We start from the raw sequence: 60948 nt of genomic DNA on the forward strand, positions 1-60948 counted from the left end.
TTTGCTTTGTTGAAGGAGTTTGGGCAAATTTGGGGTTATGAGTTAAATCATCATAAAACTGAACTCATGCCCATTAATGCCACAGCTACAGCGTACCCCCTTTCGAAATTGCCATTTAAGACCTCTCTGGAAAGTTTTAGATATCTGGGTATCTATGTAACTAGGAACTATTCAGATTTGTTTAAATATAATTTCTCCCCTCTACTTTGTCGACTGACTCAAGACTTCCACCGCTGTTCTCTATTACCTCTGTCTCTTGCTGCCTGGATAAATTGTATAAAAATGAATGTGCTTTCCAAATTCCTATATCTCTGTCAATGCATACCTGTTGTTATCCCAAAGCATTTTTTCCACTCACTTGACAGTTTGATTTCTCAATTCATATGGAACAAAAAAAAAATAAGCCTAGGGTTCATAAAGATGTCCTACAAAAGCCAAAAGAATTGGGTGGTCTTGCATTACCCAACTTTTTATTTTACTATTGGGCTGCAAATATTCTCAGTATTTTGCACTGGTGTCATACTAAGTCAACCCCCACTGTGGTTGCAGATTGAGGATGCCTCATGCAGTTCCTCCTCCCTGTTGTTCCTCTTGTGACTCCCCCTGGCATTACCGTCTCAATCATGCTCTAGTAATATAATAGTTAAAAACTGTCTCAAGATTTGGACCCAATTCAGATGTCATTTTGGATTCCAGACAATACCTCTTTCATCCCCTGTATACTCCAACCCTCTGTTTCCTTCCTCTGTCACTGATAGGGCTTTTACAACCTGGAAAGACCATGGGATTGCTTCTGTGAGGAATCTTTACATTGATGGCATATTTGCATCCTTTGATCAGTTAGCCAGGGCATTTAACCTGCAGAGGACCCACTTCTTCAGATACTTGCAAATCCGAGACTTTTATTCGCAATCACTTCCCTGCTATCCCTCCTTCCACCTTGGTCGACACTATTCTTAATATTAATCCTTACCTCAAAGGTACTATTTCAAAGTTATACAACACTCTTCTCACATGCCAACCCTTGTCCTCTGATCATTTACGCAGGACTTGGTCAGAGGATCTCAATATTGAAATAGAGCCTGAGGTCTGGCAGTCAGTTTTGAGGTGGGTCCACACATCGTCTATTTGTACCTGTCATGGTGTTTTACAGTTTAAGGTGGTTCATAGAGTGCACTGGTCTAAAAACAAACTAGCCTGCATCTACCCTGGAACTGATCCAAACTGTGATAAATGTCACTCAGGACCAGCTAATCTCATCCACATGTTCTGGGCTTGTCCCACACTGTCCTTGTTTTGAAAGTCAGTTTTTGATTCCCTTTCAGCTATCATGTCTACTTACAGTGCATCCGGAAAGTATTCACACCCCTTCACTTTCCCCACATTTTGTTATGTTACAGCCTTATTCCAAAATAGATTAAATTCCTTTTTTTTCTCATCAATCTACACACAATATCCCACAATGACAAAGTGAAAAAGGTTTTGTAGAAATTTTTGCAAATGTATTAAAAATAAAAAACTCAAATATTGCATGTACATAAGTATTCACACCCTTTGCTATGACACTAAAAATTGAGCTCAGGTTCATCCTGTTTCCACTGATCATCTTGAGATGTTTCTACATCTTGATTGGAGTCCACCCGTAGTAAATTCAATTGATTGGACATGATTTGGAAAGGCACACACCTGTCTATATAAGGTCCCACTGTCGACAGTGCATGTCAGAGCAGAAACCAAGCCATGAAGTCAAAGGAATTGTCTGTGGACCTCCAAGACAGGTTTGTATAGAGGCACAGATCTGGGGAAGGGTACAAAAAAATGTCTACAGCTTTGAAGGTCCTGAAGAGCACAGTGGTCTCCATCATTCGTAAATGGAAGAAGTTTGGATCCACCAGGACTCTTCCTAGAGCTGGCCGCCCAGTCAAACTGAGCAATCGGGGGAGAAGGGCCTTGGTCAGGGAGGTGAACAAGAACCCAATGGTCACTCTGACAGAGCTCCAGCGTTCCTTTGTCGAGATGGGAGAACCTTCCAGAAGGACAACCATCTCTGCAGCACTCCACCAATAAGGCCTTTATGGTAGAGTGGCCAGATGGAAGCCTCTGCTCAGTAAAAGGCACATGAAAGCCCGCTTGGAGTTTGCCAGAAAGCACCTAAAGGACTCAACAACAAAATTCTCTGTTCTGATGAAACCAAGACTGAACTCTTTGGCCTGAATGCCAAACGTCACATCTGGAGGAAACCAGGCACCTCTCATCACCTTGCTAATACCATCCCTACAGTGAAGCATGGTGGTGGTAGCATCATGCTGTGGGGATTTTTTGCAGTGGCTGGAACTGGGAGACTAGTCAGGATCGAGGGAAAGATGAATGGAGCAAAGTACAGAGAGATCCTTGATGAAAACCTGCTCCAGAGCGCTCAGGACCTCAGACTGGGGCGAAGGTTTACATTTCAACACGACCATGACCCTAAGCACACAGCCAAGACAACGCAGGAGTGGCTTCAGGACAAGTCTGTGAATGTCCTTGAGTGGACCAGCCAGAGCCCAGACTTGAACCCCATTGAACATCTCTGGAAAGACCTGAAAATAGCTGTGCAGCGACGCTCCCCATCTAACCTTACAGAGCTCGAGAGGATCTGCAGAGAAGATGGGAGAAATACCCCAAATATAGGTGTGCCAAGCTTGTAGCTTCATACTCACGAAGACTTGAGGCTGTAATCGCTGCTAAGGGTGCCTCAACCAAGTACTGAGTAAAGGGTGTGAATACTTATATACATGCAATATTTCAGTTTTTTATTTTTAATAAATTTGCAAAAATTTCTACAAAACCTTTTTCACTTTGTCATTATGGGGTATTGTGTGTAGATTGATGAGAAAAAAACGGAATTTAATCCATTTTGGAATAAGGCTGTGACATAACAAAATGTGGGGAAAGTGAAGGGGTTTGAATACTTTCCAGATGCACTGTATATCCACCTCTCTCCCTTAGTTGCCCTGGTTTGGTGTCCTATCCACTGGCCACTCATTGCCATCCTATTTTGTGGAACTTGTAGCTTTTCTCACATTATTACCGAGGCATGTTATTCCAATGCACTGGAAGAGCCCTCATCCCCCCTCTCATACCCATTGGATAAAGGTTGTCCTATCCTTTGAGAAGTTGGAGAAAATTAAACACTCCCTTCATGGCTCTAATGGACAATTTTATTAAATCTGGCAATCCTTCCTGGGACATGTCAAGTCCCCCCAACTGGATTCTGTCCCCACTGACTAGGTACCCCCACCCACACACACAAACTGTACCAACATCTTGCACTTCCTGGCTGAGTCATGTTTTCCCCATATAAAAAGCACACAGCATGTACAGTCTGTTACTGTCACCAAATCGTCTGGTTTTGTTTTGAAAGTTTTTTGTTGCTGTCTTTTAAAAGTTATGTATATGTGTTTTATGTTGTGCTATGTTATGTTGTATGTGTTGAAAATCTTATAAATAAATCATATATATAAAAAAGCAGCCATCTATTAGCTCTAAACCATTCACGGCTCATGAGTTTGTAGACTTTTTCTGCAATAAGGTTGATGAGACCAGAAACAAAATTAGTTCATCAACTCCAGCTACTGCAGATCCTGTCTTTCAAATTCATATCTATACAATGAGTCACAGATAGTTCCTGCTATCTCTCTTGACTACACTCACTGGCCACTTTATTAGGTACACCTTGCTAGTACCGGGTTGGACCCCCTTTTGCCTCCAGAACTGCCTTAATCCTTCTTGGCATAGATTCAACAAGGTACTGGAAACATTCCTCAGAGAGTTTGGCTCATATTGACATGATAGCATCACGCAGTTGCTGCAGATTTGTCGGCTGCACATCCATGATGCGAATCTCCCGGTCCACCACATCCCAAAGGTGCTCTATTGGATTGAGATCTGGTGACTGTGGAGGCCATTTGAGTACAGTGAACTCCTTGTCATGTTCAAGAAACCAGTCTGAGATGATTCGAGCTTTATGACATGGCGCGTTATCCTGCTGGAAGTAGCCATCAGAAGATGGGAACACTGTGGTCATAAAGGGATGGACATGGTCAGCAACAATACTCAGGTAGGCTGTGGCGTTGACACGATGCTCAATTGGTACTAAGGGGCCCAAAGTGTGCCAAGAAAATATCCCCCACACCATTACACCACCACCACCAGCCTGAACCGTTGATACAAGGCAGGATGGATCCATGCTTTCATGTTGTTGACGCCAAATTCTGACCCTACCATCCGAATGTCGCAGCAGAAATCGAGACTCATCAGACCAGGCAACGTTTTTCCAATCTTCTATTGTCCAATTTTGGTGAGCCTGTGCGAATTGTAGCCTCAGTTTCCTGTTCTTAGCTGACAGGAGTGGCACCCGGTGTGGTCTTCTGCTGCTGTAGCCCATCTGCCTCAAGGTTCGACATGTTGTGCATTCAGAGATGCTCTTCTGCATACCTCGGTTGTAATGAGTGGTTATTTGAGTTACTGTTGCCTTTCTATCAGCTCGAACCAGTCTGGCCATTCTCCTCTGACCTCTGGCATCAACAAGGCATTTTCGCCCACAGAACTGCCGCTCACTGGATATTTTCTCTTTTTCGGACCATTCTCTGTAAACCCTAGAGATGGTTGTGCGTGAAAATCCCAGTAGATCAGCAGTTTCTGAAATACTCAGACCAGCCCGTCTGGCACCAACAACCATGCCACGTTCAAAGTCACTGAAATCACCTTTCTTCCCCATTCTGATGCTCGGTTTGAACTGCAGCAGATCGTCTTGACCATGTCTATATGTCTAAATGCATTGAGTTGCTGCCATGTGATTGGCTGATTAGAAATTTGCGTTAACGAGCAGTTGGACAGGTGTGCCTAATAAAGTGGCCGGTGAGTGTATATTGACTAAGCTCATGTCAGCTTCTAAACCAACTTCTTGCCCACTTTATCTTTTCCCTGCAAAACTTTTTTAAGACCTCTGGCCTTTTCTGGGACCTGCAATGCTAGACATTGTTCATTTATCACTTACTACTGGCACTGTTCCCAGCAGTTTTAAGAGATCTGTGGTCAAACCTCTACTTAAGAAACCACACCTCAATCCAGTCTCTAATATTCCATTCATTTTTAAAGTACTAGAGAGAGTTGTGTGTTGACAACTTTCAACCCATATAGAAGAAAACTATCTAAAGGACCCATATAGAAGAAAACTATCTATATGAACCTTTTCAGTCAGCTTTCAGGGCCTATCACTAGACTGAAACCGCTCTTACCAGAGTGGTCAATTCTCTTCTACTTGCTATGGACTCTAATTCCACCTTGGCGCTTCTATTACTTGACGTCAGTGCAGCCTGTGACACCATTCATCACTGTATGCTACTAGACAGAATAAATTGTAGTATTGGTGTCTCTGGTGTAGCGCTCTCTTTGCTTAATTCCTACTTATCTGGAAGAATACAGTGTGTCTGCTATAATAATATTATGTTGAAATTTGGCAGACCTCATGGCTCGGTTATTGGCCCTCTACTTTTCTCTCTATATTTCACCTTTTGGCCAAATTATATGCAGTCATGGAATAAATTTCCATTGCTATGCGGCTGATACTTAGAGGCCTGCTTGGCTGCTGTGAAAATTTGGATGTCACTAAATTTCTTGCTTTTAAATTTGGATAAAACTGAGATGCTGGTCATTGGCCCTGCTAGACACAGACACCAATTTGATCAAGTAACAATAATAATGGAGAACTCTGTGATTTCACAATGTGTGGCAGCAAAAAATCTTTGTGTTATGTTTGATCTCAGCCTTTCCTTGGATAAGCACATTAAAGAAATCACCAAGATTGTCTTTTTTCACTTATATAACAGCTAAAATCCGGCCTTTCTTATCCACGGCTGATGCAGAGACTTTAATACATGTGTAGCGCTATCTATCCTTTTTAACTGTCAAGGACAACGCTCCTGAGTTCTCTATACAACTCGGTATCCAATAAACTATTGAAGTATGTTAACTTCGCTTTTTATGTGTTTAAAGTATGTTCTAAAGGCTCTAAATGTCTTACAGTGTCATCTGGTAACTCCAACTAAAAAGTTGACTACCCCTTTAAGGCGCTCAAATATGGCATATGACCCCTTTAAGGCAATCTAACATGGTCTAGACACCACAGGAATAAACACACATGAATAATCCACACTCACACAGGTACATAGAATTATATATACAAATGTATTATGAGTAATAATTATTGGAATGAATGAAAGTGATAAGCCTCAATGGCTACTGGGCATCTGCATTCAGATATACACAAATTAATCAGACTAACACATTAGCATACAGCTCAATAACCCTATAACTAAGCCGGCAATAAAATAAAAGAAAGTCAACCCCCAGTTGCAGGCCTGTTTCTTTATCGGGACGTTGGGACCCTAAACAGCCCTCTTCGCTCCCCTTGGGAGCCCGCACATCCGGCTTGTACTCACAAAGAATGCTCCTCTTCGTCTCGCGCTTCCCGCCGCAGCGCAGCAGCGAACGTCAGGCCGGCAGCCATCCTAGCTAGCACCATCTCACGGTCGAACCGTGCGCTCGCCTCGGCAGCCCAACACGGCAACAGACGACTCCTTCTGCGTTCCTCGATGGTCGCATGAACCCACCACTACACTGTAACCGATAATGTTACTTCGCTAAACTAGAAGACGGCCCGACTCACTGTGGGGAGAGCCCCTTACCGCATCCAGTCCATTCGCCCGTCTTGCTGTGCTAACAACGGACACCGACTGGCTAGCTCGCTCTGTAACGTCGCTGGGTCCACATATGGGACTGACGAGTAGTCAGTTTGTCTCCACAGTTCACACAAACAGTTCCCGGGATGGGTCTCGGTCAGACACCCGCCCACATCACTGTTCACTAAACTTCAATTACATTTCTCTCACCGCAAAATAGCATATAACAACTCGACATCAAACTGCTCCGCTTTGCTCACACAAGGGACAAGAGACCTCTCTCTCCCCGTCCAGTCTGGTCGTCCTGACGTTTTCCGCTGCCCTCTCAACCAATCACATTCAAGGTAAGGTATTCTCTCCACAGCCAACCAATCACAACAATGGTAAGTTTCCACTAAAGCAAATGCATTTCACATTGGTAAACAACTGTTTTGCAGAACAATATCAACAATATAATATATTCATATTCAAAAGGTATACAAAATAACAAACAGGCCAAACTCTTATCTAATAGTGCAATGTAATATATCTAAGGCCTATAATTTAACCACAGGGTTACACATGCATTTGTTTCATCCAGATTTGATCACTGTACTGTTCAGTACTAAGTCTTCAGATGTTTCAAAATGCTGCAGCTAGAATTCTAACTAAAACTAGAAAATTTGACCATATTACACCAATTCTTGCCTCCCTTCATTGACTTCCTATTCATGTTAGATCAGGCTTAAAGCTGCTTCTGCTGACTTATAAAATCCTAAATGGGCTTACCCTATCATATATGTCTGATCTCCTTAAACCATATGTTTCATCTTGAGCTCTCCACTCTCAAAATACAGGGCTCCTGTGTGTACCCAAAGTTAAAAAGAAGTCAGCTGGTGGCAGGGCCTTTTCTTATCAGATCCCGTTCTTGTGGAATAACTTGCCTACTGCTGTCAGACAGAGTCTGTTGAGTCTTTATAAATCCAAACTTAACACTAATCTTTTTTACCTTAACCTAGAATTAGATGCCTTTAAACTAAGTACTTCACGACCTGTACTGCATGAATTTACCAAGCACTGTTCTGGTGATGATATTATATAGATTATTGACTATTGCAACTGTTCTCTTCTCTCTCACATCTTTTCTCTCTCTCTGAATGATATCTTCTCCTGTATCTTCTTCCATGTCTCCCCTGTGTGCACGTGTAGTCTGTCCTCCTCCCAGGTCTATATGATGATGGTGGTCACCACCTGGATGCTGCTTGGCACCCTCATCACATTCTTTATCCATCCAGCTATTATTTGAACCGCTTATCCTGCTCTAAGGGTTGCGGGGATGCTGGAGCCTAACCCAGCAGTCATTGGGCAGAAGGTGGGGAGACACCCTGGACAGGCCACCAGGCCATCACACAGGGAGTTCACTGTTTATTTATGTTGTTGTGGTTCTTATGCAGTAATGACAGTAATGTTACTGACCACATACCTTAAGTTTACATTTATAAATGTATTATTTGGTTTACAAAAAGCACTTTAACATTTACATTTTATTTAACTTATTGTTTTGTTTTTTTTGCTCTTAAGCACTACCTCACTTTGTGACATTTAAAATAAAACAGCATATTATTGCTGTAAGTGGTCTATTTATTACCAAAGCATTTGGTAATAAATAGCAGAGATTTGGGGAGAGCAGCTGTACTGTACTGTACCTGAACGTCCTGGGTCGAGAGCAGCGCTTCATGGTTACTCATGCCTCTTATCAGCTGTGTGTCAACCTCAGCATGGAGACAACGGAGGAAATCAACTCGTCTTCTGCGGTACATGATTCAGAAGTACTTTAATTTCGGATTTCCCTCAGAAGTATTAGCACATTATTTAGCACATTATTCAATCAGCTCACTAGCTCCCAGTGTATAAATGTGATGTGAACAGTTGTGGTGGGAGAAAGTAAGAAGTACTCCCTTAAATCTCTCTCTCACTCACACACACACACACACACACGTACACACATATATGTATATATATATACACAGATGCAGGAAAAAAAACTTTTAATACATAGCAGTACAAGCTTGTTTCATGCCTTGCGTCGCGCACTCATCAGTTGCTAATGTCTTTTTTTCCCCTGCATCTGTATCGATAGTCTGCTCCTCATTAGTTGAGCACTTCTATCAACACCAGACAGTTTCTGAAAAAAAACACTCTATATGTACTATATATATATACATACATTATATATACATTATATATATATTTATATATATATATATACTATATATATATACTATATATATATACACTACCGTTCAAAAGTTTGGGATCACATTGAAATGTCCATATTTTTGAAGGAAAAGCACTGTACTGTTCAATGAAGATAACTTTAAACTAGTCTTAACTTTAAAGAAATACCCTCTATACATTGCTAATGTGGTAAATGACTATTCTAGCTGCAAATGTCTTGTTTTTGGTGCAATATCTACATAGGTGTATAGAGGCCCATTTCAAGCAACTATCACTCCAGTGTTCTAATGGTACAATGTGTTTGCTCATTGGCTCAGAAGGCTAATTGATGATTAGAAAACCCTTGTGCAATCATGTTCACACATCTGAAAACAGTTTAGCTCGTTACAGAAGCTACAAAACTGACCTTCCTTTGAGCAGATTGAGTTTCTGGAGCATCACATTTGTGGGGTCAATTAAACGCTCAAAATGGCCAGGAAAAGAGAACTTTCATCTGAAACTCGACAGTCTATTCTTGTTCTTAGAAATGAAGGCTATTCCATGCGAGAAATTGCTAAGAAATTGAAGATTTCCTACACCGGTGTGTACTACTCCCTTCAGAGGACAGCACAAACAGGCTCTAACCAGAGTAGAAAAAGAAGTGGGAGGCCGCGTTGCACAACTGAGCAAGAAGATAAGTACATTAGAGTCTCTAGTTTGAGAAACAGACGCCTCACAGGTCCCCAACTGGCATCTTCATTAAATAGTACCCGCAAAACACCAGTGTCAACATCTACAGTGAAGAGGCGGCTGCGGGATTCTGGGCTTCAGGGCAGAGTGGCAAAGAAAAAGCCATATCTGAGACTGACCAATAAAAGAAAAAGATTAAGATGGGCAAAAGAACACAGACATTAGACAGAGGAAGACTGGAAAAAAGTGTTGTGGACGGATGAATCCAAGTTTGAGGTGTTTGGATCACAAAGAAGAACGTTTGTGAGACGCAGAACAAATGAAAAGATGCTGGAAGAATGCCTGATGCCATCTGTTAAGCATGGTGGAGGTAATGTGGTGGTCTGGGGTTGCTTTGGTGCTGGTAAGGTGGGAGATTTGTACAGGGTAAAAGGGATTCTGAATAAGGAAGGCTATCACTCCATTTTGCAACGCCATGCCATACCCAGTGGACAGCGCTTGATTGGAGCCAATTTCATCCTACAACAGGACAATGACCCTAAACACACCTCCAAATTGTGCAATAACTATTTAGAGCAGAAGCAGGCAGCTGGTATTCTATCGGTAATGGAGTGGCCAGCGCAGTCACCAGATCTGAACCCCATTGAGCTGTTGTGGGAGCAGCTTGACCGTATGGTACGCAAGAAGTGCCCATCCAACCAATCCAACTTGTGGGAGCTGCTTCTGGAAGCGTGGGGTGCAATTTCTCCAGATTACCTCAACAAATTAACAGCTAGAATGCCAAAGGTCTGCAATGCTGTAATTGCTGCAAATGGAGGATTCTTTGACGAAAGCAAAGTTTGATGTAAAAAAAATCTTATTTCAAATACAAATCATTATTTCTAACCTTGTCAATGTCTTGACTCTATTTTCTATTCATTTCACAACATATGGTGGTGAATAAGTGTGACTTTTCATGGAAAACACAAAATTCTTTGGGTGATCCCAAACTTTTGAACGGTAGTGTATATATACTATATATGTGTGTGTGTGTATGTGTGTGTGTTAATCTGTAAATTAGTCTATAAAGTGAAAATGTAATTTTGTATTCTGTAAATTGTGTTTTATTCTGTGCTCATCTATTGCATGCTGTCCATCTTGGGAGAGAGATCCGTCTTCTGTTGCTCTCCCTGAGGTGTCTTCCTATTTTTTTCCCCTGTTAAAGGGGTTTTTTAGGGGAGTTGTTCCTTTCCGATGCAAGGGTCTAAGGACAGGATGTTGTTATTGCTGTAAAGCCCCCTGAGGCAAATTTGTAATTTGTGATATTGGGCTATACAAATAAAATTAACATTGACTTGACTTGTCTGTAACCATGAAAATTAGTGTACTAAAACATTCATGAGAGTATCAAATAGGACATTTGTTTTCATGCAAATGTCCAGAATTGTTGCTTTAGAAGCACTGATTTTTATATCGACGTGTCTGAAAACTGGCAAATTTGAATATATCCTTCAGCCCGTCTCGCTCCTGCCTTTTGAGTGGTAGATTCGTAGTTTGTTGAAGGCTGTTAAAATGTTGCCTTAATCCAAAATAAACCCACCCCCACAGTCAGATCTCTCAAGGAAACAGTCTTGGCAGCCAGGCTGACATTGTTGTTTTTTTTTCCTCTCTCTCTCTCTCTCTCTTCCTTGTATAAATGTAGCCTGACATGAGAGAGCTGTTGCCATGGTAGTTCGGGTGAGGTAGAAATGATAATTGTTTCACAGGAGAGGTGTGTAAATTATTAAAAACTTAGAGGAGAGCATGGCAAATTGGGCTGAATGGAAAAGAAAAAAAAACAACAAAGCAGATGTGAGACAAAAATACAAAACCACGTTTTTCATTAAGTTAATTTTTATGGGAGCTTTCTGTGACTCCAGTGTCTCGTGGCTGCACATATGAGATAGACGCTGCAGCGGTTTGTTATAGAGGGAATGCTACTGAAGCATTCAGACCACAGGCCGTCCCCTTTGAGTTTTAGAAGGAATATTCAAGAGCGTTCATGAATAGTAGAACAGAGACCCGTTCATGAATAGTGCAACAGATTAAACAGAACAAAGGAAGGGGGAGTTAGGGAGTCCGAGTCATACGCCATCTCTTTTACCAACAAACTGGCTCTTTTAGCCAACTAAGAAGCAGTACTTTGCTTTGTTTTTGTCATCGTAGACATTAAGTCATGGTAACATTGGGAACATTTTTAACTAAGTCATGCCATGTGCAGACGAATCAGTTCGCAAAATCTTTATTTGGGCATTATGGTTGCAGCTTTTTTTCTTTTTTTTTTAAACAAAATAAATTCACTTTGAACCAAAGTCATCACAGCCCAAACCTAAAGTCAAACACTACAAATGTATGATCAGGTTGAACATCACATAGGGCATCAAAATAGGCGGGCAGTTTAACAATCATAAAGTATGTTGAAATCACAAGTCAACTCATATAACAGAGAAGGAATTAAAATATAGATTTTGCAAATGCCAATTTATTAAGCATTTTTTTCAATAATGATGGATTTATTACTATTCATAAATGATACTCCATGGTGAAGGATAATTATTCTATCCAATTAAAGTGTCTAAAAAAAGTTTTTCAACAAAGTCAGAATTTTCTACCGTATAAAGAAGGCAATAACTTAAAACAAAAAAAAACAAAAAAACATCCAACTCATCACTCTTTCACACACAAAAAAAATCCTTCAAACTCTTCTATCTTTGTATATGTACTGTCTATGTAGGCGTACAGGTACCAGCTGTACACATACATAGACAGGTAGAAAAGTGAGTATTGTAAATATTCTGATGTCACCGTCCAGAAGACAAGCTCAACTAAAGTGATCTAGGTTTTCTCCACCTTTCTCAAATCAAACCTGTTTGGTTAAAAACCAGAGTTGGTTCTTGTCAAGGTGAAAAGATGCAGATGATTGTCTGAAACATTCGTCTCTCATGTAAAACGCCACATTTGAGACATAAAACTTGGATAGCCTCAATACATCAAAAAAATTGACACTTTCAGACAGTCCATTACACTTAACTCCTTCTGTTGAAGTGAATGGGTGAGGTTTTGAGTGTGTTTGCAAAGACATCGTTGGACTCTATCACCTGGGTTTTCATTACTGGGATTCCTGTCTCTTCAATACAAAATGCACCAGGCTGCATTTTGTAGTTCTCCCTCCCTATCAGCAGGGGTCTCTAACAGTGGGACTCAGTGAAGCACTCTTCCCTCGAAGGCGGCTTTTTTTGGGTGTCATACTCATCATGATCCAAGTCCTGAACAGACGGGCAGACAGTCAGTTAAGACAGTTACATCAATGTATGTAAACAAACAAATAGATGTAGTAACACAGAGAAGAAAATCACTAGACACAAGCAAGACACATGCATCATCTATATATATATATATATATATATATATATATATATATATATATATATATATATATAAAAACAAAATCAACCAAGAAAAAAAAAACTTTAATATTTTATAAACTCTCACGTCATGCCGCCAGCCATAGACGACATGTAAAATTTAGCATGTGAAACAGATCTGTCAGACATGCCCCACTGACTTATTTATGGATTGAAAGTGCAGTTATAAAGAATTGTATATTTGTGTACCATCAGACACAGCTCACAGCATGTGACGTTCTTCTCTCTGTCCCTCATCGACTTGAGATCATACTCCTCTCTGATGGATGCAAAATGGACTTTAATGTAGGTTGGCAATGAAAAGACTCATAACCAAAGACCTGTATGTTAAAAAGCAACACAGCACTCTCCATTGACTCAAAATCCTAATTGAAAAGGGGTAAAAAAAAATCAATATCATTAATTTCAGTTCAGCATCAAAGGTCAACAAATAAACATATGGGTGAGGATCCTGAAATGTTAGATGCCAATGGACTGCCATAATTCTTGCTTCGTATTCACTGATGACGATGAAAGAGTGATGTGTGACATTTTCTTGGGCACTTACATAAAAATTGGTGTAGATATGAGCAGCTATGACCAGCAATACGGTTAACATTGGAAATTATTTGTTGACGTTTAATTATTTACATGTATCTGATGCTATCCATGTGTTAGCCTATTGTATGTATTGCTGTAAGGCTGAGCAGTAGGCGGTGTGCCAGTATCAGCTAAAATAGTATCCATAACTTGAAACTTCAGGATTAATCAAGACCAAGCAAGTGACTTATGGTACAATGTTCAAGCATGATGTTACTGATAGCATCATGCTAGCATCTACCATAGTATGTATTTTCCCTGTCCGAGCTTAGCCAAGATGAAAATTGTCATCTTCAAGCTGATTCATAGCAGCTCAAACACTTTGCACAGCCCTCAGCACAAACTTAAACTCCTAACTTAAACTTAAACCTTGTTAAAGACCTATAAATGCAGAAAACAAAACTGCTCTATAGCCACAGATATAGCTAACAAAGCCTGCAATAACCACTACCCCCAAGAGACCCAAATGACTGATTGGTTGAATAAATCAACTGACCCATTGGTGACCTCTATGGGCGACCTGTAGGACTTTGAATGACTGTGCTGCTTCAGGGGACAGAGCATTCGTGCAATCAAACCCAGTGTGATGATGGCAGAGGGGAGGAGGATGAAGGCTAAGAGGACCGCCACATCAGAGAACTGCACACTGGCCGCTGAAAAAGGTAAGACAGGACACACAGACACACAGGACATTATACTCACATATATATGGACATCTAAACCCAGCCACTGAGGATGCACAAGCCAGTGCATTCTTAGTGCCAGTCCCAAGCCCGGATAAATGGGGAGGATTGTGTCAGGAAGGGCACCCACTGTAAAATCTTTGCCAAATCAATTATGCAGATCATAAGTCAGATTTCTATACCGGATTGGTCAAGGCCCAGGTTACCAATGACCGCCACCGGTACTGTTGGCCAGCAGGGTGCCAGTGGAAACTATTCTACTGTTGGGCAAAGGAGAAGGAGAGGGGAAAGACATGTCCAGAGGTAGCGGGAGAGGAGGAAAGGTAGGAGTGTGGAGGTGAGAGTCGGAACTTTGAATGTTGGCACTATGACTGGTAAAGGGAGAAGCTGGCTGATATGATGAAAAGAAAAAAGGTAGGTATACTGTGTGTGCAGGAGACCAGATGGAAGGTGAGTAAGGCCAGGAGCATCGGAGGTGGATTCAAACTCTTCTACCATGGTACGAATGGGAGGAGAAATGGGGTAGGGGTAATTCTGAAGGAAGAGTACGTGCTGGAGGTGAAGAGTGTCAGACAGAGTGATGAGAATGAAGCAGGATATCGAAGGTGTATTGATGAATGTTATCAGTGCATATGCCCCGCAATTAGGGTGTGAGACAGAAGAGAAACAAGAATTCTGGAGTGAGTTGGATGAAGTGGTGGAAAGTGTACCCAAGGGGGGGAGTGGTGATTGGAGCAGACTTCAATGGACATGTTGGAGAAGGAAACAGAGGTGATGAGGAGGTGATGGGCAGGTATGGTGTCAAGGAGAGAAATGTGGAAGGAAAGAGGGTGGTGGATTTTGTGAAAAGGATGGAAATGGCTGTGGTGAATAAATAGTTCAAGAAGAGGGAGGAACACAGGGTGACGTATAAGAGTGAAGGAAAGTGCGCACAGTTGGACTATATCTTATGTAGAAGGCGCGATCTGAAAGGGATTAGAGATTGCAAGGTGGTGACAGGGGAGAACGTAACTAGGCAGCATCGGATGGTGGTATGTAGGATGACTTTGGAGACAAGGAAGGGGAAGAGAGTGAAGGCAGAGCCAATGATTAAATGGTGGAAGTTGAAGAAGGAAGACGGTTGTGTGGAGTTCAGGGAGGAGTTAAAACAGGCACTGGGTGGTAGTGAAGAGTTACCAGATGGCTGGGCAACCACTGCAGAAATAGCGAGGGAGACAGCTAGGAAGGTACTTGGTGTGTCATCAGGACAGAGGAAGGAAGACAAGGCGACTTGGTGGTGGAATGAGGAAGTACAGCAAAGTATACAGAGGAAGAGGTTGGCAAAGAAGTGGGATAGAGAGATGAAGAAAGTAGACAGGAGTACAAGGAGATGGAGTGTAAAGTGAAGAGAGGGGTGGCAAAGGCCAAGGAAAAGGCGTATGGGGAGTTGTATGAGAGGTTAGACACTAAGGAAGGAGAAAAGGACTTGTACCGATTGGCTAGACAGAGGGACCAAGGAAGGATGTGCAGCAGGGGAGGGCAATCAAGGATAGAGATGAAAATGTGCTGACAAGTGAGGACAGTGTGTTGAGGAGGCAGAAAGAGTACTTTGAGGAACTGATAAATGAAGAAAATGTGAGAGAGAGAGAGAGAGAGAGAGAGAGAGAGAGAGAGAGAGAGAGAGAGAGAGAGAGAGAGAGAGAGAGAGAGAGAGAGAGAGGGTTGGATGATGTGGGGATAGTGAATCAGGAAGTGCGGTGGATTAGCAAGGAGGAAGTGAGGGCAGCTATGAAGAGGATGAAGAGTGGAAAGGCAGTTGGTCCAGATGACATACCTGTGGCAAGCATCTAGATATTTAGGAGAGATGGCAGTGGAGTTTTTAACTAGATTGTTTAAAACCATCTTAGAAAGTGACAGGATGCCTGAGGAGTGGAGAATAAGTATACTGGTACCGATTTTAGAGAATAAGGGCGATGTGCAGAACTGTAGCAACTACAGTGGTATAAAGTTGATCAGGCACAGCATGAAGTTATGGGAAAGAGTAATAGAAGCTAGGTTAAGAGGAGAGGTGAAGATCAGCGAGCAGCAGTATGGTTTCATGCCATGAAAGAGCACTACATATGTGATGTTTGCTTTGAGAATGTTGATTGAGAAGTATAGAGAAGGCCAGAAGGAGTTAAATTGTGTCTTTGTGGATTTAGAGAAAGCATACGACAAGGTGCCGAGAGAGGTGTGGTATTGTATGAGGAAGTCGGGAGTTGCAGAGAAGTATGTAGGAGTGGTGCAGGATATGTATGAGGGAAGTGTGACAGTGGTGAGGTGTGCAGTTAGAATGACAGATGGGTTCAAGGTGCAGGTGAGGTTACATCAAGGATTGGCTCTGAGCCCTTTCTTGTTTGCAGTGGTGATAGACAGGTTGATGGACAAGATGAGGCAGGAGTCTCCGTGGACTATGATGTTTGCAGATGACATTGTGATCTGTAGCGAGAGTAGGCTGCAGGTGAAAAGAGCCTGGAGAGGTGGAGGTATGCACTGGAGAGAAGAGGAATGAAAGTCAGTAGGCGCAAGACAGAATATCTATGCCTGAATGAGAGGGAGGACAGCGGAATGGTGAGGATGCAAGTAGTAGAGGTGACAAAAGTATTTGAGTTTAAATACTTGGGGTCAACTGTCCAAAGTAACGGGGAGTGCAGAAGAGACGTGAAAAAGAGAGTGCAGGCAGGGTGGAGTGGGTGGAGAAGAGTGTCAGGAGTGATTTGCGACAGAAGGGTACCAGCAAGAGTTAAAGGGAAGGTTTACAAGATGGTTGTGAGACCAGCTATGTTATATGGTTTGGAGACAGTGGCACTGACGAAAAGACAGGAGGCGAGCTGGAGGTAGCAGAGTTGAGGATGCTAAGATTTTCCTTGGGAGTAATGCAGAAGGACAGGATTAGGAATGATTGTATTAGAGGGACTGCTCAAGTTGGACAGTTTGGAAACAAAGCAAGAGAGGCAAGATTGAGATGGCTTGGACATGTGTGGAGAAGAGATGCTGGGTATATTGGGAGAAGGATGCTGAATATTGAGCTGCCAGGGAAGAGGAAAAGAGGAAGGCTAAAGAAGAGGTTTATGGATGTGGTAAGAGAGGACATGCAGGTGGCTGGTGTGACAGAGGACGATGCAGAGGACAGGAAGAGATGGAAATGGTTGATCCACTGTGGTGACCCCTAACGGGAACAGCAGAAAGTAGTAGTAGTAGATATATGGACATCCAACCTTAAACTACGAATGCCTGTATACATTTAAGCATGTCACAGCAATACAAAGTTATTACTACAGTAAACTGACCATGTTACCCTGTTTATGTCAGTTTTTTTCCTCACTAAGCCCTTCCTCTGTAAGCCTTTCTACATTCATTCAACCATGCATATTACGATTACATCTCAGTAGCAGGAAGTAGTGGTAATGGACAAATGAATGAGATGAAGAACTCTGAAAGAGGCTGAGGAGATACACCCCATTTAAGGACCCACATGTGTATGTACATATTAATGAGTGTATGTACATTGTAAGAGCCCAGCCTAGTCTTACCCTTGGGTGTGACGGTGAGTACGGTGTGTGATGTTGGAGACCCGTGGACATCGGGGGGGTTTCTAACTGTGCAGATGTAGGTGCCATTGTCGCTCAGTGAGGCATTGAGCAAGACAATGGAGGCATCACCCCGGGCCGGGCTCCCCTGCCACTGAATACGACCGATGAATGGACCCTCAGTCGGAGGGAACGCTTGTGAGGAGAAATGGAAGAACTGAGAGAGCAAGAGGAGAAGGGGAAATGAAGACATGAGGTGAGATGGGGGAGATTAAAAGATAAGAAGAGGTGAATAAAGTGGTGAAAGAGAGAAGGAAATGAATGCAAAAATGGTGTTACCAATATGTATTGCAGCCATAACAAAAAAACAAAAAAACAACTCACAAGCAGCAGTTTTGGTAATTTTCATGTTTTTACCTACACTGAAGGTTAATGAGCATTGTTGATGCAAAAGATAATGAAACTATTCAATATCCATGCCAGCCTTCTCAAAATCCATTATCATCAATCTGAACAAAAGGCTGTTTCTTCACATGCCTATGAAGTTTTTTGAAGATCCTAGCTTGTCATCAAATAGCAGGGTAAATTCATTTGTGGCCCAAGCAGTAACATCATCAGACCATTAAGTATGACCTTTAAATCAAGTACACAAAAAATAAAAAAAAATGCATCAACTAATAAAATGAAACAATAAAAGCATTCATGATATTGTATGTGCACACTCCTTTCTGTTGCTTGATTCCACAGCATTTCTCTGCCCTGGTCTGTAGCTCTCACAGTAAGCTCCGATATCAGAGATTCAGGGAAAAGGAGCTGATGAAGGACTACTAACAAGAAAATGTTAAGTTGAGTGATGAAATATTAAGGACTGGTGAGTGGTGATGGCAACATTGAAGAGGGGTTGAGTTTGCATGCATTTGCTGTTCCTCTATAATGGGTTTGAATGAACATCCGGGTAGCGTAGCAGTCTATGTTACCTCCGACTTGGTCGGGCGTCCCTACAGACACAATTGGCCGTGTCTGCGGATGGGACGTCCGATGTGGGTATGTGTCCTGGTTGCTGCACTAACACCTTCTCTGGTCAGTCAGGGCACCTGTTTGGGGGGAGGGAACTGGCGAGAATAGCATGATCCTCCCACTTGCTACATCCCCCTGGTGAAACTCCTCTGTCAGGTGAAAAGAAGCGGCTGGCGACTCCACATGTATCAGACGAGGCATGTGGTAGTCTGCAGCCCTCCCCGGACTGGCAGACCGGGTGGAGCAGGAACCGGGATGGCTCAGAATAGTGGGGTAATTGGCCGGATAAAATTGTGGAGAAAAAAAGGGGGGGTAAAAAAGAGAGGTTTGAATGAATCCATTTCATCTGCTCTATCATGGTTTGGGGAATTTTACAATGTTCGGATAAAGCAAAAATAACTGAAGGAGAGACCAAATAGTTTGAGTTAAAACAAGAAGAAGGAGAGAGGATATACCAACAGAGAAAACCGTGCAGCACCGGGTTCAGGCAGAGTGGATCACAACAGGGCTTAACAATATATTGAACTCATGTTTGCACTACATATTAAAAGCAACTGCACGTCAATGCTGCAGAGGCTTCAATATAGGCTTTAATGAAGTACCTTTTCATGCACACTCTGAGCACTTTTACGCGAGGTAGTATGATGCAGTGTTGTAGTACTCGAGTCCAGGACTCGGACTCGAGTCCGACTCGAGTCCTGATTTTCATGACTCGTGACTCGACTTGGACTTGAGCACTGATGACTCGGACTTGGACTCGGACTCGCGAATTTACTGCATTCGGACTCGGAAGTTGGAGACCCGGACTCTGACTTTTTAATTGATAAAGGCTGTTTTTGTTAGATTTTTTTTAATAATAGGCCCTATTAAAATATATTGATAGCTATATTAGTACTGTAACATTATTCAATTTCGTGTAAGGGCAGGCACGTGTGTTCCACCTACATGCGGATTCACGTGGCGTGCATACCGTCATGTTCAGTAGCGCGAAGATGCCGAAAGAGACGCCCCGAATTGTGCGCTTTGCTTACACAGATTTTACAACAAATTCCAGCAAGATCACTGCTAGATGTTCGATATGTAAACGAACCATTGAGGAGAAGACCGGGACAACCTCAAACTTCAACAGACATCTGTCAAGGATGCACCCAGAAAAGTAAGTGATATGCAGTCAGTTGATGATATGGTTGGTGATCAGTTACCGTTAGCTAGCTAGCTATCTATCTACGGTAACAATAGCCTCTGAAGTAACTCAACCACTGGTCCAAGATGTTCGGTTAGGTCGTGTGGCGGGTATATCATATCACTAGAACCAAGTGAGATTGTATAAGTAAGTTAAGTAACGTTACTGTTAGAGTGCTAATGCAACATTGCACAGAAAAGTCACAGTACGGTTCGCTTTCGGTACGAGCGTGCCATCCATCTCACTAATGATGAGTTGGTAAGTAACACGCAGCGTCTTCGTGTTATAGGGAGATTAAAACTGATTTTTCCTATTTATCATTTAGCTAATTACCAAGTAGCATACACTTAACAGAAAAAAACACACCACTCTGAACTACCGTGTTAGCATTAATCTTAACTAGCAATAACAAATCTGCACATGGCAGGTCTCCGCCATGAATATTCTCCACGTGCGGAGAAGGAAGAAGTCTAGCCTATATGCATCCACACATAATGTTGATAAAATGTGCACAACTTTACAATGCAAATAAAAATAATTGTAGGCTATTACTCGCCAAATGGACTAATTGAAGAAAGCTAATGTGGATGCCGCCATTGGTTTTCTTGAGAGCTGGAGACGGTACGAGATTTGACGGATGTGGCACCCCCCCCCCCCGATGTACCGAAAACTACCGAACCGTATCACGATTGGTGACACGGCATAGGCTACTGTAAATATGGGGATATTTTTCTTTGCATATATGCAGCATTGGGTGTGCCAAATTCTAAAAATAGACACGCGCGACGTAGCTTTTGAACAGTACTATGAACTGGCTCTGTCTTCTAACAAAGTCACACCCTCCCTGACCCATACAGAATAAACATACAGACTCACGGAGGATAGAGAGTTAAAGCTCAGCTAGGTAGCATGTAACATACTTAAATCAATAATTAAATGACTGGGTTTTGCTAATTAATCCCTGTCCTGTTTGTCTCATAAATTATGTATCTTTTCTCATACTTTTCATTTATCCAGCTAGCTTACATTAGTTAATCTACTAATACGGGAATGTTAGTTATATAGATAACTAAATATGTAACTTAACTGGATATGGTTCAAACAACTATGTGTATAATGTGTAACATTTGTATTGTTATTGCATATTGTTATAGCTATAACGTTACACATTTTTTGCTGTGAGAAAGATTACTTGAAACAGTTTGGCATCAGCAAGCTAAAGTGTGTATCCTATCTTCCCCTAGGTTTCAAGAATACCGTGCCTCCACTGCTTCAGATGTGATGCCAGCTGCTTCAGGTCAGAAGACTATCACATCATTTTTAAATGATGGACAGCAAAGGATGTACGACCTCAAACATCCACGTCAGAAGGCTATAAGTGATGCCCTTGTAAAAGATCTAATCATTAAGTGCTGCTTGCCACTCTCCATCGTTGACAACGAGGACTTCAAGCACATCCTGCATGTCCTGGACCCTCAGTACCGGCCCATAGCAAGATCCACAATTTCCTCTGTGACCATTCCAGGAATGGTGGAAGTCAAGAAAGAACAGATAAAGAACCAGCTGGCAGAAGCATCGAGTGTTGCTGTTACCACAGACATTTGGAGTGATCGAAAGATGCGGTCATTCCTTGGAGTGACAGCACACACAGTGGCAATGGATAAAAAAAAACAGGAACTCAGCCTTCAGTCATATCTTCTTTCCTGCAAAAGAGTGCATGGGAAACACTCAGGAGAGAAGATTGCAATGATGTTTGAATGCTGTGCTGAAGAATACCTGATTAAGGACAAGATCAACTTTGTCATAACTGACAATGCATCCAACATGAGAAAAGCTTTCCAGGCCAGCTTTCCCCTAGAGGATCCTTGTGATGCTGAAGCTCATGATCCCAGCACATTTGAGGAGGATGATGAAATATGGCAAGACCTGATGCCAGAAGATCAACAGACAGTCAATGACACTTTGGCTGAGAACTGTAAGATGCAGAGACTATCATGCTTCACACATTCACTGCAGTTGGTCATAAAAGATGGTCTGAAAGACACCAGTGGGCTGTCAAGCACCCTAGCAAAGCTATCCCGTGCAGCCAACCTCCTCCACAGTGGCACCTCGTTTAAAGACTGCTTTGAAGCGTGTTTTGGTGATGCAACAATTCCAACAGCGAATGCCACACGATGGAATTCCACTCTGAAGCAGGTGAAGGCTTATGTGCATTTAGACATGCAAAAGCTGTCCAGTGTGTTGGAATCAGAGGGGCACAAAAGCCTTATCTTATCCCCGCGAGAGTATGCTCAGCTTAAAGAACTGATCGAAGTTCTTGATCCGTTCTTAGAGGCAACCAACCTAACTCAGGGTGAGACTACTGTCACCGTCAGTGTGATTGTGCCCTGTGTCCTCACTCTGCGCTGTCACCTGCAGGAAATAAGAGGAAAAGCCAGATACTGTGGGCCTCTGGTGAGAGCTCTGGAGAGCTCCTTGAAAACAAGGTTTGCAGAGGTTTTCAGTGCAGTCAAGATACCAGGATGTGAGCCAGCTGAAGGAAGAGGCCCTACCAAATTTCCTTTCACCAATGCCTACTTCATAGCATCTGTGTTGGACCCAGCATTTGGCTTCCAGTGGCTAGAACATGATGTGCAGCTGGGCAGTGACATCAAAGATGTGCTGAAGACTGAGATCAAAGGTGAGAAATGTTTTGATTAATGTTAGTTAAGTGATTAACTATTTGATTGTTGTGATGTTTATATCATTGAAGGTGTTACAATAAAGCACATAGACGTGTCATTTGTCATGAAGGCCTAGTCAATAACATATTTGTAATGAGTCCTCCATGCCCCCCTCTCATTTCAGAGTATATAAAGGCAGAGGGTGACAAGCAAGCGGTATCAACAGCAGATGCAGCGGAAGCAACAGGACCAGGGGAAGGTGAACTTTCAGAGTCTCCTCCTGAGAAGCAGTTGAGAATGTTCTCCCACTATAGGAGGACTCCCTCCTCCACCGAGAAGAAGCCGTCTGGCCAGGCTCAGTTGACTGCATACCTCAACTTGATTGCTGAGCAGGACTCTGACTCAGTCCCGTGCCTCAGGTTTTGGCAGCAAAACAAATCCAAATTCCCTACCCTCTATCAGATTGCCACACAGGTATTCTCTATCCCTGCCTCCAGTGCGCCCATTGAAAGGGTATTTAGTCATGGAGGCATTTTGATGAGGCCTCACCGTGCAAGGTTGAGTAGTTCCATGCTGTCAGATCTTATGTTTTTGAAATGCAACGTGTATGCTTAAAACTAGTGCCATCAGCCTTTTGTTCCTAACTATTCCTGAGAGACAATGTCTTTTGACTTGTTTTTATGAATGTATTGTATGCTGTGGAACTTACTTCTGTATACTGTTTCCACCATTTGCTAATATCATGCTATTTACAGCTATCAATGTGTTTTGAAGCACATCCAATGTTCAAAATGTCAAAGAAATTCAGACTGTTCTAAAAATGTGTGTGTGCGCGCATGCTTGCGCGTGCATGTGTGCGAGTGTGTGGGTGTGCATTTGTTTGGCTATCGTGTCAAAAAGTAAATAAACTCCCTTTGTAATGGTGACAGATGTGTCATTTTTGTTTAATGTAGACCTTTTTTATTTGTATGTCAGATCTTTGACTGTGCCCGAGTGGATCACTGGAGCCATCTTGGAACTCGACTCAGACTCAACCTTGATGACTCGGACTCGGACTAGGGTAATAGGGACTCGACTCGGACTCAGGTAATGGGGACTTGACTCGGACTCGACTCGACTTTTCTTTGGTGACTCGGACTCGAACACTGGGGACTCGAGACTCGACTCGGACTCGAGGTTTAGTGACTCGACTACAACACTGGATGATGTAATAAATGGTTTCATAACAAGGATATTGGTCATCAATGAGAGTTCTTGCGGAGTTAGTGAGTTTTTTTCTGGTCACCTTAGAAAGCTGTTGAGAACCACACACTGCACTAGAAAGACCGTAGACTACCATTTTGAAAATACAATATCTGTCAATCCCATTTCAATTCTCCTACTGTAAAGCTCTCAATCAAGATAAGGGAAAAACATAAGGCTAGGATATAGGAGGTTATTGTCTGGACATTCATGACCGCAACCTTTATTCATTGAAAACTATGCCAACTTAAGTTATGTGATCTACCCATAAAACTGGCTCACATGCAACAAAAGCAAACACAGAATCACCAAACAATCACAGACTCTTAACTGTATGGTTTTACAGCTGTGTCGGTATCAGCTGCATTCATGTGGAAGGCTTGTAATGATGCAATGGGCCTGGCAGGGGAGGGGAAAAAAACAACAAAAAACCTAATCACCTCTCCTCTTCCCTGACGCTGTGCTTTAGAAATGGCTAATCAACTACAGTAAGGAGTTGGCAGCCACTGAGCTTTCTGGGACCAGACCTGAGGTGGCTTACTAGATAAGAGTCTGCTGCGTCTGGTTCAAACTCCAGACCCATTGCTCCTGTTCAAGATGATGTAATAGCGGCAACACCATGGAGCTGTGCATACTTAAAAATGCACGCACAAATGATACTTACTGTAAGGCTCTTTAGCTCAAAGGGTCCTCCAAATAGATGCAAAATAAAAACAACCATCAAAAACTGCTTTTATCAAAGTATATGCCATTATGGTAAGAGGGTTATTTGAAGTTTTTATTCAGCAGAATTCAATTGCCAACCCTATTAAAACCCTCCAATTGACTGCCATTGATATTTGATTGAGCACTCAGCCTCTCTTGTTCAATCCCCAGAATTAATTCTCAACTGGACTGGGGCAATTATATAGACCACTGAGGCACCGCACCAATTCAGATTGATACTAAAGCTTTGGCTGCAAGATTATATTTCTGATGGAGTTTTTCAAATGCTTATTCATGGTCTTTCCCAGTCTGATATACGACAAGGGACAGACGGCCAATAGACCAGCCAAAACTGCTAATGGAATTGGATGGAAAGCAAATCAACCCGCAGAAATATAAAAAAAATAAATAAAAAAAACAAGACTCACAGACTTTGTTCTCCCTGTGAGCCATACAAAAAAAAAAAAAAACACATTATTTATCTGTGTTGTGAAACAGCACAAACTAGTTTGGGTAAATTAAAGGAATGCATTGGCTTTCCTATGGCCCAGCCCCTGGCTGCAGTCAGTCTAAAGCAGCAGACACACCCTTTAGAAAAATGACTGTGGTTTTGTGACGTAGTACCATGCTATCTGCTGACTACAACACACGTGAATACTTTGTACACACACACACACACACACACACACTCATGATATGCACTGTTCCCATTTCTTGCTCCTGCACATTTTCAGGCCTAACAACTAATCTTAATGACTAAACCAACAACACTCCATATCAGTGGAGCCACAAAACATTAGCCCTCACTTAACTGAGTGATCCTATAGGAAATGATGGCATATACAGTTACACTGACCACACTCTGTGGATTTCAAAGCACCAAATGGAATTATATACCACCGCACTTGATGGGCTCTCTTGTTGTTCAAATGGACCTGCTTAAATGTGACACTCCATTCAGTGCACCGACAACTGAAATTGAACCAGGGATGTATGGGGTTAAAGGACCAAGTGCGGTTATGGCTTGGGGCTTATACATCTATGGACATTTAGAACAAGACTGCCAAACCACCGTGGAGGAAGGAGGGTTGAAGACATTGACCGCCAGCAGATCCCCTGCCCATGTCTTTCTGGGCTGGAAATGGGATGCAAAGTTCAGAGGGGTTTTATAGTAGCTGTTGTGGTTATGCAGAAAAGAAAAGGTAGATGGGCCGAGTTGTGAATAACAATGACAGTGCTTTCATGTTAGTACACGTCCAGATCAAAACTCAACTCAGCCGGTCAAGCTAATAAGGTATGACACCAACAGGTTTAACAGCTGCACACAGTTAGGCCTGTGCGTAGGGGAAGCAGGATAAGCAGAATGGTTTGCCAAGTATTGAGGTAGTCTAAAGCAAATTAATGGGCCACTAATTTCAGCTTGTATATCACAAGTAGTCTGTGCGAGGTCTTTGTTTAAGTATGAAAGCTAAAACTGGGCTGTAAAAGATCATATTTTTTAGCAATTCAGCATTTTCAACACACTTGGAGAGAAAAAAAACTTTCATGAAGTGTTCACCTAAAAAAGCATTATTTTCTCTAAAATCAATGACATCTTAAATAGCCTTCAAAAGCATATAAAATACCAATATTTTGCAGTGGCACTGCACAGTAGAGGACAGTATTGTGAAACTATATTGATTTCCCCAAAGCACTCCTGATAAGCCAACGCAGGTCACAGTGTTTTGTGTGCATACACTACAGCTGCCTACATGTTACCTTGACACAGAGTACTACCAATTTGTGGCATGCCGACTAGTTTTCATTTGTGATGTTTGGTAGCTCTAATTCATCTGCCAACTGGCATGTATCAAACAGTGACACTAGCACTGCATGTGAGGTCCTGTACTCCTTGCGTCATGGGAGTTCACATGCTGTGAAAGTTGCCAACATGTAGCTGGTAGGATGCCATCTAGGCAAATCAGAATCATGTTTATTGGTCATGTAGGTTTGCACATACATGGATTTTTTTTCTCCCTTTTTCTCCCCAGTTGTACCAGCCCAATTACCCCATTCTTCCAAGCCGCCCTGATCACTGCTCCACCCCTCTGCTGATCCGGGGAGGGCTGCAAACTACCACATGCCTCCTCCGATACATGTGGAGTCACCAGCCGCTTCTGTTCACCTGACAGTGAGGAGTTTCACCAGAGGGATGTAGCGTGTGGGATGATCATGCTATTCTCCCCAGTTCCCCCTCCCCCCCAAACAGGTGCCGCAACTGACCAGAGGAGGTGCTAGACCAGGACGCATACCCACATCCTGCTTCCCACCCGCAGACATGGCCAATTGTGTCTGTAGGGACGCCCAGAACCAATATATGGAATTTGACTCGTTTCATGGCTCTCTCAGTGTACTTAACATAGAATAACAAGACTACAACACAACAATCTTCAGTTATATACACAAGGATTGACTATATACAGACGACGACTTATACAATTCCTGTATCTGCTTCATCAAGCATTTCTGAATTCAGTGCCGATGAACATATACTCACTGTTGTCGGTGGCCCTCCGCTCTGCGGTCTATAGGACCAGTCGACTGACATCCGACTGGTAGGCCTATTGGTGGAGGTGAATGTGCAGGACAATGTGATGGAATCCCCTTTGGAGGCATGGAGCTCCGCTGGAGAACTCACTGATATTAACGAGACTGGAGAAGAGGCTTGGGGGTGAAGGAGGAGAGGTCAAAACGGGGGTTAAGTAGTTGGAAGAATTAGCAAAAAGGAGCAAGAACAGATCGGGTGGGGTGGGGTTGGGTGGGGTGGAGTGGACACAAAGGACAAGGGTGGGGGAGTGAAAGGTGATACGAGTAGAGGTTAAAGGGGGATGAACAGAGGGAGGGAATGCAGAGGGAGGAAATGAGATGATAGACAACAGAGAAAGTAGGACACATTGTAAACAACAAATAATTCCATTGGTGTGCCAAACAGTCATTATAAAGTGTGCTTACATCTTCAAATATGTCATGATGACTTCATAGAGATGGTGAGAGAGTGTGTGAGCCCTGCATTGACAGGCCCATTCATCTCGCTGGATAGTGAACTGAGTGACATTCTCACAGAGCTGCCTCGTCAGCTCCTCTTGCTGGATTTGGCAGGTCTGCTACAGGTCCGTATGTCAAGGCCTCTCCTTGGCAGACAAAGTTACACAGTGTTCCCGTCTCTTTCCAGAAACGTTCCATGATTATCACTTCACTCTGAACACCAAGCAAGCAAAGCCATGGTGCTGCCTGTCGCCAAAGGCATTTTAAACAAGATGCAAACCCTGTGGTGTTTCTGAGAAAAAGTTCGCTGACAAAGTCTTCTCCTGACTGGGATCATTTGTAATATCACCTGAGCGTGCAAAGTAGTTTAATTAATGCATACAGCCATCTGTGTGAGAGTCTATACTGAGAAAAGCTTATTTCCTAGGTGTTAAAAACAAAGACCTAGGTTTTCTTTTGATCAATTTGTGTTGAGAAAGGCGCATGTAAATCTTACAAGATCCAGTCACAATGAGCCAACGGATCTATGCTGAGGTCTATAAACATAAAGCAAAGAGATTAACGCATCTTTCAACTGGTCTCAGTTATGGTGCAATTGCCTTCAACCAGAGAAAGTGTGAATTGTTAGCTAGTTGTATTGATTACATATCAAATTATTTTGGCCACCATGGTATTTTCATTACCTTAACCCCATACTTCAGTGTGTTCAGTGTACATATGGCAAACATCAGAGGTAACAGATTTCAATAGGAAGTAAACATCACAGTATCTTAGTGTCTCTGCAGTTCTTAATGTGAGCTGGAAAAACAGTATTTTTGTACGTAAACTGTCCAGCGTGGACATTCAGACATAGTCTCTACTTGTGCTGGCACCAAAAAAAAAAAGGAAAAAAAGGCCAAATCCTTTTCAGTTTCAAAGAAAATGCTCCACTTTAAAGTGCCTTCTCTCCAAGGAGGTGGTGAGGGCAAAAGCCAAACAATCAGCAAGTATTTCTCTGATGTTAGACTGACACCGTTATAGCTCCATCAAAGACACAATTGGACATGATAAGCCCGATGTTTATCCCTCTTACAAACGAGCGCAGGGGATCTCATATGATAAATCGACATCATCTGCAAAGACCCCGGGCTGAATGGGTCGACAGGATGAACAAAGTAATGTCCTTATAAAAGTGGTTATCAAGCTAAATAGCCTTTCAAGCTGCGTCACTGTTGAACCCAAGGGCAGGACAGATGTTATTTTTAATCACTGTGATGGAGATGGAAAGGTTGGCACTACATTAAGGGGCATGTTGACATATCAGCCAAAACCTGACATCTGTCTAATGGTTCAGTGTGGACAACCAGATGCCAAGAAACTGAGGATGTGGCCAACGAACAAGAATGCATTTCATTGTAAGACAGAGAGGTGCAGCTTGTTTTGTATTTAATGGCCCAAGTGTTTAGAGAGGAAGAGACTGAAAACTGAAGAAAACCAGACACGCCATTTGAAACCATGCGTGTAAAATAACCAACATGGATTTATTAGACTACAATACTGCTGTCGACTCACTTCCTCGTCTATCCCAAAAAGAAAAGACTTCAAAAAAACTTCATTTAAGAGTGGCACATTTTCCGCGTTTTCCACAAAGCAGCCAAACGTCGGTGTTCATGGTCGCAATTTGCGACGGTCGCAGATTCCTGTGTGACACCAGTCCTGGTTGGATGCGTTACACATCAGTCGACATTATCACAAGGCCTTAATTCGGCATTGAAATGTCGATATAAATCGTGTCTGCGGTGCGCAGTGGGCTGTGCATTAAACCCAAATGCCAAATAGTGTTAAGCAAATGTTGAAAATTCAGTTCCTACTCACCGAAACACGCGATCAGACACAGCCACGGCACGATATTCAGCGGTGTACTGCTTTGGCACGGTTGACTCATTTTATACGCACAAACGGTTTTAACTCAAACGGTTTAACAAAAGTCCAGAGTTGACGTTAAATATCCTGATAGTCGAGTCAAACTTTTACAAGTAAGCCGTCCATATTTTTTTCTTCGTACATCCAGCCTGACTTCCTGTTGTGGTTACCTGACAGACAGGTGTATCCGGAAGTGTCTGCCACGCACAGATGGGCGAGGGTGTTGTAGTTCCTACCTACTGCCAGTCCTGACTCAGTGAGAGGAGATGTTACTGAACCTGAAGCTCTTGGATAGAATCAGAAACTTCATTCAAAGTAGTGCACTCTAAGTGTATACTTCCTCCTACTCCTTTTCGAACATGTAACAAACAATCCGATGCATACGGAGATCTATTCGCTGAGTTTGATGTGTGGATTTGCTGATCACTTCAGATTATTGGCAATAGTTTAGCTGTATGTTATATCCTGCTTATGACATGTTCGAAATGAATCATTCATTCAATTCGATTGAGCAAATTTTTAAAGTAAATAGAAATCACAGTTCCATATTTGCTGCAACAGAATAATTCGTTTTGTCCAGGTATGACGCCTCACTTAATAGATGCAGCTCCCAGGACAGGGAGCTGTATTTAATCTCCCATAGGTTTACATACGCCAGGCCCTGTGATGGTCTGGCGGCCTGACTAGGGTGTCTGCACGCTTGCCGCCCAATGACTGCTGGGATAGGCTCCAGCATCCCCGCGACCCTGAGAGCACTATAAGCGGTTTAGCTAATGGATGGATGGAAGTTTACATTGAACTTGCAATATATTAATTGCCGCTAGGCGTCGGTGAGTCGTGGACTGCAGATTCACTCAAACTAGAAGAGTGCTGAAAATGTTATTCCAAAAAAAATAAAATATTCGTTGATAATTTCAGTTCAGTACAGTTTTTTTTGTCAGTCTGACCCATAACTGCCTCATGTGAATACCACTGAGCATTAGCGTCACAACTAAGTGACACTGATTGGCTATGATACTGATGAATATTAAAATGTACAGCCAGTTTTACCATGACACTACATTACGACAGACCCGAGACAATGGACTTTTACAGTGACGTACATAAACTGCTATTTTTTGTGGTTAAATTAATGGGTGTTTGTTGAGTTTTAGCTGATAATTTGATAAAACCATAAGCTACCTTAAAACATTTGTTTCAGGTAGTCAGGATATACGTACGTTAAGTGTTGCTATATGAAAATGTCCTGAAACTCAAATGGCATTTTTTACACAATTTAAGGGAATAGGAAGGCAATTATTAGTGATACTATTAAATATATATATATATATATATGTGTGTGTGTGTGTGTGTGTGTGTGTGTGTATATATATATATATATATATATATATATGTGTGTAATTGGTGGTTTTGAGGTTATTCTCCACTGTAAATTGATTCTGCACGTTCTTTGGCTGGAATAACCGAAACAACAGGTGAATGCAATGAACTATCTGGTGGACTAGAAAACCAGCAGTACTGGTGGTACCTGAGGACCTGACTGAGAATTACTGTTTTAAACAAAGGTCAACAGTGGGGAGATTTAAATGACGTCTTCAAATTGTTTGGGAGTTGCTGTGACGTGACTTAAAAAGGGGCATATGCCATGTAGAAGTGATACAAAAGGGATGAAGCACTGACATCTTCATCCAGCCTTACATGACCCTTCTGCACGTCCGAGTCTGTTCCCGGGGCCCTGTGTGCTCACCTTATCTCCCCAGCCAGCCGTGGTCTTCCAATAGCACTGGCCTCCTATTTTAAGCCTATAATTCCACTATCCATATCCCCAAGCCCCTATCTTAGCTTTGTAATTATCTCTAATGGGAGATGGTATTTGTTTTTCTAGCCTTTGCTTGTTCCGTTCATGTCTGGTGTACTGTATTCCCCCACCGCCTCCCCTCCCATGTTTGTGCGGAGACCTTTGAAGATTGTGGCCTGTATTTGGTCTCGCTCGCTGGTTACGGTGCATGTCAACCTACTCTGCCACAAGCATTTCCCAAATTCTGGCAAGAAGATTTCTTGATTTATTTATCCCCCCCCCCCCCCCCCAGTGACAGGGAGGCAATGTCTAATTTTATTTTAGAATAACAGGTTCCTCTGTGGGGTTGTCCGGACTCTTTTCCATCAAAATATATTTTGATTTTGTTTCAACGAGTTTCAATCTTGGACAGAGTTTCGGCGTGCAAGTATGATGATGTTGATGATGATGATGATTTATTTCGAACGTGTAAATAAGCAGGATATAACATACAGATAAGCCATTGCTAATAATCTCAACAAATCCACACATCAAACTCAGTGAACAAATCTCCATATAGTACATCAGATTATTTGTCACATGTTCTAAAAGAAGTAGGAGTAAGTATACAGTATACTTATATATATATGAATACATATATATATATGTGTGTGTGTGTATGTGTGTGTATATATATATGTGTGTGTATATCTATATATATATGTGTGTATATATATATATATATATATATATATACACTACCGTTCAAAAGTTTGGGATCACCCAAACAATTTTGTGTTTTCCATGAAAAGTCACACTTATTCACCACCATATGTTGTGAAATGAATAGAAAATAGAGTCAAGACATTGGCAAGGTTAGAAATAATGATTTGTATTTGAAATAAGATTTTTTTTACATCAAACTTTGCTTTCGTCAAAGAATCCTCCATTTGCAGCAATTACAGCATTGCAGACCTTTGGCATTCTAGCTGTTAATTTGTTGAGGTAATCTGGAGAAATTGCACCCCACGCTTCCAGAAGCAGCTCCCACAAGTTGGATTGGTTGGATGGGCACTTCTTTGAGCAGATTGAGTTTCTGGAGCATCACATTTATGGGGTCAATTAAACGCTCAAAATGGCCAGAAAAAGAGAACTTTCATCTGAAACTCGACAGTCTATTCTTGTTCTTAGAAATGAAGGCTATTCCATGCGAGAAATTGCTAAGAAATTGAAGATTTCCTACACCAGTGTGTACTACTCCCTTCAGAGGACAGCACAAACAGGCTCTAACCAGAGTAGAAAAAGAAGTGGGAGGCCGCGTTGCACAACTGAGCAAGAAGATAAGTACATTAGAGTCTCTAGTTTGAGAAACAGACGCCTCACAGGTCCCCAACTGGCATCTTCATTAAATAGTACCTGTTAGAGCCTGTTTGTGCTGTCCTCTGAAGGGAGTAGTACACACCGGTGTAGGAAATCTTCAATTTCTTAGCAATTTCTCGCATGGAATAGCCTTCATTTCTAAGAACAAGAATAGACTGTCGAGTTTCAGATGAAAGTTCTCTTTTTCTGGCCATTTTGAGCGTTTAATTGACCCCACAAATGTGATGCTCCAGAAACTCAATCTGCTCAAAGAAGTGCCCATCCAACCAATCCAACTTGTGGGAGCTGCTTCTGGAAGCGTGGGGTGCAATTTCTCCAGATTACCTCAACAAATTAACAGCTAGAATGCCAAAGGTCTGCAATGCTGTAATTGCTGCAAATGGAGGATTCTTTGACGAAAGCAAAGTTTGATGTAAAAAAAATCTTATTTCAAATACAAATCATTATTTCTAACCTTGTCAATGTCTTGACTCTATTTTCTATTCATTTCACAACATATGGTGGTGAATAAGTGTGACTTTTCATGGAAAACACGAAATTGTTTGGGTGATCCCAAACTTTTGAACGGTAGTGTATATATTCCACTCCTCATTTGTTGAGCACTTTTATCAACACAATTGACGGTTTAAAAAAACACTTTATAGTATGGTATGGTATAGTATAGTATAGTATAGTATAGCTGTACTATACAGCTATACAGCTATACAGTATAGTATAGCTGGAATATTACCCCAGGACCTAAAGAATGACATTTATCTAAACAGCACATAATCTCACACAAACAGAAGGCATAAATTGTTGGACAAATTTATTTTGTTCCCTTCCTGAGATCATTCAAATGAAGAAAAAAAAAAGGGATCTGAAGTCTCACAGTGAATGGCAATTGATAGGAAATCAAATAAAAACATAGACGTGAAAAAAACGTGTTGGCTTCATCAAAAAAGGTTTTTTTTGAGGGGGGGGTGTTTGGCAAAATCTATCTTTAGAGTGAATCATTTCCAAGGTACATCACTTTCACTGGAAATGTCGGGGGAATTTTCCACCAACTTCCCATTGCCTGCTTGTACGTTAGGGCTATCTTACTCTTCATCAGAGAACCACCTATGCTGAACGTGGTGATTCGCTGGATGCTGGAGTGAAGCTGGATCCACATGCGAGACTGGGTCTGTGTTAATATTGTGTGATCTGTGATACCAGGTTTCAGTTCATCGCTCCATGATGCCATCGATGATATACGTATGCAGGGTATGGATGCCGGGATGACTATACCCCTTCTGTTGTCTATGGGTCAAAAAAATGACCCATAACAGTGTTTAACAGCAGAGAAAGGACCCTAAATGATCTTTTTTCAACCTCAAATTTGACGACTTTTCCTAGAGTGACCCCAACATTAAAAAAAAAAGAAAAAGAAAAGTGAAACATTGTTTTTGTTCCTATTTCCATGAAAGCTGTACACCGCTATGGTACTAAGATTGTCTTGGGGACATGTTTAACTCGAAGACAAAAACCATTTTCTGCACATTTCTGCTACTTTCTTGGGCTGCACAAGTACTATCTCTTGCTAAAAGGTTAATGTTTACACCTATACAGTGCCTTAAGCAATAGTAATACTTTAGTAAAGAAAACAGGTATGATTGGTGTGTTGTAATAAAATGAGTGGTGTCCACTGCTTAAATGCAGTCTTTCTGCACTGTGAAGAGGGAAAACCCAGATAGTCACAAAGTCTGTGATGACTGACAGGTTGTTTCTTCGTCCAAAATAGATTTGGGGTTTAAAATTAGATTAACCTCCTTTATTTTAGAGATTTAAAGAAGGCGGGTCAGAAATGACCCTTAATGACAAGACAAGGGATACCCAGGCATGTTCACATGCACAGTGAATGAACTGTGTTTGTATCACTGTATTATCTGACATGATGTAATGATTCCCACAGTGTGGGGTACCCCCCCTTTGCATGATACTTTGTGTTGTGGTAATTATATTATGTAACCAAACACGTTTTGTAACAGAAAAGCCTCGTATTTCTAGGGGTGTTATGTTCCCCACCTGGGTAGTCTCAGAGACTTCTCAAGCTCTCATAGTTACACCGTGTTCAGCGCTGTGTGTGTGTGTGAACAGAGGTCTCTCTGTCGGCTTACAGTAGTGTGTGTTTCAGCTACAATCCTGCCAGTCTGAATGACTGTGTTCCCCACTTACCGCCTCGCTGGACAGCTCACCGGCGACAGTCACCAGCATGACAACTGTTCCTCTGTCATCAGCTATAGAGGCGACTAATAAAGGTGACTCAAATTGTTGGGGCCACACGGTGCATGTAACCATTATCTTTCAGACAAAAACATGAAATCCAATGTACCCTGTTAGTGCGTGTGCGTGTGCGGTTAGTTAATGAAAGATGGTAAATACGACGATACCGTGCCTCATGTTTCTCGGATGTGATATTGTTTTGTTTTGTTTTGTTTTTGTTTTTTTATGCTTTGAAACTCATGAGAGCATCGTGTTAGAATCCCCCAGAGTTCAGTCAAAGAAAAGCCGGACATTCATCACTCACCAGCTCCAGGAAGGAGCCCTGGCTTACACCACACAATACACTGGAGCAAAGAACGGTAACTTTGTTCCACCCTCCCTAAAATGAATGGGGGAATCTCACGTTTTCTTTGTGTGTGTGTGTGTGTGTGTGTGTGTGTGTGTGTGTGTGTGTGTGTGTGTGTGTGTGTGTGTGTGTGTGTGTGTGTGTGTGTGTGTGTGAGAGAGAGAAAGAGAGAGAGAGAGAGAGAGAGAAAGAAAGAGAGTGAGAGAGTGAGAGACAGTGGGTGAGTGAGTGAGTGAGTGAGTGAGAGAGAGAATGCTAGAGAGAGAGTGCTAGAGAGAGAGAGAGAATGTGCTCATGTTAGTGTACCTGTGTGTGTGTGAGAGAGCGCGAGAGAGTGAGAGATAGTGAGTGAGTGTGTGTGTGTGTGTGTGAGAGAGAGAGAGCACTAAAGAGAGAAAGAGAGCTAGAGAGTGTGAGTGTGTGTGTGAGAGAGTAAGTGAGTGTGTGTGTGTGTGTGTGTGTGTGTGTGTGTGTGTGTGTGTGTGTGTGAGAGAGTGCTAGAGAGAAAGAGAGAGAGCTAGACAGAGAGAGAGAGAGTGAGAGGTAGTGAGTGAGCGAGTGTGTGTGTGTGTGTGAGAGAGAGAGCTAGAGAGAGAGAGAGAGAGAGAGAGAGAGTGTGTGTGCGTGTGTGAGAGAGAGAGAGAGCGAGGGAGAGTGAGCGGTAGTGAGTGAGTGAGCGAGTGTGTGTGTGTAAGAGAGAGAGAGCACTAAAGAGAGAGAGAAAGAGAGTGTGTGTGTGCGTGTGTGTGTGTGTGTGTGTGTGTGTGTGAGAGAGAGAGAGCGAGAGAGAGTGAGCAGTAGTGAGTGAGTGAGCGAGTGTGTGTGAGAGAGAGAGCACTAAAGAGAGAGAAAGAGAGCTAGAGAGAGAGAGAGTGCGTGTGTGTGTGTGTGTGTGAGAGAGAGAGCGAGAGAGAGTGAGCGGTAGTGTGTGTGTGTGTGTGTGTGTGAGAGAGAGCACTAAAGAGAGAGAGAAAGAGAGCTAGAGAGAGAGAGAGAGAGAGAGTGTGTGTGTGTGTGTGTGTGTGCTTGCGTTGTTGGACAGGGAGGAACACTGTTACACAGTAAGACATACTGCAATGCTGAGCTCACCACACTTACAGGTATCTGTTACATTCCACCGGGAGGTTCTGTACTTGCTTTGCTACCTGCCGAGCCACGCCCAACATGTGTGCATTTAAGTGTGTGTAAACGAGAAGGTGAGATGAAATATAGCACTTTACCATGAGTGTGCCAGGTACAACCCATGTCAAGGTGTGGAATGCAGACAGCAATGGGAAAAATGGGGACAGAGAAAGAGAGAGAGAGAAAAAAGAGCAAGTCTGATGTGTTGCTAACAGCTACACCTCTGGTTTTGGATTTTTTTTTTTAATGGGCCAACATTCTTAACATTCCCTTTGCCAAAGCCCGCACAACACCAATGTTTTGTGAAATATCTCACCTTCTTTGTTATCTGAATATTTTGCAATGAGAGAAGTGCAGATGATTCATGGTCAGAGTATGATGAAAGACACCCATCCCAGCCGCCTGACTCGCCTTAAATGCAATCTGCAGGTAAACTATGGAAACATCAGTAACACACACACACACACACACACACACACACACACACACACACACAGAGGCATGACTTGTGTGTTTGGCCATCAAACCCTTTCTGAGATTTATAGCCAATAAAGTAAAAGAGCACCCCCGAGAAAATGTGCAAGTTTTGTTAGGGATGTGATAAAATGACTTTGAGGTCAGTCTTGAAGCTCTGTGAGATAATACAGCAGCCTCGGTGGCACGGACTAACTTATAATGTTGCTCTACTCGATCAACATGACTAACCCTTCAATAAACATTCTGTCTCTCCATCACCTGCCCATCCCCTCTTTCTTTAATGTGCTATGCCTCTTCAGTCTGCTCTGCTTTATATATATATACATACACACACACACACACACACACACACACACACACACACACACACACACACATTTATTTATCCTCAAGGGGACCGAAAATTTATGTTGGAGTGAAAATCATGTTTCCCTCACTCCAAACCCTAAAATTAATCCAATCTTTAACTAATTCATAAACCTAACCTGAAAAATGATTCCAACTTTGATCATAAAGTGACCTCCCAAAAAGATCAAATCAAAAATAACCCAAATCTAAACATGACCCCCATACTTAATCCTGGGCCTTATTCTAATGCCTACCTACATGTAGGCATTTTACCAGACCTACAGGTCTAACCAGAACCCCGACTGCAGCCGCAACCACAAACTCAACTGCTGGCCCACAAATAACCCTTGTTAAATGTTGCCCAGCTTGTTTTTCTTTTGCAGCTTGTTTTTGATTTTTGGGATAACGAAATGAACACACACACACACACACACACACACACACACACACACACACACACTCACAAGCTTTGTCAGTCAGTAACCTGTATCCAGAGAGATGGACTTTGATCAATACACAAAAACATGCAGACAGACAGACAGGCAGGCAGGCAGGCAGACAGGCAGGCAGACAGACAGACAAACAGTCAGGCAGGCAGACAGACGGGCAGACAGAGACAGACAGACAGACAGTCAGGCAGGCAGACACATACACACACACACCGATTTTCACACTCATCAGGAATCTCATCTAACAAACACCATGCACAGACAGAAGACAAAGGCTTGTGTAAGTTCACTTCACCTGCGAGAGATCAATAACTACAGAGCAGCAATTCACTCCAGTAATCGTTTCAAGTAAATAAGAAAACAACTTGAGCTACGCAGGCGAGCACACTGTGAGCACTCACATGAAGGCAGTGCATTAAAGATAATGATGCATAATAAATGCTTGATAATAAGATTACTCTCTTACATAATAGATGAGTGATATGAAATTATTTCATGCAGCTGTGTGCGATTACGGGTTTTTATGGACCAAGTGGCAACTGTTCAGGTAAACAGGCACCACTGTGTGTGTCGTTTAAACTGGGGTACACAAGACAATGCAATAAAGGTTTAAAAGCATTTTAATTAGAAAATCATCTTATAAAATCTCCATAAAAAACACTGACACTTATATTTTAAACAACAAGATGAAAATACTTCTGGTGTAATCTAGAAAAACAACGACAAACAAACAAACAAACAAAACAACAAAAACATCCAAAAACCACATTGCTCCGTTTTGCAAAAACAAAGTACACAATTCTGTGAAAATAAACAACTGTAGAATGGAAAAAAAGATGCACTGTATTGAAATAGTTTATTAGTAATAGTGTTTTACTCTGGGATGCTTGCAGAAACAACAGGGCACTAAGGAATTTGTTTGTGGTCACAGGGTTTTCAGATCGGACTGTGTGCTTCTCTGGCTGTTCAACTCCCGCATACACCACAACACGAAGTGTTGCTCGAGAACCAACTTTTCAGCTCTCACACCGGGCTGATACACGGCCTGTAGATCTGTGCTTTTTAGCCAAGTGATCTCACATGGGCAAAACAAGGAAAGTATTGTGGGGGGGGGGGGGGGGCAAAACCATACGCAACTGCTAGCAGATTAGGGGGTGTTATCAGGAATCAGGAACACTGGCATTTCATTCATATGACAGGCAGTTAAACTGTAAGACTATTAAACGCCCTTTTTTCCCCCATTCAAATGGTAACCACGGACGTCACACCCCTCCAAACCAATGCTGAGTAGAGACCGACCTTCAGAGTGTTGACACTAAATCAGGAAGTTTACAGTGGCCAATCCAAGTACTTTTTTTTTTAAAGTTTTGATGTTGAGATATTTTATTGATCCCCGTGGGGAAATTATGCTCTGCATTTAACCCATCCTAGCTGTGTAGCTAGGAGCAGTGGGCAGCTGCCGTGCAGCACCCAGGGACCAACTCCAGTTCATCTTTCTATTGCCTCGGGCAGGGGCACAGACAGGAGTACTAAACCTACCATGCATGTCTTTTTTTTTCTTGATGGTGAGGGAAATCGGAGCGACTGGAGAAAACCCACCACAGACATGAGCAGAACATGCAAACTCCACACAGAGGATGACCTGGGATGACCCCCAAGGTTGGACAACCCCGGGGTTTGAACCCAGTACCTTCTTGCTGTGAGGTGACAGTGCTAACCACTGTGCCACTGTGCCGATCAATGATGGATGTACGGCATGTACATCATCCTAAGATGTGCTTATGGTCAGTTGGATACTCCAACAAAGGAAAAGATCCATACAGGATTCATAAGGTTAGGTACACCTGTCCTCGATGTATTTTTAATCTTGTGTTTTATAGTTACAAAACTGTAAATAGTTCCCAGATGTTGAAGCAACAGGTGTCAGAAGGAGTAAGGGCTTTCTCCAACTGTAGGTTTCACAAATTCTTCTCCCATGTTACCATATTGTACCTGTCAGTGAGCCTGCACCCCATCCAAAAGTTGAGAAAGCAATTTCCCCCCTTGTGAAATTAATAATACTTAATATATCAAATCAATACCACTGTTTGATGTCAGTTGTCTCTTGCTTTTACTTTTGCCTTGCGTCATACAAAGATGAGCCAAAACATTATGACCAGCTACCTAATATGCTGTTGGTCCTCTGTGTGTTAACAACAGTGCCAACCTGCCAAGGCATGGACTCTACAAGACCTCTGAAGGTGTCCTGTGGTATCTGGCATCAAAACATTAACAAAAGATCCTTCAAGTCCTGTAAGTTGCGAGGTGGAGCCACCATGGATCAGACTTGTCAGTCCAGCACATCCCACAGATGCTCAATCGGATTGAAATTTGGAGAATTTGGAGGCCAAGGCAACACCTTGAATACTTCATCATGTTCCTCAAACCATTCCTGAAGAATGTGTGTAGTGTGGCATGGCTCATTATCCTGCTGAAAGAGGCCACTGCCATCAGGGAATACCATTGCCATGAAGGGGCCTACCTGGTCTTCAAGGATCTTTAGATAGGTGGCACATGCACTCTCCACCGGCTTGTTGTCTTTCCATAGTGCATACTGGTGCCATCACTTCCCCGGGTAAACGGCGCACACGTACACGGCCATCCACGTGATCTAACAGAAAACTGGATTCATCAGACCAGGCGACCTTCTTCCACTGCTCCATGGTCCAGTTCTGCTCACATACCCATTGTAGGCACTTTCGACAGTGGTCAGGGGTCATCATGGTCACTCTGACCGGTCTGCTGCTACACAGCCTCATATGCAGCAGGGTGCGATGCACTGTGACACATTCCTACCATAACCATCATTAAAATGTTCTGTGACTTGTGCCACAGTAGACCTTCTATCGGTTCAGACCAGATGGGATAGCCTTCATTGCCCTCACGGATCAATGAGCCTTGGGCACCCAACACCCTGTCACCAGTTTGTGGTTTGTCCTCACTCTGACCACTGTTGGTAGGTACTCATCACTGCTGACCGGGAGCACCCCACAAGCCTTGCCATTTCAGAGATGCTCTGACCCAGTCATCTGGCCATAACAATTTGGCCCTTTTCAAAGTCACTCAGGACTTTACTCCTGCCCATTTCTCCTGCATCCAACACGTTGACTATGAGAACTGATTGCTTGCTTACCATCTAATCTACCCAGACCTTGACATGTGCCCTTGTTTGGAGATGATCAGTGTTATTCAGTTCACCTGTGAGTGGTCATAATGTTTTGGCTCATCAGTGTATCTCATCATCAAGATCCGCAACCAAAGCAGAGGACAATTTTAAAATAAATTGACCACTTTTCCCCCTGATACCAAGTCATGCCTGTTTCTCATCTGTAAAAGACTGGCAAAAGCTGTCACTCTCAGAATAGCATGGACTTTGAAATGAAACTTCATTTCATCATTTCCCTCTCATTCTCATGGAGCTTTCCTCAAGATGTTCATGCTGCATTGCTCTGGCACTCAACATTGCGCTCTCCATCATCCACTCAGCAAACCCATAGTACTTTAACCTTGTGTTGCCTCCACATCTTTCTTACCAGAAATCTGCCTGACAGGCTTTTTGTATCAATGTGCCACTCTCTCTGACCCCACATCCTTAGTCAGAATTGTCACCTTCATCTTCATCTGAGTCTTGGTCCTCCTCCTCTGAGGAGCTCGGGTCTTTGGTGCTGGCCTCTGAGATCATGCCATCTGAACTGTCAATCTCTATGGACGTCTCTGATAGGTACAGATGGATGGCCTTTGATGGGTGGCTGGGATAAACATACACACACACACACACACACACACACATACACAAGCACGCACATGCAGATAGGATAGGGGGGCACACACAAAGGGTGGGGATACAGAATATGCACACACATGTGGCAATATGCACACATGCATAATTTACCCACCGGCACGCGTGCATACCCCATGAAGGTGAAACACACGGGTGGAGACGGGACAGAGAGAAGCAGACAGGTACAGAAAAACAGCAGCAGGGATAATGGGTTAGAATTACACAGAGTTAAGACATGTTGCCACATGATGAGGGTGGATCTGGATCTTTAAGACAGTCATCCGTGGACCAAAATAACCCATTACAAATTTGCATCGGTGAAGACATTGCTACTTCCTTCCTTGTCAGTGAGGCAGGATTAGAGGGCCAAACACCTACCAAGTTGACAGCCAGTATCTCCTTGAAGTATTAGAGTCAAGTTAACCTATTTGAAGCACCCCATACACAGAGATCTGAAAACCCAAGAGAACAGCAAAGAAGTCCCCTATGCCCAGCAAAAGAGGTCTTTGACAGACTATATGGTTTGAAACAGACAGGCAGCCCATGGAGAACCTGTTAATAGAGTAAAGCAATTTGGCCCTGTGGAAACAGGCTGTGTGGTTATTGAAGCATGAGACGTCTACTGTGCTCCGTCTTATTTTCATTTTTTTGACAAAAGCCCAAGAATTTCTGCAAGAATCACAAAATCTGCCCAATAACAAATGAAAATGTACAAAACCATGTTTCCGTGGGTTAAGTTGAAACCAGAGCAAGCTGGGCCAGATAAAGGTACCTATACAACTATGGACAACAGGACTGTGCTGTATGGGTTTACATGATTTGATGGTTCAAATAATGTGCAGCCAAAAAAGTATTTATGAAGAACAAACTCACAATCACAACGCTGACTAAAACAAACAAAAACATTTGTTCATAGCTCCAGGGCTCCTATTGTTTGTTAGAATAATTTATCCTGTGCTGTCCTGCTCTGGCATGCAGCAGTTTGAAATATTAAAAACACACCATTGTTCTACTTCTACCTCACCCAAACATCCCTACTGAATAAGGGTGATTGTGTCTGCAAGTTCAGTTTACGGGAAAACTAGGGACACATAACGTCATGTTTTCTTCTCTCAAGAAAAGAAAAGAAAAGGCACGTATTGGCATCATGAAAGAGAAAGCTGGTTCTAGTAGCCTGGCTTGAGATCTAGATAATTTTATATAGCAAGGCACTTTTTCAAATCTCTATTTGTGATTTAAAAAAATAAAAATAAAAAAGCTGCCCATCAGCTGATCCAGGTTAACATTCCAATGACTGCAGGTGGAGGAGAAGGAAGAAGTGGAAGCGAAGTGCTAAAATGAAAGAGCACCTCAGAGGCCCCGAAAGGCAGAGCACCACGAGCCCTGGGACACCAAGAAAGAGAAGGAGAAAGAGAAAAAGAGAGCGTCCATTCACCTCTCTCTCTCTCTCCTCTCTCTTTTCCCCTTTTTCTCCCTCCGTCTTCCTCTTGCTCTTACCACGCGGTGGGGTCCTTTCTCTCTTTGCGGGGAGCCTCCTCAATCCCTTCCTCTCTCTCTCTCTTCCTCTTGCACCTCCGGCACGACACGATGATGACGAGGAGCAGGACCACAAAACCTATTGCACTTCCGATGGCCACCGCCAGAATCAGAAGCTCGGAGAATGAGGCTGCAGGCGGTAAGAAGACACACAGACACACACATGCAAGATGAATGCATGCTGTCACACTCAGAGACATATTACTCACATTTCTATGAAATTAATATAGAATTACAACAAACATCAGGAAATAACTGGGATTTTTTTTTTAGGATTTCCGCTGCTTAAAAACAACAAAGGGTTAATTGTGCTCTCCTCTCGATGATGTGAGAACTTCATCAGCAAGAGACGCACATGTATTCAGAGGTACACAAGAACAGCAATGGACTGACAGCATGGTGAACGAAGGAAACATTTCACCCACACATGAGCTGTTACGGCTATATACACGCCTCAGACCTGTGGTGACGACACGTAGCCGAATCTCCCCGGCGTTGCCGTGAACATCAGGTGGGTTCTTCACCTGGCAGCTGAAGGTACCGTTGTAGGTGAACTTGACCTCTCGCACTATGATCGAGGCATCACGGCCCATGATGTCACCGGCCCATATGGCGCGCTTCCTGAAACGGCCATCGGGAGGCGGGTACGGTCGCTCAGCGTAGTAGAAGACCTGACGGAGGAGAGGAAGAAATGAAATGCACGTCGTCGGTGGATTTGGTGGGAATAGTCACCGGTTGTGAGCGGTCATGCGCAGCGGCCAAAGTTAACCACACCGCCGAGAAGCTGTTGCTGCCGCCACCGGGGAAGGAAGGCTACACAGAGAGTATTTTTCTCTAACAACTCAGACCTTTCTCCACCTCTTCTCTCTATTGTTCTACTTTCTCCCGCATGCTGATATACACACACACACACACACACACATACATACACACACACTGACAGTGACCCAGGGAGCTCGATGACTCATTGACTCGTCTCTGTCTTGACTGAGTGGGTGGATGTTCTGTGACACAGTGAGGGTGGCAGATTTAATCTCTTCATCTCTCCTCCGTGCACACACACACACACATACTCACCGACTCCTCTCGGCCAGGTCCGAGGGGTCTGAAGCTCCAGGAGACGGTGATTTTGGAGGGGTTGATGGGAGAGGAGCTCTGGAACACACACTTCAGACGAACATCTGTCCCATTGACTGCCTCCATATCCCTGGACGTGTACACACGCATCCCGCTGACCTGCAGCACACCTAGCACACGGTGACACATAGCATGCCAGCACCGATTTAGTGTCAATCAATCAACAAACACATGAATATTTATTAAGGTTGTTGGAAATGGCGATGCCGTGTGAAACACTGTGGCAGTCAGGGCATGATTTGTACGTCGGCTTGGAGGAGGATAGAAACGGGAGTGGTCCAGGTAAATGAGACAAGCCTGCTACTGATGAACCTCTCTGCGTATTTCTCTGTATTCGTTCCGACAGCCGGGGGATTAAAAAAGCCAGCAGAGCGAACAGGAGAACGGACTGTGTGGTGAGAATGGATCAAACTGTATAGCAACTCACATTTTGATCCTCCTGAACAGGGAATTGAGTCAGGGGCTTTGCCTAAAAAGGATGGCTAGAATAGTAGAGTGATGTGCTTGTTGATTTAGGACTTGTGTTTAATAAACTACACACATTAAACACGAACACATCTCTCTACTTGTTTTTGTTTTTTTGCGATTAAATGACTCAAACCTTGTCACAAACACCACACACACACACACACACACACACACACACACACACACACACACACACACACACACACACACACACACACACACACACACTGACACACAGCAGCAAGCAATAGGTAGCAAACAATGTGTGTTTTCTGGCGGCAGCCACAGCAATTCAGTCCTGCCTGCTGCATGTGTGCATTGAATTCAGTGACCCTTTAGCCTACGCAGAGCTACGCTGAGAAATAGCACAAACTCTAAGCCAAGCATAAATAAATCATACGTAAATAATGCACAGCAATCCCACAAACTGGCCTACATTACTCTACGCTTGGAGAGTGGGAGTTAAAATCGTGAATCAGAGACAAGGTCTTCTATCACCACCTACTTAAATCTGAACAAAAAGGTCAAAGTGATTTTTTTTATGAGTTGCTTGACTACGCGGCACTTGGTGAACAAGAGCCACCTTGGAAACACCATGTTAAGTGAGACAGTGCTGTACTGTTGAGGGTGGTGTACATTATCTCGATAGAAACTTTATCCATCTCTACATGGCAGCCGATTCAGCCTTTCATGCTTTGATGGATGGAGTCTCACAGGAAGGAGTCAACAACATGACAGCTTTTACACACACACGCACACACACACACACACACACACACACACACACACACACACACACACACACACACACACACACACACACACACACACACACACACACACACACACACACAGACTGTCCCAGGGAAAAACATGTCCTGTGTGGTAGCGGTACAACATAACAACAGGGACTAGCTGTCAACATCTATAACAGCACCAGGCAAATTGAGCCTAATGCTTATTCTGATACCGATGCTGTTTGAGTTTGTTTTGGGACAACTGAGTGGAAGTAAATGTGCGTGCATGCGTGTGGGTGTGCGTGTGTGTGTTTGTGTGTCAATGCATGCGTCTATGTATACAAGTGCCATTGCAAGCTGCCTCAGTGTGCATTTGTTGAAATCACCTCGCCTAATAAGTCGATTACTTTTTCTTTTTTGCATATTTTTCCCCCTTTTTCTCCCAATTGTCCTTGGCCAATTACCCCACTCTTCCGAGCCGTCCCGGTCACTGCTCCACCCCCTCTGCTGATCCGGGGAGGGCTGCAGACTACCACGTCTTCTCCAATACATGTGGAGTCACCAGTCGTTTCTTTTCACCTGACGGTGAGGAGGTTCGCCAGGGGGCCGTAGCGCGTTAGAGGATCACAATATTCCCCTCAGTTCCCCCTCCCCCCTGAACAGGCTCCCCAACCGACCAGAGGAGGCACTAGTGCAGCAACCAGGACACATAACCACATCTGGCTTCCCACCCACAGACATGGCCAATTGTGTCTGTAAGGATGCCCAACCAAGCCGGAGGTAACGCGGCGATTCGAACCAGCGATACATGGGGATTCGAACCCGCGATGTCGATTACACTTTTTACATCTAGAAAGTATCAAGAGCCATGCCATTTTTAGACTTAAGGTGAACTACACTGCGAAACATCCAACATCCAAACATGAGTGGGGCATTGTAGAAATGACCATGACTTACTTCACTGAATAACTCAATGCCACTGCCACTACATAGGCAGTATTATAGAGAAGCCCAGACATGTAGTCAGAGGACACAGGCTTGCTGGTCTCTGTTCCCTGATGCGTCACCTCAGTAGAGGTGTCGTACATAATAGATGTCTACGATACCAACCAACATACCCACACTGTGCTACAGAGCTCCATGTGGGGGGAAAAAATGGTTTTGTATGTGCTGCTATCTTGTATGGTACCCCAGTAGTTTAACTAGCATGGGGCTCCAATAAAACCTCTGTGACACTTAAATTGCTGCAGGATTCAGTAGCTCCAAACTAAATGACCAAACAAGGCTGTTCACATTTTCACATTGACATAAAAAAAACCAAAAAAAAAACCGTGGGAGGGCCAAATTGAGCCGTTGGTAAAATAACTCTTCCATTAAGATCAGAGGGACTATTAAGGCAGGTTTTGGCTGGTAAATAAAAACATCTGCAGGCACCTCAGGTCATACGTTCTGTTCCTTATCGGTCCACAGAGAGTTTCCTGTGGGTTGGGATAGGAGAATGGTGGTGGTGGTGGTATGAGACAGCCACCCCCCCCACACACACACACACATACATACACACGCATACACACAGCATTAGACAGACAGGGCTCTCTCTCATCGCTGAGCCCTACAGAGCTCTCACAGCCTAATGTGTTTTAAATGAGCTCGATGAAACCTAGGCGGAGACTGTGTGTTTCTGCAGGGGTACGTGTCTGTGTGTGTGTGTGTCTGTGGTGGGGGGATTGTAATTTCATAAGTATTCCGCCATCTTATACTTCGTCTCTGTCCCTCAATTACTCTTTTCCTCTTTCTATCTTGTTCAAGTTTGACAGGTTATGTGCGCGGAAACGCTGATGTTGGGAGGAGTAAACTGCCTGCATTTAGGATATTCATTAGACAGATAGCATCAGTGCTAGCTGTACCAGAATGCCTGTTAATCACCCTCTGTGTGTGTGTGTGTGTGTGTGTGTGTGTGTGTGTGTGTGTGTGTGTGTGCGTGCATGTGTGCATGTGTGCGTGCGTATGCGTGAGCTTGCCAGTAGGGCGGTGCTGGTGAGCAGGTAAGGGCCCTGGGCTTCTCCGACACACTAATCTTCCAACGGGGAGCCAAGCAAACAGGAAGAAAATGAATGCCTCACAGGGAAAGGATTAGAAGGATGGAATGAGAAAGCAGTGTGATTCACGTCTGACCTTTTACAGCAGGTTATCGCACAATAGCCAGCAACGACCTAATGAAGTCCCCAACATTTCCCGCACACAAGTGCAGGTTCATTATTTCAGAGAAGGACTATGTCGTTTTTGGCCTTTGTCACTCGCACAAGGCCATTATATCGCTCTCTGAAGAAGGAAAAATTGGTAATTCTGTCAGATCATCACTATTTAATAAGCTACAGTACTCACGACTTTCAGGAGTACTATACATTCACTGTCTCTGGTGTTTCAGGACTGTAGGAATTATATTCCCTTCTCGAACAGCAAAGACCACAAAACCGGATTATAAAACGAAGCTTCTTTATATGAAAATGGTTGCAGACATACATTCGACAAAGCTAATGGTAACGTTTTTCTTGCTAATCTCTGAGCGCATTGCTCTCGCACGAGTCTCGACTGTCAACCGAATCAACTTCCTGTTTCCTTGTCGCTAAGCCTGCTGGGAGTTTGAGTTTTACATTACCAAATACAGTAGGCTTTTCTAATATGAACTGCGCGATCTGAACATTCGATCTATTCTTTTTAATATCACAAATAATATTTCTGTAATCATGTATCACATATAGTATTCAATCATATCTCTAATCATGTATTCAATAGAATAATCAATCAAATAAACAATATAATTCACTTGTTTTCATGAACTAATTATTGAACTACTATTCAACTCAATCATGTGACCAAATAAGTCACAACATTCTCCCCCCCGATGAACTACTAAGTTTATCTAAATCTCCAGACTATACAGTAACTGGATAGGTCTCCTCAACAAAGTCCCTGAAGTAGTGCGCACCATGCACGACCTGACCAGACCATCACGGCCTGGAAACAGTTCCTCGATTCTCCCCAGTTTCCAGGTTTTTCTGGGAGTGTTGTCTTCTCCAATCAGCATAACGTCACCCACTGTCAGAGGGGTGGGCGGCGGTGTGTCACAGCGGTGTGCGGACTTCAGATCTAGTAGGTAGTCCCTTCGCCAGCTGTTCCAGAAGCTGGTAGTGAGTCTTTGTCGGTACTTCCATCTTCGAGTGATCTCCTCATTGAAGCTCTGTTCTTGTGTTACTCTAATCCAGTATTTTTCTGCCTCGAAGAGCTCATCAGCAGTCAGTCCTCCTTGTGTCTTTGTTCTTGTACGAGCATTGGCTATAAACCTCTTCATCCAGGTGGTCACTCTGAATATTCTTCTCAGGTTGCTGTATTTTTCCAGCTCCAGCACGGGTTCAGTGAGCGCTGTGTCGTTTGCTGTGAGCTGTACGGTGACCTGCTGACTGGACTTGAGTTCTGTGTTCACCTCTTCTGGAACCTGGCCCTCGTCAGTCTCCTGTAGCTGACCAGGTGACGTCAGAAAACCAGGCCCGCTCCACCATAGCTGGCTCTGTGTCAGGTTTCGAACAGTCTGTCCGCGGGTCGGGAGGTCGGCTGGATTCATCTTCCCTGCGACGTGTGACCATGACTCTGGGTTGGTCAAGGACTGGATCTCGGTCACTCTGTTTGCGACAAACTGTTTCCACTTCTGAGCTGAGCTGCAGATCCAGTGCAGCGTTATCATGGAATCTTTCCACATTCTGACCTGTTTCTGTTCCATGTTCAGTGTGGTCATCAGGTGGCAGGCTAGTCTCGCTCCAATCACAGCTCCCATGAGCTCCAGGCGTGGCAGCGTTATCTTCTTGAGAGGGGCTACCCTGGATTTGGATGCGACCAAGCTTGAGGTAAGTTCTCCGTCTTGTGTTGTACCTTGCAGGTAAGCTACAGCGCTGTAAGCCTTTTCACTGGCGTCACAGAACACATGTAGTTTCACGATCTCGCTGTTCTGCGGCTGCATGTCTATTCTGTACCACCGTAGAATGGTGAGCAGATGAAGCTGAGGTAGCTCTGAACACCACTGCTGCCATTCTCGAGTCAGGTCCGGCGGTAGCTCCTCGTCCCAGGAGAGTCCTCTTTCCCACATTTCTTGAAAGATGCACTTGACTCTGACTGTGAAGGGAGTCAGGAACCCTAGCGGGTCATAGATGCGAGCAGACGACTGCAGAAAACTCCTCTTCGTATTCTCTTTTCGTTTCAGAATGTCCACCAGAGGCTGTGGGTCGAACGTGAAGTCATCAGTCTCTGGTCTCCATACCAAGCCCAACACCTTCAGCACGGCTGCGTGCTCCTCTGGCGCCATCGTGTGGCCAGTTTCGTTCTCCTCCCATTTCCTTTTCAGCTCAGGAGAATTGGTCATCCACTTGCAGAGTTCCATGCCTGCTGTGGACAGCATTTGCTTGGCGGTTGTTGTCACAGAGTAGGCCTCACCAACATTGTGTGAACTTGCAATAAAATCGTCTACATAAAGTGACTCACTCAATGTCTCTGCAACTTGGGGATGAGCCGTTTCATATTGTTTCAGGTGCTTCCTGATTGTGGCGGCGAGTAAAAATGGGCTCGGGGAAGCTCCGAACACCACTCGGGTCATCCTCAGCACTCGCGGCTCCGCATCCTCTTCTCCTTTTGGTGGCCCGGTGAGCCACAGGAATTTCACAGCGTCTCTGTCCTTCTCTGCTATGGAGATCTGTAGGAAAGCCTTCTTTATGTCAGCCATGTAGGCAATCCCATGTTGTCTGAACTTAATCAGGACGTCGAGGATGTCTGGGTTCAGATTGGGTCCGGTGAGTAGACAGTCGTTTAGAGACGGACTGCCATCTTCATGGGGGGAAGCGTCAAACACTACTCGCAGTTTCGACGTCGCCTTGTCCTCTCGGATTACTGCATGGTGAGGTAAGTAGTATTTCACATTGTGTGTTGTGTCGTCCTTTGGCACGTCCTCCGCCATGCCCTGTTGTAAGTAGTCCTCCACTACTTCGTTGTACCTGCTGTACAATGTCACGTCCTTCTTTAGTCTTTTCTTCAGGCCTTCAAATCTTTTCTTGGCGATTCTGTAGTTGTCCTGGAGTTCTGTGCTTTCTTGTCTCCATGGCAACTCCACCTGGTATCGCCCCTGTTTGAAGGTTGTTGTTCTCTCGAACATCTGTAGAGCCTCTTCTTCTTCTGGGTTCTGTTGTTTCTCGCTTGTGATACCCAGAGACTCCATTTCCCAGAATGCCTTCAGCAGCGTGGAGACAAGTGTGTCTTCATCTGTGTGGATGAACATGGATGTTGCCTCGGAGATGCTCGACATCGACACTGGTCCCTGGACAGACCATCCAAAGGTGCTCTCCAGAGCAACCAAAGTCTCCGTCAGTCTCTCCACTCGTCCCGATACTATTCGCCAGTAGTAATCTGCTCCTATGAGGATGGAGAGCTCAGGACCATCTTCATTTTCTGGGAAGTCTGCTAGTTTCAGTCCCTTTCTCTCCAGTTCCTGTTGGATATGATCTCCCGGAACCTTCATCACTGCTGAGCACACCTGGGGTGTTTCGATGGCCTCAATTTCAATTTTCTGCTGGCTGTCCCAGACGTTCCTCAAGATGACTTTCACTGTGTTGCGTTGTGACACGGTTGGGGCAGAGGAGCCAAACGTGTGAAGGGTTAGTGTCTCTTGTCTGATTACTGGTAACTTCAGGCTCTTCACCAGTGTCTCATGTATGAAGCTTCTCTGACTGCCCCCGTCTAGTAAGCAACGAGCTATCTTCTTGCCCCCTGGGCCTTCCACCCATGCTTTAGCTGTTTGCAGAAGCACAGTGTTCTGTCCATCTGGTTTTATCTTCACTGACTGAGGAATGACTGAGCAGGCAGAGGCTAGAGTGCCTCCAGAGGTAGCGGTGGGCTGCACCACTGCCCCTACATCTTCTTTCTTGCCCAGGCACACAGCAATGTGATGTCTTCTCCCACACGTTGCACATGACACATCCTTCTCCTTACAGTTCTTAGCGATGTGTTTCTGTCCCAAGCATACAAAGCATCTTCCCATTTTCTTGATCTTTTCTTTTCTTTCCGCAACGTTGTGGTCTGGGCACTGTTCTGATCTATGTTCTGCACTGTCACAAAATATACAGTTGTGTGTCTTCTGACTGGCTGTGTGCAGAGCAGCGGCGGACTGCATGCTGGGTCTCTTCACTTTGGCCTCGCTGGATGAGCATGCTTGCTTCCATGGCTTGCTCTCTGATTTCTGTGGGCTGGGCGTCGTTGACTTTGTCATCTGTATTGCTCGTTCTCTGCTCTGAACCTCCTTCTGTAGGAATGTCACTATTTCAGAGACCTTCCATTCATCATCCACTCCCCTCTGACGACTATATTCAAGAGCTACGTCATCTGGAATCATCTGTAGCAGGATTGGGCATAGCAGGCTTCCGTAGGTTTCTGACACTACACCCAGTGACTCCAAGCTCCTTATTTGAATGTTACATTCATCATATAGCTGCCTCAGTGCATTCACGTCGGAGGATTTCTTCACAGGAGTTAGATTCAGGAGCTTTGACATGTGAGCGCTGATCACTAGATCTCTTCTTCCAAATCTGCTTTGTAGCAAGGTGACTGCAGCATCATAATTGTCATTTGTTAAAAGTCAGTCCTGCTACTGCCTTTGCAGCTGGTCCTGTGAGGTAAGTTTTCAGGTAGGTAAACTTCTCTTGTTTGCAAAGTGCATCATTGTTGTGAACAGCAGTCTCATACTGGCTCCAGAACTCTTGCCACATGCTAACATCTCCATTGTATCTTTCAATGACCAGCCTCGGTAGTTTTACTGATTGTCTCTGTGAGGATCTGGCTGAGTCATTTGAGTTAGCATCACTCACCCGCTGTGGTCTTGCTGCTTGGTTCTGTTCTTCATTTTTTCTTATCATCCGTTGCGCGCGGCTTCTTGTCATGACCACGCGCTCCCTGTACTGCTCCGCAGTTTCAATCTCAGCCTCCAAGTCGTCCATCTCTGTTAGCTGTTCTATTCCTCTGTCCAGTTTGAACAAACTGTCTTCTTTAACGCCCATAGCATCCAATAAAGTTGTCAAGTGATCAATGTCTGGGTCTTCTTTTACCATTTCCATGTCAATCTGGTTCAGAATTCTTGTAGCACCACCTCGTATGGTACCGCGCTTTCGTTTCATTCTTTCCATATCGCTCCGGAGTTCTTGGTCCGCCATTTCAGCAGCCTGAGCTGCGTTCTCGTCGGGGTTCTCAATGTCCATATCTCCCGGGTTTTGGCACCAAAAAATGTAGGAATTATATTCCCTTCTCGAACAGCAAAGACCACAAAACCGGATTATAAAACGAAGCTTCTTTATATGAAAATGGTTGCAGACATACATTCGACAAAGCTAATGGTAACGTTTTTCTTGCTAATCTCTGAGCGCATTGCTCTCGCACGAGTCTCTACTGTCAACCGAATCAACTTCCTGTTTCCTTGTCGCTAAGCCTGCTGGGAGTTTGAGTTTTACATTACCAAATACAGTAGGCTTTTCTAATATGAACTGTGCGATCTGAACATTCGATCTATTCTTTTTAACATCACAAATAATATTTCTGTAATCATGTATCACATATAGTATTCAATCATATCTCTAATCATGTATTCAATAGAATAATCAATCAATCAAATAAACAATATAATTCACTTGTTTTCATGAACTAATTATTGAACTACTATTCAGCTCAATCATGTGACCAAATAAGTCACAAGAAGGACAAAGCTGTTTGAAAAAAAATGGTGATATAATTCTTTACATATCAAGAGTAATTGACTAGGATATCGGGATTCCACATTTTCTTAATTTCCCCTCCAACCGGAGACAGACAGCTAATCTCTTTACATGGTGATTATTGAACGTTGCTAATCTAATTTAATCAAAAATAAAGACAAAGCATTCTGAAACTACAATAACCTCGGATGTTAACAGTGTGGATTAGGATTCAGAGTTAATTATGTCTGTATGAAGACACAGTGGACTCCAATAGAGCCAGGAGCTCAGCCTACATAATGTGTCTATTGTCCTTCTGTCTCTGCAGCTGCATGCTACATACACGAATAGTGTTTGTGCAGCCATTCAGGGGCACTAATTGGTAAGAAGCATGCATGCCATTACCTATACATGCCATCTAATGGACGGTTTTAGCGTTGGGTTTTTCAATGTGTCCATTTGAACTAAAAGCACAGAATGACCAAGATGAATAGCCATCAGATGATAGAGAGTCAAGTCACATGATCAAAAGAGAAGAGTAGCAAGAGTCGGTAAATGAGGGAGTTGGATGAAGAGCAAGTGAGCCAGCTCTCACAGCCTTAATGTGTTTTACATGACACAGACAGATGGATGGCCAGCGAGAAATTGCTTCTTTTTTTTCTATCTGATGACCAGCCTCTGGGCCTTCTATAAGGCAAAGATAAGATGATTTTGTTTGGTTGCTTATGTGTCCATCCATCTGCATCGTTCTGTCTCCTGTCCATTCCGTGTCATTACCATGTTTATGTCTGAATATCCTGCCAACCCACTGCTGACCACACCCAAGAGGAGGAGGAGGAGGGAGAAACTTCATGGCTTATTAGGATGGTGCTATGTACCCCACCGAGGAGAGCGGCAGATATCTCCATAATGTTCGAATAATTGTTAACTATAACTCAAGTGTGCCTCAATTCCAATGGGACAACATCACTTGAAAGTAGAGAGAGGACAGTACCTTTCAAAATGCTAAACCTGACTAAACGCTAACGATAGCAAAAGACATTAAAAGATACAGACCCTCTATTCTGAAAGCAAAAGACTTGAAATAGGAAATTCTTTAGCCTCGATAATGATTTGTCTTCATGGTTTTAACTTTAAATTCTTGGTAATCACTTAGAGAAAATAGCGTTTCCTTACATTTTCACATGTGCAACAGAGCAATCACCTCTGGTTTTATTATGTACTTCAGCTCATTTGTCCGACCGGTCTTCCACTGAGATCTGTCAGAGGGACACTAAAAGTGCAGACTCGGAGGGAAAAAAGGGGGGGGGAATAAAACTACAACAACTACACAGTAATAAAGATGCTTTCCGCTCTTTCTCCCTCCTCTCTCAACTGTGATGCATCGTTCTGTAAGGGGAAAAACAAACGAGTCCATTGCATAGCAGAAAAGTACCGAGCAAATGAGCAAACTAAACAAAAGTGGGACAATACAGAAAAGAGTGTCTGGGCGAGGACGGTTACAACGAGTTCCTTTTGAAATTAATGAGACAGGGACGGGAGTGCAGCACAACAGATAACACCTCGTGCCGTCCCTTTGTAGACACAGTCAAGGCGCTTGGTGCCGCCCCGACAGAGCATCCAGCAGGAGAAAAAACAAGTGAGGGCACGCACTTGGGAACTATGCCTGATGTGTGCCATGCATTGATAAAGTGTGATGATACTGCAAACGACTGAGTCTGAATCATCTGGGATTAAAAACAATTGCCTCTGGTAAAACAATTGCCACAACAATGCCGTCCCAAAGAGGCCCCAACCAGAGCAGGTAGGAATTAAAAGGCTTGCTCAGTGGTACCAAGGGTGTAACGCCTGCAAGGGAGCTTGAAACCCGTGGGTTCAACATGAGGGATGGATGCACTAATCACGCCACCATCTGGCTGCCCGGCAGTTAGCGAGGCTGGGCCTCAGTGTTTACCTCTGAATATAAAAGTTCAGCAAAAGAGATAAAGAAATACCACGGACGCTCTCAACAAGATTGCTCTCTTGCAGAGGAACTTGAAGGGAAAATTACAATCATTGTTAAGTGTGCAAACATGTCACCACTTGACAGCCCAGCAGCTTAAACTTTAATTATATAATCTTTTTCACTTGGGCTTTCTCGTGACGTGTGTGCGTGTGGGTGTGTGTGTGGGTGCGTGTGGGTGTGGATGTGTATTTGGGTGTGTGTGTGTGTGTGTGTGTGTTTATGTCCACTCTGTTTCTATTCCCATTCAGGTGGAGCATTGTGAATAGGTCATAAAACATTATTTGCTATTGTTACAGACTGTCTGTATGTTGTCTTTGTACGTTCTGAGAGTTTGCAAGGAAAAGCTGGGCGTCTTTCAGTGGGGACTTGTACTTGGACCTTGTCCAAACATCTTAACAGGTACACACATACATACATACGTTTACGAGTGTTGGCACCCGTCCATAAATAATATCTCTAAACGCCCACAATACAATAACATGAACCTGCTGAACCTTTAATTCTCTCCGTTCTACTGTCAGCACCCTATGTAAGAAACTGCTTTGGTTCATTGATCAGCCCTTTGTACTCAGACAAGGCAGTTCTCTTTTTTCTTCTTCTTCCACAGAAAAATGACCAGAGTAGTTTCTCTAAGCCTGCCAGTGTTAGGGCCATGCTCAAAGAGCCCAGCGGAGAAAAAAAAAAGTTTTAGTTGAATATACAGTTGCATTTGAGAATGTAGCATCATATCGCAGCGCAGGAGATCGTTCAAAGACGGTAACATCACTGTGATTTGCAACGGCTGTTTATTGTCATTTGTATAACGTGTGTGATTCGCATTAAGGTGAACCAGTCATGATTTTGCACCAAGAGATGCTTCAGCGACAGGACACAGCACACGGGTTCGTCACTGGCTGGAAACGTCTTGGGTTTTACAGCAGGGGGAAGGAAGACTGTCGCACATATCGACCAATCGCGAAGAGTCTCTGAATCGGGGGCTTGTTACATTATTTCCTAGACAGTGTGCTTGTGCTTTTCCTCTCTCGTCATTAAGGCAAAAAAACAAAAACAAAAAAAAAACACAAAGGGACCACAAGAGGAAACTGGAGCCTCTGCTGCACCTTCTTAGGAGGAAACACTCAGACCCAGGACTCAGACACACAAAGACGTCAGTGGATTACAAAGAGTCTCTTTACTCTTTTGTGAGACAGAGAATTCACATGCTCAGGATAGTTTGTTTTTTTTAAGTCCTCTCTTTCACAGAGAGGTAGATGAAGGGGAGCTGTGCAGAGAGGAGTTGGAGGAACGTTAGGGGGACGGTATGTGGGTGGGGGGAGTTCAGATTACATTGTGTTCACAGAGCACGTATGAAAAGAGGAGAAGGAGAGGAACAGGAGTAGAAAGGGAGGAGGCAGCGCAGCCATGGTGCCTCAGCAGACAGACAGACAGACAGACAGACAGACAGACAGACAGACAGACAGACAGACAGACAGACAGAAGGACAGACAGGGGAGGACCCCCTTCCATCCACCCCCCACCCCCTAAGATACACAACATTGCAGTGTACTGTTCACTCACACTGCAGGATTCCCAAAGCTCTTTCACACACAAAGCATCAGAAGAGACACGAGCTGCACAAAAGCGCGTGAGCACAAACCTTTACTTGTAAACATACAGTAAGCGCACAAACACATGCCGGCCTTATTGGCACAACAAGATTACTGCTTTCTTCCTCTCTCTCTCTCTCTCTTTCCCCCACCCAATGTAATTTATCTGGTGGTGGAGTTCAGGGAAGTGTGCGGTGGGTGTGAGAGGATCAGAGTTTAATCCATCAAACTTCTTCCAAGCCCACCTCCCAGCTGACTCAACAACTAATGTTCCAGCATTCAATAAACAACCTTTGTAATAAAACATCTTTTACTATGCAACAGGCCGGGCCCTTTCTTGTGTATTTTATTGTCATGAATCCATAGTGGATCCAGCCCCAACTCTTGACATCTGCACCACCTCCTAAGTGGATGAATAAGCCCTTATGTGATCGAGTGGAAATAAAAAGCAATATACAGTGCTAGCCCGGGTTCGAATTCTGCCACATTTGTCTTTTTACCTCTATGTCTTTTCAGCACACCTCCTCTCTCTAAACTGGCTTTTTTTTATCTTATTAACTTGACTGTCTGAATATAATTGATCTCATTAGCATGAGTAGAACGAATAACTGGATAAGCAGGTCTTTTCCTTCCATTGCCCCTGCACCAAAAGAGTAGTTACTTTGAAGCCGACAGCATCTTTTTGCAGAATAGAACACAAACTACGAAATGTGGACAATCTAACTACCAATACCGTCACTGCCTAATTTACACAGAATAGAAATGTCTCTCCTATCATGACTCCTTCGCCTTTCATCAGAGCTCATTTGGCTACTGCCAAATGAACTTCCTCTAGGCTGTCTCCAGCCATATCAGATGACTCTGAACAGATTGGTGATATTCAGAACCTTCTAGAAGCTCTTTGAAACGTTCCAATAAATCCTACTGGAGCCATTGCTTAAGCTGAGAGAGCTTTGTGTTTATCATGTATCTAAACAGTTTTGGGAGCGTGTGGTGAGCCAACTGAAAAAAAATGTACAGATGTGTGCACTCTCAGTCATGCTCAGAATGATGCAGCGATTGTGTGTGCTCACATACATTCACACAGGAAAAGATGCAAATGTTGTGTATGCACCGCACACACGCTTATGTCTAATCCACGGACACAATCCCTTATGCACATACACTAAAACTTTCTATTGAGTTAATGCATACCCAAAATCCGCTTATGCTTGGTGTCAAACGCATTCTTATGATTTAAGCAGCTACAGCTTGAATGCAAAGGGTGCCTTGCCTCCACATTCAGACACTACACAGCCGCCTCGTGCACTTTTGTGGTCAGAACTGTCATGTCATGTTTGTTCCAACGACATTGTCAGGTGTAAACAACCCCAAGAAATCGCTATTGACTTGACACAAAGACCAGACAACTCCGCCATGTGCCAACAACGTTCAGCTTGTTAAAAAATAAAACCGCAGCTATGCTTTGTTACACCGATCTATTGTAAAGAAGAGATTAGAAATGAAGCATCACTGATTCAATTGTTATTTCCAGACAAACTGGCATCTTACTGGAAAATCTTGCACAATAACGTCAATGTGTCTGCATGTGCGCTGTTTTGGTGGCAAAGACGAGCCTGTTAGGTCAGGACAGGTGATGCAAAGGATTTATATGTTCAAAAATTGTTGCTTGTTTAAACCATTTTTTTGTTTCTAATATGCAAGACACCCTGACTGATTTTTCCTATGTTGTAAAGCACTCTGTTGAATCAATTACTCCTCCGTGCGTGGAATGTAAAAACCTTTAAGTTATGGCTGGTGTATTGCTGTTATCTATGTGAGTGTTGAAACAGGTTTTATTTTTTGTTTTTTTTTCCACTGAAATATGGTGTTGAGATTATGTTTAGAGTACAGGAAAGATAATATTTAGGGAAGATATTGAGTTGGGCTTCGTCTCCTGAAAACAGCCTCCCGCATCACATTAAAACTGCTTATAGTATTTGATCAGACCGAATATGTGGCAAAGCCAAAGACAGTGGGAGGGAAAATGCGTCAACTGTGCTAAACGCGTTTTTATTCTAATGTTGTGAGTGTGTCTCTGTCTACTTGGAGTTGGGTATGATAGAGGAGGGGGCAGGGGACAGCTGTCTAACACATCATTCTACGCAAACGTACAATCTTACGTTTGACATACAGAACATATGTCGCCTACTATGTCTCGCAGAAGTACGAAGCGAATGGTGGATCATTTCATTGTGTTGTGCCAACTTAATAGTAAAACCTAGAGGGACTGCTGGGTAATCACCACAAAGCCACGAGAGCTGCTGAGCCATTCACTACCAGAGCCGTAAGCACATTTAAGACATGTCTATTTCCATGTCTGCTTATCTCCTCCACTAAATCCTCAAATTCAGATGCTTAGCCTTTGTAATTTATCCTATTCTGTCAGTGTACGGGTAGGTCTATAACTACCATATGTTAAGACTGCTCCTCAGGCACACGTGCTGGTAAATACATATAGTCGGTAACCTGCTGCTTAGTGAATGCAACACTGTGCATTGCTAATGATGGATATGTACGATCAATATAATCCACTTAGTTCAGATGGACAAAGATTAATTCACGGTTTGACATCCTGGCGTCTGCCCAACGGATTGCCATTGATAGCATTGATATACCAACTTGGGTTATTAAAACCCTTCCCATTAGCCAAAAGAGTGCAGTTGTCATTTGAACATGAGTAAAGTCTCACGCCGGATAAATGGGGTGTTTATTTGCACTCAGAGCCCTTGTTGTGCTGACCTGATAAGTTGTTGTGATCCGGCTGACATATCCTGGATATCTCCTTGAACGGGAAACAGGTGGACCTCCCTGTGCCCCCTGGTCCAATTCATAGAGCCACATCGCGGATACACAATAAAAAGCAGGAAAGGAATACGCTCGTATAAAAACCAGAACACAATGAGGCCAGGATGATGGAGGACTTGATACCGACAAATACTGTAAAGTCATTATGTTTTAAGGGACAGGCTGATTTATATGGCTGTTGTTCAGTGTGCCAGAATACTGAACGACCCATCCGGTGCCACAAAGTGCTCCACTTCCCATTGACGCACGACTGGCATTGGAGATGCGGGGCCCCTGTGGAGTTTGACACAGGGCCACTCACGTTTCCACTTTTCAGATGACTCCCGATAGGTTATCTGAAGAACTCGTTTCTTTTTCTTTCAGTCGGTTTCTGAATATAACTCGAAACACTTTGTCTCTTGTTTGATGCGTCAAAGAAAGTTCCGCTGTAGCCAATACAGTCTGTCTGTCTGTCTGTCTGTCTGTCTGGCTGGCTGCTCACTAGCAGTCCAGCAGAAATGGGCTTACACGTACATATAACACCAGCGAATAATAAACCTACAAGCTCATATACAACAACAACAACGACAACAAAAAGCTTCTTTTTGGGGGGGGGGGGGTCTCGTTGGTCTCACCTGAAGCTGCGAGTCCGGACAGGACGGCGAGAAAGCAGACGCGTCTGACGCTCATTGGAAAGGCAGCGGACGTCCGATGTCCGAGAAACTTGTACCACAAAACCTAAAGAAAAGAAAAGAAAAAAAACCCCCAAAAAACAAGTGTATCCTTCGCCACACAGTAGCCTGAATACCAGGTGAAAATGTGGGTGGGGGGGCACTACTGTTTTGGCTCTCGGATTGAGAATTTAAGGTGAGTCCTCTCTCCAACCTGCCCTGCGCACAACTAACGTGGAAACACTTCTGGGTGACCGACAATGGCTCCCCTCCTCCATTACGCCACCCTCCCAACGTTTTCGGGCGGAGTGTATTGTATCCTACCATCTCCTCTCCCTGTTTGGCTTATTGTCGTCTTCGTGGTTGTTAAAACTTGTTGGCAAATACCTCGTGTTGTCATCCAACCGGTTCTGCAAGGGAAAAAAATACTTTAGAGTTCCTGCCGGTGCATTGCTCACACGGGTGTTTTACGCATGGGGCGCAAACCCGTTCTTCAAGTCAACGCGTGTTATCAGATTATATGGATCGACACTGTATGTAGCGACATACATAAAGTCAATATAGACAGTCGGGTCTGATCTGATCTGAGACATAATACGTGATATATGACTGTGGTAGTGCGGGCTGGAAGCGGGGATAGGGAGCAG

General features: G+C 43.5%; 2 protein-coding genes across 2 annotated transcripts; both read right to left on the reverse strand.

Annotated features, from left to right (window-relative positions):
• Window positions 1-11859: 11859 nt before the first annotated feature.
• mpzl3 (myelin protein zero-like 3) lies at window positions 11860-29749 on the reverse strand. Its single transcript, XM_056283901.1, has 6 exons — window positions 29550-29749; window positions 27208-27374; window positions 17865-18078; window positions 14127-14283; window positions 13241-13310; window positions 11860-12892 (listed from the first exon to the last, which is right to left on the reverse strand). Exons 1-6 carry the CDS (start codon window positions 29617-29619, stop codon window positions 12815-12817), a joined length of 756 nt encoding a protein of 251 aa, XP_056139876.1. The 5' UTR covers window positions 29620-29749; the 3' UTR covers window positions 11860-12814.
• Window positions 29750-38352: 8603 nt separating this feature from the next.
• Window positions 38353-60563, reverse strand: LOC130115789 (myelin protein zero-like protein 2). Its single transcript, XM_056283621.1, has 5 exons — window positions 60266-60563; window positions 44174-44343; window positions 43557-43767; window positions 43058-43226; window positions 38353-41528 (listed from the first exon to the last, which is right to left on the reverse strand). Exons 1-5 carry the CDS (start codon window positions 60318-60320, stop codon window positions 41372-41374), a joined length of 762 nt encoding a protein of 253 aa, XP_056139596.1. The 5' UTR covers window positions 60321-60563; the 3' UTR covers window positions 38353-41371.
• Between the last annotated feature and the right edge of the window lie 385 nt (window positions 60564-60948).

The sequence above is a fragment of the Lampris incognitus genome, chromosome 7, assembly GCF_029633865.1.
Source record: "Lampris incognitus isolate fLamInc1 chromosome 7, fLamInc1.hap2, whole genome shotgun sequence".
NCBI lineage: Eukaryota > Metazoa > Chordata > Actinopteri > Lampriformes > Lampridae > Lampris > Lampris incognitus.

What these genes read in the sequence shown, in the direction of transcription:
- mpzl3 (XM_056283901.1), bottom strand. Translation starts at nt 29,619, where the DNA reads ATGAGTCAACCGTGCCAAAGCAGTACACCGCTGAATATCGTGCCGTGG. An exon ending in GTGTCTGATCGCGTGTTTCG is followed by an intron (nt 27,375 to 29,549) that starts GTGAGTAGGAAC and finishes TTCACCCCCAAG; the next exon opens with CCTCTTCTCCAGTCTCGTTA. An exon ending in CCCATAGAGGTCACCAATGG is followed by an intron (nt 13,311 to 14,126) that starts GTCAGTTGATTT and finishes TGCATCCATCAG; the next exon opens with AGAGGAGTATGATCTCAAGT.
- LOC130115789 (XM_056283621.1), bottom strand. Translation starts at nt 60,320, where the DNA reads ATGAGCGTCAGACGCGTCTGCTTTCTCGCCGTCCTGTCCGGACTCGCA. An exon ending in GCTACGTGTCGTCACCACAG is followed by an intron (nt 43,227 to 43,556) that starts GTCTGAGGCGTG and finishes TACCGCCTGCAG; the next exon opens with CCTCATTCTCCGAGCTTCTG. An exon ending in AGAAAGGACCCCACCGCGTG is followed by an intron (nt 41,529 to 43,057) that starts GTAAGAGCAAGA and finishes TGTTTATCCCAG; the next exon opens with CCACCCATCAAAGGCCATCC.